Source organism: Grammomys surdaster, unplaced genomic scaffold (assembly GCF_004785775.1).
Source record: "Grammomys surdaster isolate TR1022 unplaced genomic scaffold, NIH_TR_1.0 126035, whole genome shotgun sequence".
NCBI lineage: Eukaryota > Metazoa > Chordata > Mammalia > Rodentia > Muridae > Grammomys > Grammomys surdaster.
In genome coordinates, this window is record NW_021620848.1 from 2,523,450 (window position 1) to 2,595,188 (window position 71,739).

A 71,739-nucleotide genomic window follows, 5' to 3' on the forward strand; every position below is an offset into this window, starting at 1 on the left:
TTGTTCTAAAATTCTCTTTCTTTGTTGGTTATTGTGTGATTTTTAGGTAATAGGTTGACTGTAACCACATGCAATAATTTTGACAATGTTCCTTCTGCTTCTGTTTTGTGGAATAGTTTGAAGAGTATTGATATTAATTCTTCTTTGAAAGTCTGGTAGAATTCTGTGCTAAAGTTTTTTGCCTTGAGCTCTTTTTAGTTGGAAGATTTTAATGATGGCTTCTCTTTCCTTGGAGGTTATAGAACTATTGAAATTGTTTAACTGATCTTGATTTAACCTTGCTAAGTATTGTCTATCAAGAAAATCAACCATTTCATTTAGATTTTTCAATTTTGTGGAATACAGGCTTGTGAAGTAAAACATAATGATTCTTTGGATACCCTCAATTTTTGTTGTTATATTCCCCATTTTAAATCTAATTTTATTAATTTGGATACTTTCTCTCTGCCTTTTAGTTAGTTTGGGTAAGGGTTTGTCTATTTTATTGATTTTCAAGAAGAACCAGGTATTGGTTTTGTTGCTTCTTTGTATTGTTCTCTCTGTTTCTAATGCATTGATTTAAGCCCTAAGTTTGATCATTTCCTGCCATCTACTCCTCTTTAGTGTGTTTGCTTCTTTTTGTTTTAGAGATTTCACATGTGCTTCTAAATTGCTAATATGAACTCTCTCCAATTAAAAAGAACAAATCTTCTCACATCACAAAGTCACATAGTCACAAAGCAAGCCCCAACAGATACAAGAAAATTATAATAACCTCTTGTATCTTACCAGACCACCATGGGTTAAAGCTGGACTTAAACAACAAAATCATTAAGATAGGCAAAGCCTTAGTAAAACTAACCAAAAGACAAAGTATCCAAATTAACAAAATTAGACTAAAATGGGGGAATATAACAACAAACACGGAGGAAATCCAAAGAATCATTACATTTTACTTCAAAAGCATCTACTCCACAAAATTAGAATTGAACCCTACACATTGGGTTGAACCCTACAAACTAACAATGGGAGTCTTTACCATCCCACTCTCTCCAATGGACAGATCATTTAGACTTAAGCTAAACAGGGAAAATAATGAAAATAACAGAGGATATGAATCAAAAGGACATAGTAGATATCTACAGAACATTTTACCCAAATTAATTATTAATCAATTAAATTATTAATATGGAGGGTTTAGTTTGTAAATCTTTTTAACAAACATGGAGCACCCTTGCATTTGGGGCATAAATATTCAGAATTGAGATATCTCGGTGGATTTTTCTTTTGAGGTTATAAAATATCCTTTCCTATCTCTTTTGAATAATTTTGGTTGAAGGTCTATTTTATTAGATATTAGAATGGCTGGTTACTCCAGCTTGCTTCTTCTGTATTCTTGCTCGGAAAACATTTTTTCAGCCCTGAACTCTGAGGTAATAGCTATCTTTGTTGTTGAAGTGTGTTTCTTCTATACAGCAGAATGATGGATCCTGTTTATATGTCCACTCTGTTAGCCTGTCTTTTTATTTGGGAATTGAGTCCATTGATGTTGAAAGATATTAATAACTAATGGCTATTAATTTCTATTATTTTGATGGTGGTGGTGGTGGTATTATCTGAAAGATGTCTTCTTTTAGAGTCTGTTGAGAAGTTGGGCATAATCAAGCTCTGCCTTTATACACTCACTTGGCATTTTCCCCTTGCAGCTTTTAATATTATTTCTTTGTTCTGTACATTTAGTGTTTGTTATTATCTGTTGGGGGATTTTTTGGTTTTGGTCCAATCAATTTGGGGTTCCATAATCCTCTTTTATGTTTATAGGCATATCTTTCTTTAGGTTGGTTATCTTTCTATGTTTTTTTGTTGAAAACATTTTCTAGAGCTTGGAGCTAGAACTTTTCACATTTTCTATTCCTATTATTCTCAGGTTTGGTCTTTTCACACAGTCTCAGATTTCTTGGATGTTTTGTGCCATGAATATTTTAGGTTTAACAATTTCTTTTACCAATGTACCAATTTCTTTAATCACATCTTCTACATCTAAAATTCTTTCATTCCTCTCTTGTATTCTGTTGGTGATGTTTGTATCTGTAGTTCCCGTTCTCTTCCCTAGGTTTTCCATTTCCAGGATTCCCTTAGTTTGTGTGTTCTTTATTGCTTCTATTTCCATTTTCAAATCTTAAACAATTTTATTTATATCCTTTCTTATTTGATTGTATTTTCCTGTATTTTCTCTTTAAAGAACTCTATCATCTTTTTAAGATCTGACTTTAGGTCATCTTCTTGTGCTTCTTGTGTTATTCAAGAATAGCCATATGGTTGTTCCTGACATTTGCTGGAGGTTCCTGATGCTTGTCAGGAGCCATAATGGGACAAACTAATAACTAGCAGCTGATCATCCTGAAAAGGCCTGCCTTGCATTACTATATAATCTTCGACAGGTGTGTCCTTATTCAGCAATGCTATAAGGGACTCATTTTTAGGAAAGATTCCTGCTATTAATATGCTTTTCCTATTATTATTAAACATATATAACAAGCACTAAGCAATAACACACCCCTTTGGAGCAGATCTCTGCAGATCCACAAAGATGTACTGTCTTATAGTGATGCTATATAGACAAATAGATGACTTCTTAAATCTTTATGATGATCCTATAAGAATTCCTAAAATTATATCAATTATTAAGCTTTTTTATAGTGGGACTGCTATTAGGTCCCTTTCTGATAGTCAAAACTGCAATGAGAAACTCTGTCAGTCTCCCAAGTGTCATCAGTTAATTGCTCTTAGATAGTAATCAGACTTTCTCCTACTCAGAGCACATTCCAAGAGGTTGTAAAACAACTAACCAAAGGTCATAGAAAGAGAACTAATGATTTGTTATAGGTACTAGGACAGAAGATCAAATATTGACTGGGTTTACCTAAACAAAACTTCACTAATAACTTATAGTTTTAAACCTTCAATAAACCTATGGAGCTAGACAGGTGATAGATGTTTAACCAGATAATTACTCCTATGGATATGCATGTAAACATTCTCTGTTGTAAATTTCTATTTCAATTTATGATTTGATTTTTGGTGTAAATTTGTGATAAACTTTGTAATATGTGATCATGTATTCTGAAAGATGTATAAATACTGAGGACAAAGAGATGAGAGGCAGGTAGAATAGAGAGATAGAATAGGATTTTTCCCTTTCCCCAGATAAAATAGAATTTTTCTCTTTCCCCGCTTATGATCTTTCTGCTCTTCCCCTTAGATAGCTTTAATAGGAAACTTTTAATTATTTAGTAATAAATGCTATAACCACATCTCTAAGTGTCTTTTCTTCCTGAGGCTTCTGACTAGCAGGATGAAAGTTAGAGCCCAGTAGTTCTTTTTTTTTTATTGGATATTTTATTTACATTTCTTATGTTATCCCTTTACCCCATCCCCCACCCACCTGGGAACCCCTCATCCCCTTACCCCTCCTCCTTCTTCTCCGTGGATGTAACCCCCACCTACCCCCCCACTCCCACTTCCCCACCCTCAAAATTCCCACCCCCTGGGGCGTCCAGCCTTCATGAGGTCAAGGATCTCTTCTTCCACCTGTGCCCGGCAGCAGTAGTTCTTGTTGAGATAGAACAAAGACCACATTGCCTAATCCGCCATTGTTAGGCCACAGGTGTTAATCACCTAAGCCAGTAGTCTTTTACCCTCAGAAGGAGCAAGAAATTTTTAGGACTTTTTAGAAGTTATCTTCAGAATTTCAGTACAGATCGGAGAGCCAGAAAGACCTGAGACCCTCAGACTTTAAAGCCATCGCCAGATTCCTGCTCTGTGACCCCACCACTACCCTCTCTGGGCCCAGAGGCTCCTCGCAAATGCTGGCAGGACTCCTTGGGGTGGGGACATGGCAGACAGGGCCATGTGCCAGACTATGGAGATCAGGGAACAGTGTAAAGCTTACATCTCTATTCTTCTTTTTCTTAGTCCAGGATAGATTATTACTTGGTGAAGAAGCAACTAGATGTCATTTAAAATTCTTAGTGATTTCTTTTCTATGGTAGTCCTTTACAGTTTTCCTATTTTGTTTCATTCATTAGGTATACCAGCTAAGATAGATAGTAGATAGATAGATAGATAGATAGATAGATAGATGGATAGATGACAAAGTACCAAGTATATTTTTAAATAATTTGTACTTTCCTGATAGATTTCCTTCTATAAGAAAGGAATGGAAACGTCATATATGTGACTATATAGTACTGAAAAATTTATATGAAAAATTTTGTTTAAAGTATATATATGCATATTTATACACAGATTTACATATATTAAAATTTTCTCTTAAATATATAATTTATACTATGATTCCCTATGAGTTTTTTAGCAATCCTTATTGTTATTTTACTCTCCTTCTGTATTTATCTCCTTCCTCTTTAATTGAAGCCCACCTCCTTTTCTTTGTTTCCCCAATAAGGTCATCTGTACCTAATATTCCTCTAAATGTTCTCTTCCAACTTGACAATGCTCTCTCTAAAGTCAAAAATCATCTACTGAAACTCCATTCACCAGGCATGAGCAGCTCTCTGTTGAGTTGTTGATCCAGGTTGTCTAAGACTCTTCAAAACATTACATATTATTTTGATTGTCAGTGATTGTCTTCCAGGTGTGTTTGGTGAGTACCTATTGCTGAAGACACAATGAAATGTGGAAACAGAGCCCAGAGGTGCCAAGTTAGATATGACCTGAAGACTAGCTTTCAAGGTGCCAGAATATTTCATGAAAGCTTCTAAAGGAAAGAAGCAACCAATGATCCTGTGATGTTTTCAATATGCTTGTCCCATGGGAAGTGGCACTATTTGGAGGTATGGCCTTGCTAGAGTAGGGATGGCCTTGTTTGGCAGAAATGCATCATTGTGAAATTTGGTTTTCAGGTCCTATGCTCAAGTTCTACCAAGTTCAGAGATTCTCCTTCTGCCTGCCTTTAGATCAAGATGTTGAACTCTTGGCAACTCCAGCATCATGCCTTTCTACATGATGCCATGCTTTCCATCATGATGATAATGGACTAAACCTCTGAAACAATAAGATATTCCCAATTGAATGCTTCCCTTTTTAAGAGTTGCCTTTGTGTAGGCTTAGATTTTTTCAAAACCTACTTTAACAAGTGTTCTCAAACATTTCAACATCCACAGACTTTCTAGCTCACCATCCAAAGGTAGAGGAGAAAGCATGGGTAATAGGACAATGAGAATGTAGACTTGTTTAGAAGTAGTTCTTTGTGGCAATTCTAATCTTCACTGTCAGGACACCAGCAAACCAGTTCAGTAGTGTCAGGATATCAACAGTTCAGTTCCAAAAGTCTCACCAAACATGAATCAGTAGCAGTAGGATGATCCAGCAGAAACAGCTAGTCCACTGACAAATTACCATGAGACAGTGGGAGTGACCAGAACCAGCTAGAATGCCAGTTCTCTGCTGTGCCTCTCTCAATGATGTGAAGATCAGCTCAGCCAAGATGCAAGACCAATGAAGAGTTGTATAGCTATGCAAATGCACCATCACTGTCTGTCCTACTTATACTCTCTCTAAATATCACATGTCCTCTCACAGGTCTTGTTTCAGCAAAACATCACACGAGTCTGCACCACCTGATACGACCAGAAATTTCCACTTCACCTTGGTCATGGTGTCCCTTCACAGTAATAAAACATGAACTAAGATAATCCAATACAGCTTTCATCCCTATGACTCATCACTATGACCAGCATGGCACCATAACCTGAATGGTTTGGTAGTGGCACATATATAACTTAGAAGTAACCAACAGCTCTCCTATTGAAACTTCAGTCTCACTTGACAAGAAGAAAGCACTAGAAACCTAGCCAAGTACCCAGGTCAATGAGTCATGCACGTTGGAGGAGAACCTACAACCACAACCTCACTAAATAAGCATAACCCCTAAATGCAATATAAATTTTTGTTCTCATACCCATAGGTAAGTGAAGCCCCACTCCTCACACAAGAAACTTCTTTTTTTTTAACAGATGGAGATCATTACAGAAAGCCACAATAAATCAAAATTCAAAATGCAGAGTTGTGGAGCCCAGTCCCAGTGGCCACATCTTATAAAAATCTCTCCCATCTAGGATTTAGGGCACATTATGGAAAGGAACAAACATTATGGGAAGAGACAAACATTCATTATGGAAGATTGAAAGAAAGATTGAAAGAACCAGGATGTACTGTGAGACTGTTTCTCCTAGTTGTGGGAAGCCATTGGGGCTGCTTGGCAGGAATCTGACATTGGCCAAGGACAAGGAATTGGGCTTTAGACAAGAATCTGACTTTGGACCATGACAAGGAAGTAAGTTCAGGCAGGAGTCTATTTTTAGGCTAAAACAGAGAAGTAAATTCAGTCAGGAATCCTAGTCTTAGTCTAAAATGAAGAGGTAAGCCTCAGGCAAGAATATGACTGTGGGCTAGGACAGGGAAGTAGGCTCAGATACTTTGTCATCCTGATGAGCCCTTAGAACCAGCGATCATGAGAGTGATCATGGGGTGATCACAGGACTCTGTATATTGCCTTGTTTGTTCCTTGACTGTTTGTTTCTATTGTAATGTTGGTTCTTCAAACCTAGAACTGACCTAAATACTTGCATGTAATTAAAAGGGTTTAAAAGAAAAGTTGAATTAAACGAACCTGCCTTCAGCCTCAGAACTGGCTGGGGTCATGCTACAAATTTGTCTAAGCATCTCTTTTCTTTTAATCCTCACTCCTGCACTGGAGAACCTGTTGGCTGACTGAGCGGGCTTGGTCACCTAGTAATGCCAGAAGCTACATTAACAAATTCTCACTAACATAACTGCCTAAACACAAGTGGAAAAATCAATGACAACAATTGACATGCACATGGACAGGATAAAAATCATGAGCCTCAAATCCTACACAAAGAACTATAGACAAATAAGAAATCATGAGAGGTGGAGAAATTTGAATTCATTCAACATAGGGAAAAATTATTTAAAATTGATTTGCATAAAATGTATCAAATGTTAAGAAAAGTTCTATATTGCACCAATCACAGAATAAGGGGTTTGAAGTTAATTTATAAATTAATTGTACATCTGTACTTCAGAATTTTTCTTGAGAGCAAATTACTATAGAGCTGCATGCTTAAGTGGATACATCTCTTTTAGATGATAGTAGCTAATACAAAACTTTCTGCAAGTAAACAATATGTCAATAGCATTCCTTAATTAAGCTTAACAGTTTTTCTTTTAATCTACTTTCCTTCATATTTACGGGTAATACAGCAACAGCATCATATCTTCAGAAGTCTGGAAATAGTCATGTGTCTGGGTTCTAGCTTAACAATTTGTCAGAGTAATTTCTTCACTTCCTAGTGTATGTCAAGTGTTTGCCCAATAAGCATAATAGCTCAAGAACACATGAATAATTCTAATATTTGGAAAATAGATTGTTGTCTTTCATTATGATAACTAGTTTGTGGGGCAGTGGGCTATGAGAAAATCCAGAAAGCTTGGTAGAAAGACCTGACAGCCCGAAAACCTTGGTCTGAAGAAGAGCAGTAGGACGGAAGGTTACTTCAAACTTTCCCAAAGCCATTTGGGTCTCTTAGCTTCTGCTCCCCACAGCCCCTCCCACGGAGAGGCCCATGGCCTTTATCATGTAGGAATAACACCTCCATGCAAATAAGGCATCCCCAAGCTCTCAAACCAAACCAATAGAAGTTACCTGTTCTCCCTCCAAAACTGTATATATCCCCAGAGCTCAAAAGTAAAGGTTGCTGTGTGGTGTGAGACCTTCCCGCTGTCAGAGTGCTTTTTCGCGATTCCTCACCAGCCGCCAGCTATCCTGCGCATTTCAAAGGACGACAACACTTCTCTCCTCCCTTCAGGCAGAGCGAACCAAAAGAGCCATAACACTTTTCTTCTGCAGGCACTCCTGAGCTGCCCCCTGAAAGAGGGAACCGAAAGAGCCTTAACACTTGTCCGCATTTGGAGGCTGGAACAGAGGCCCTGCTCCGCACAACGCGATGTGCTCCAGCTCACAGCCGTGCTCTCGCTGCTCCCACCAGAGCCTTGCACTGCTGCAGCCACGGCTTTCCGGACAGTCTTTCGTTGAGCCGCGGTGTATGGGACGCCCGCCGCGCCACCCGCGCCTTATAAAACCGCCCGAGACTCTGTATGACATCTGGCGCCCAACGTGGGGCTTGGAACACCCACGTAACTACAAGAACCAAGCCACCCAATGCAAGACGTTACCAGAGCAGCTGCCGGCCTCTCTACACCAAAGCTGCCAGCTGCGCTTGGGCGCCCCGTCTCTGTTCTGCTCTACCTCCCTGATTGTGAGCTCAAAAAACGCCAGAAGGTAAGCCCCTGAGACGAATAATCTATCACTTCCTCCTATATTTTCAGTCAGAGCCTTCCCACAGATTTAAATAAGCCGAAGGAACAACTGACGCCTTCTGGCCAGGGCAGACCCCTGGTGTTGGCTGAAGGTTCCTCTGACCTCTGCTTAAAATCCCAACAGCCTGTAACAGGTGTTGGTGAAGACCTTCTATTTAGAATCTCTTTAAAGCAAAAAAAGAAATCTGGTAACGCAGCAACCAGTTAAAAGTCATTAAGACGGTCGCCAGGACATCTCAAAATCTGCGGGCAGGCCTTTGGGAATCCCCTGAGGCCATCAAGCCAAAGGAACGTTCCCATTGGACAAAGCACTTCTCCTCTTTTCTGTCATGGGCAATTCAACATCACATAAAAAACCACCCCAGGTCAGTCAAATATGCATCCTACTAGAATCCCAAGGGGTGAAAATAACTAAAAAACAAGTCTCTCTGTTTTGGGAGGAAGTCCTTCAGATAGTTCCATGCATGGCTGAGGACAATATTTACAGCGCAGATTCATGGAGCAGAGTAGCTTCCCTTATCAAAAACAGAAACACTCAAGAAGGAAAAAGGCTTCCTCATGGTTTTTTTTTGCCAATCTTAGCTGCAATTTGGCAATGTATAGGGCCTTCTGAAATAGGACAGACTGAGAACAATACAGCTTTTGACACTCCTCAGTCAAAAGAAACCAAAGATCAGGGTCCCCCAAATCACCCTAGTTCAGACCTCGAAGCCCTTACCCAATTGATAAGACAGATAAAATCCATCAACCCACCCCTTCCCCCTTATGCCTTAGAGGAAATGCCAAACAGACCATATGCCCCTCCTAATCCCCCTCCCCCATCCAAAGACAAGCCTCTACTAAAATACCAAAGGAGCTCTCGCCTGCCTCCCCCCCTTACTTCTCAACAAAAGAGAGATAAATCCCCTCCCCTTTCTCTAAGTCAAAAGAGTGAGAGACCTTCAGAACCTGCAGATAAAACCCTACAAAATTCCATAGTCCCTTATACCACACCATCCATCACTCAACAGCTTTGCAATTTCAGGGACTCTCACAAAAACTAACCCTGCCTCCCATGCTACTTAGGAGTCTGATACAGAACCCGTAACTCAAACTACTCAAGCATTCCCAGTTAATATCAACCCTACCTGGGCTAAACCATTTAACTGGTACCCACTCCAGGCCTCAGACCTAAAAGAACTTAGGCAAGCAGTGAAGGAAGATGGCATTCATGCACCCTGGACAAAATCTCTCCTGCAGAGCCATATTGCCAACTTAAATACCCCCCAAGATTGGAGAGATATTTGCTGTTCCGCCCTTCCTGGCCCAGTGTTCCTAGAATGGGAAGCCTATTTTCGTGATGAATGCCTTCAACAAGCCAGGCAAAACCAGGAGAGGGATGATGACATCCCATGGAGTTTTAAAGAGCTCTTTGGCCAGGAAGATTTCTCTATTGGAGCACAACAGACAACCCAGCCAGCGGGGTACTTTGAGCAGGTCCGCCTCTGTGCCATTCAGGCCTGGAACAGGCTAACTCCACCCTCAGGGTCGCAAGACCCCGCCTACTCCCTGCTTTCTGTCCATCAGAAGCCTGGAGAATCCCTGTCCGATTTTATTCTCAGAACTAAAACGAGCTTAGAAAGAAAAATCTCCAACCCCACAGCTAGGAACCTTCTCCTTAAAAACATTGTTTGGAAAGGCATGACCTCAGAGTCTAGGCTAGCTTGCCAGGGTCTCTTGGAAGAGGATCCTGACAGGTGGATTGTGGCGACTCAAGAAATAGGAACCTTGACACATCATGTTGCATCCGTAGCTCAGGCATTTGTAGCAGCAGTAAGGACAGATGGAATCTGCTTCAAATGTGGAGAAGCAGGACATTGGAGGGACAAATGCCCACTAAATTACCCTCCTATAACAGACTCCAATGCCCCTAAGGCCATCTGTTCCCAATGTAGAAAAGGTTTCCACTGGAGGAGAAACTGTACCACCCAATATGATAAGGATAGCAAGCCACTAGAGCCTTTAAACTTCAAACGGGGCAACCCTCAGCCCCAACAGTAAGAGGGACAACTACTCCTGTAGAAGCCTTATGGGTGTCCAGTATCTCACAAGGCTCCCACCCAAAGTTAACCATTAAAATAAATAATAAACCACTCAAGTGTCTTATTGACACTGGGGCAGATCGGACAATCTTAAGGCAGCAAGAAGTCCCAAAAGACTAGCAATTGATCCCTGGGCCCCAGCTCCTAGGCATAGGGGGTACCTCTCACGCGTGTATCACTAAACAGACCTATAGGTGGGAAGACCCGGATGGGGATACAGGCCTCATACACCCCCTGGTGGCTCAAGTGACCACCAATCTCTTGGGGAGGGATATCTTACAAGCCCTAGATGTGGTTCTTACCACCCAACCAGAAAGAGACCACATTAAGATAGAAGATATTACTTATGAAAAAAATAGTACCCAAGGAGGCCCAAATAATCCCCCTCCAAATCACCCCCTCCTTACAACCAGGAGGAGTTTTGCTTGTGTCTTTCCACAGGACCAACCCAAGCCTATCTGGGTCCCTGCCAGAAATGTCCGACACCACCCCACCAACCAACAAGATGGCCCGCCTCTCACTGACAGACCAAAATCCAAGGAAGAGGAGGAGAAGGCAGAGGAGACACCATGCCCAGAGGAGCAACAGGATCTCCTGGAAGGACATTCATGAGCTAATGACAGCTGCCCAGGCCATGTGCCCTCCACAAACCCCCCTCTCCTCCATTCTTTTGACAGTTTTCATCATCCTTCATGCTAACTCTGCTACTGCCCAGCCTCTCCCTAGCCTTCCCAACACTTACTATTGGACATTCTATGCTAGGGAAACATACAATGGACACAACAAGGTTATAGGAACCCAGGACTGCCCAATTGAAAGATGTCTAACCAGAATTGAGATCCCCCACACCCTGAATCCATCTCCACTACCCCCAGCCCTTTTCTCTGCTTCCCTTACTAAAACACAGGTGAATGTCTCCAGGAGGTCTCCACATATGGAGGTTGCAGATATTGGAGCTGCAGGATGGAGTCCACCAGCCGTGGTGGCACCATGCTCATCAACCTTAAAACTCACTTTCAGCTTTCCATCAGTGATCCCTGGAACGAACGTTGGTGAACCGGAGTCATGGGTAAACTTTACCCCAATGGCTATGCCAGATACCCAGTGGCTGACCTACATGTCTCCCGTGAACTTGTCCCTGCCCCCAAATCTGCCTTTACCCATGCTAATATTATCCAACAGGAAAACCAGTCTCAGGAAGAACTACAAGCTACCCTCTCCTGGCTACAGTACATTCAATATACAGCAGACCTCCTTCCCTTAATAACCTACCCCAATTCTTCCCAATGCTTTTTCTGTGCCTCTCTCTCCCAGCCATTATTAACAGCCGCTCCCATTAACTTTTCCCTTTACAACCTCCATGGACCCCTGCCTGTGAGGAAAGCACAGGATATTCCTCTCTTTGACCTACCCCCACCTCTTTGCCTTGTAGGGCTCTCCTCAAAACCCCATCTCACATGTGCCCATGACATCACCATCACCAAATCAGTATGTGTTAGCCCTCCTGCCCTCCTCTGGTGCAAAGGCACTACAGGTGCCTATATCAACCCTCATTTTCAGGGCTCCTGCACCCCCGTGATTGTTGTCCCCCAGGTTTATCTCTATGAACCAGAAGAACTCGCCTTGCAGATGGAAGGAAGCCGAAAGAAGAGAGAAATCTTCATCCCTCTGCTCATTGGACTAGGCCTTGCTGTTTCGATTGGTGCTACTGGAACTGCTGGAGCAGCCCTTGTCCAAACACAACATCTGACTGGCGACTTTCAGGACAAGCTTGACCAGGCAATGGCCTCTACTACAGACAGCCTTGAATCCCTTCAACGCCAGATAACCTCTTTAGCAAGAGTGACTCTCCAAAACCGGACAGCCCTGGACTTGATGACTGCTGAACATGGGGGGACTTGTGTTTTACTGGGGGAAGAGTGCTGCTTCTATGTCAATGAATCTGGGCTGGTAGAACAAGATGTACAAATGCTCAAAGAACTCCGGGGGAACCTCCTGGCACGCTATGCTCCCAACAGTCCTACCCCTTGGTACTCTAACCCCTTGATGGCTTGGATTCTTCCCCTCCTTGGACCCGTACTAGCCATTGGAGCTCTACTTCTCCTGGCACCTTGCCTCATTCAATTTTTAAAGCAACAAATGAGTAACATTGCAAAAGTGATCACCAATCAAGTCTTAGTTCAGTATCAAACTGTTCCCAACACTAGTTCATTGTCTCTAACTAAACAGACTAAAACCTTATTAGCGAATTACACATAAAACTCCATAATTTTTGTCTCTTTTTTAAAAAGTTTCTCATATATTCTACTAAGACCATCAAATTTAAATTTCTTTACTGTAATTGCTTAATAATCAAAAACTCAAATTTGTATGTCTCAAGGATAAGAAGAGAAAAATATCATAAAAGTGAATGAATATTAAGAAAATAAGTCCTTGTAGAATGTTTAGAAGACTGGCTGTGCTATAAAAACCATGGTATGGGATTAATAACAAGTAATTGTTCATATTTCTCACCTGGCCTTAAAGAAAGCTTCTGTTATGTTCTGGACATACATGAGTTGAAATCTTCTCATTATAGGTCACATCCCAGGTAATACAAATCACTTTTATAAGATGCATGATAAGCACTAATATTCAAATTAAACTAGCATGCTATGATTCTGAGTTTTAAATGGATGGTTTGCTTGGGAGGTTCAAAAGTAAAAGCAATCCAATAGCCTTGGAAGCTAATTTCTTTTTTGTTGTTGCTAATATTTACATTTATATTATTTCTGTCTAATGTAAGAAAATTTTAAATTCTTTTCTTCTCCCTCTCTTTGTACCTTCCACCTCCTTTTTTGGTTAATTGTGAGGTAAGATTTTACTATGTATCTCAAGATAACTTCAAACTTGCAGTGTCCCTGCCTAAGGACTGAGGACTAGAATTACATACAGTTCTACCAGATTAAACTCTTAGAAGTGAGTATTTTGAATATCTGCATGTTATGGGTTCAGTTATTTCCCACTAACAATTTTTATGCTGAAGTTCTAGTCTCCAATATCATAGAGAATGTACAATAATGTGGTTATTAAAGAGGTGATTTGAGTTAAATGAAGTCATGATTGTACTACTGGATCTAAGTCTCTTAATGGGAGAAGATTCAAGAAAAACATACAGAAGAGTCCATATCATTATACCCACACAAATGGTTCACAGAAGCCAAAAGATTAAGCCTCTGATGTTTGTTCTGTAAACAGTTTGATATTGTACTTCTAGTCCTCAAGTCTGTGAGAAAGTTCTGTTGTAGAAGACAAACATTCCATAGCATTATAACAAACTTATACTTGCCTGGACTAGTTTACTGAGCTGATAGTGTTTTGAATGATGAAATAAATTGGGTTTTATGAATATAAGTAAAACTATGTAGGAATTAGATAAAAGCCCAAACCTGTTAAGAGCCCTCATAACTGTGCTGAGCCTATCATGTGTTTATGTCATATGCTAATGTGAGAGTAGTATACCTAGTGTCACATAGGTAGAAAGTAGATAAGCTACCACTTTGATGTATGCAGTCATACTCCAGAGCCCATTATCTGATCCAGAGGATACAGATATAATCAGATCTACTTGTTATTGAAAGTGAGTCAGAGGTATACACGGCAGCACAGGACAAGGGGTATCCTTGAAAAGCGTATTCCAGGTTTGGTAGTATAACTCAGTGGTAAATTGCTTTGCCTTGCAACTGAGAAAACATGAGGCTCATCTATAAGACCAGAAAAGGGAATATTCCAAGATATAAAATATGACATACTCCCCATTCTCCATTTTCTAAATTAAAACCATGAGGAATAATTCAGAAATTCAATTTATTCCAATTTGTGGCTCTAATGGTGCTTTATATATCTTGTCTTCATTTAAAAGAAAATTCATTTTATACAATCAGAAGAAAATCAACCAGAAAGAAAGAACTGTACAGGTTGTATTATGGCTAGTCTGCTTTTTCCGTCCAAATTTCATAATGGAAGCATGGTCTTTTAAGGTAGGATCTTTGAGAGGTAATGATGGTAACAACATGAAATTGTGAGGGTGGACTCCAGTGATGGCATTAGTGGTCTAATAAAAAGGGCCCCAAGAAGGAAGTGTGTTCTGTATTGCCATGTGAAATCATCTACAGTGTTACGATGCAATAAAAAGGCTCTAGCCAAATGCCAAGCCTATTGACTTCAAAGTGCTAGGCTTTCAGACCATGAAATAAACAAACTTCTGTTCTTTCCACATTAATCAGACTATGGCAGTTAGTTTTAGAGTTCACTTAATAGGAAATGGAATAAGGCAGACAATAAACAAGAAACAAGAAAATCAAACCATAGCTCAGAGTTATGGTGTTATGAAGACATGTGTGAGATGTCAGCAAGGCCATGGAAAGATTCTGCCTGTGATTTTAATTAACAAGAAAAGAAATGTTATAGGAGACTGAGCAGTAGAAGTGGCAAACAAAGAAAATGGGATTTTAGGGTTTCATAGAAATAAGTAAACTGATGTATGCATGCTGTAGTGTTTCCAAATAATCACACACCTGACTTCTGCTGTTGCATATATTACAGTTGATTCCATTTTCTTTGCACATTGAAGAGTGCATCCCTCCAAAGTCAATGCAAAGTCAATGAAGGGAATTTAAATAACAGCACAGAATCTCTGCTATCCTGAGTGTTCAAATCTGAGAGAATACACAGAGGAGGATTACTGATTTTCCTTTATTAGTATTTTGATCTTTGCAGCAATAAGAACTAGGGTTGGAACAAATAAAACAGAATGCAACTGTTTAGTTCCAACTTCATTTGGAATATGTGAGAATGATTTGGGGATGAACCAGAATTATATACTAAAGTAATTTTTCGAAAATTAAGAGAGAAGATGTCAATCTCATTATCTGCTGTGTTTCTTATGGACAAAAGCAGTGCATTTCTATAAGCACAAACTGTTTATACAACTGGAAATCCATCTGAATATCATTCATATGTCCCATTTACAATATCTTAAATGTTAATGCACAAGTTTTTTTATAGATCTATTCATGCAATTTTTAATTTTTTAATTTTTAATTTTAACTTTTTAATATTTTGACTGAATTTTATACAAAAGTTAATTTTGTCTTATACTATAAAATTATGTTTCTTTATGAATCTTGTATCTGATAGAGAACTCTATGTATGTGTAACTTTGCTGTTGCTGTGTAATATCAGATATATCCTATAAAAGTTGGATTGCTATCTTGCTCTGAGACTTGAGCATAATTAATGACCTTTCTGAATATTGACACTAAGGAACACCATCATGGACACTTTACCTGAACCACATAGCTATAATGTATTTACTACAATTGCACAGTACAAATATTTGGGAGTTTTATTGTTTTGTTGTTTTTAATGCCTAAGAAATGTATGAAACATGAAGCACTGGAGAGAAGAGGAAGGGGAAAGAATAGGAGGGTGTTAAAGGACGTTGTCATTTGGTTCTAGAAAGGAAGCATAAGTTACGTAGGTTTGGCCATTTGGATTAAGGAGCTATCTTTTGAGGAGCTATTTAGTGTGCTAACTACATTCAGACAATATCTGACTTTGCATGCATCCTTCAACCAATCTCTCGTCAATTTTTCACCTTGAACACTAGTACCTAATACTTCTATACAATGTATAGCATATAAACTTCCTCTACTTATTCTTCACCAAAAATATCACATCAGAAGCAAAGAAACTTGAGTCTCTTGGTTAAACTATTTTCTTGGAGAGCACCAAGGGTAAATTTCCATCCAGACTAAATTCTTGATTTGTTTACCAACTTGGATTTGAAATGAACCATTTCTTTGATCTTTAGGCACCTCTTCTGGGATAAAGAGGTTTTGTTGTTGCTTGATTATTTGGGGGGGGAGTAGTTTTTGTTGTTGTTGTTTTTGTTTTTGGCATCTTTCCCAGAAAAAAATAAATGATACAACAAGGACATATTTGGCCATAATATTGCCATTAATTTATTTATTGACTTTGCATGCCTATCACAGCCCTCCTCTCCATCCAATCACTCCCTCACATGGCTCATCCCACCAATCCTACCCTTCACCTCTGAGAAGTAGGAGGTGAGGATGGACCCACCCTGGCACCTCAAGTCACTGCAAGACTCGTACATTTTCTCTCACTGAGGTCATACAAGGAAGCCCAGTTAGTACAGGATCCACAGGCAGGCTACAGAGTCAGATTAAGCCCAGCTCCAGTTGTTGGGGGACCCGCATAAAGACCAAACTGAACACTTGCTACATATATGTGGGGCTTAGGCCCAGTCCTTTTATTATCTTTGGTTAGTGGTTTAGTCTCTGGGAGCCCCCAAGGTTCCAGGTTATTTGAGTCCATTGGCTTTCCTGTTGAGTCCCTATAGGAGTCCCTTTAGTACCCTCCTGCTTCCTCAATCCTTCCCCCAACTCTTCAACAAGACTTCTCAAGCTCAGTCTAATGTTTGTCTATGGGTTTCTGCATGCGTTTTAGTCAGATGCTGGGTGGACTCTCTCAGAAGACAGTAATGCTAGGCTCCTGTCTGCGGATCCAGACTGACAGATACAAACAAAGCCAGAGGCTCTAAGGTAGCTGAAGGAAGACGACAGGCCTGCAATGTGTGCCTTTTGATTGATCCTCTGAGGACAGCTCATCACATTCCCTCCCAAATTGGCAGGGGTCGCTGCTGCATTCATTATGTCCATCTCACAGAGGGCACCTGTGTACCCAGGCCAGCAGTAATAAATGTAGCTGTTGACAGTGTCTTCAAACGTTGTATCATTGTGACAAGGCTTTGGCCAATGAAGAGACATCAAAAACTCACAGTGTGTCCCTGTGAATCCACTTACCCATGCAGTCACAGTAGGAATTGTTTCCTCAATCTACACATAGACCTCCATGGAGTCATAGCTGACTGGCACATTCATCAAAGTTGAGTTCACAGTAGTCTCCAAGGAATCCAAGTATATAGTCACAGAAATAAGCCCCAAGAGCATCCTCATAGATGGCACCATGTAGAATCCACTGGGATCCACATTCATCAGTTTCCAACTCACAGATAACACCAGAATACTCTTGAGGACAGACACATGTGTATCTTCCTACCTCACTGAGGCATGCACCCTCATTCATGCAGGAATCAGAACCACATTCATCTACTTCCAAGTCACAATGCCTGCCTTGGGATCCAGGCACACAGAAGCAGAAGTAGCATCTAATTCTATCCTCACACATAGACTCATTATGGCAAGGGCTAGAAACTCATTGTGATCTGTCTCACAGAACCTTCCGACATATCTTGCAGGTCAGATACAAGGATGGTGCTCAGGGTCATTATGGCAGATAGCTTCATGTTGACAGGTATTCCCTGCACAGGAATTAATGAGAGTTTCACAAATCAGCCCACTGTAGCCATGAGGACATTGGCACAGGAAACTCCTTTCTCCAGAGTATACACACAAGTGGCAATTCCTTGGCAGGAACTGGAGAAGCAAGGGCCTTTTAGATCTTCACGAACTTTATCCAAATTATTGGCTATGGCTAAGAAACAATTTTTGCCTTCTGGAAAACCCTTGTGCATACAATAGTTTGGGCAAGAATTTAAGAGACATCTTACAGTATTGTTTTTATTGCAAAACAAATTTTGGCAACCTCAAGTCACTGCAGGACAAGGCACATCCTCTCACATGGAGGCCAATGAAGACAGTCCAGTAAGGGGAGCAAAATCCACAGTCAGAAAACAGAGTAAGGGTAAGTCCCTACTCCAGTTGTTAGGGAACCTGCATGAAGACCAAGCTGTACATTTACAATATATGTATGGGGGGGGGAGCTACATCCAACCCTTGTTTGTTCTTTGGTTGGTGGTTCAATCTCTGGAAGTTCCCAAGGTTCCAAGATACTTTGACTTTGTTGGTCTTCCTGTGGTGTCCCTATACCTCCAGATCCCCCAATCCTTCCTGCACATCTTCCTAAAGAGTTCCCAAGCTCCTTCTAATGTTTGGCTGTGGATCTAATGCATTTGTTTTGGTCAGCTGCAGGGTGAAGCCTCTCAGAGGACAGTTATACTAGGCTCCCATCTGCAAGCATAATGAAGTATCAGTAATAGTCATGTCAGAAATTGGTGCTTGCTGATGGTATGGCTCTCAAGTTGGGCCAGTTATTGAATGCCCATTCCCTCAGTTTCTTAAGTTCCTGAACTTTTGATAGGTAGGATAAATTTTGGGTCAAAGGTTTTGTGAGTAGTCAAAGTTATCCAAGTCACAGAACTTACGGAATGTCTTTATATATTAAGGAACTTTATTGTAATGACTTAAAGTCTGTATTGCAACGAACCCAACATTGGGCAGCTGTGAACAGAAAGTCAAGAATCTAGTAGTTCTAACAGATGTGCTGGGAAGTAAATTCAAGCAGCAAAAGAAGAACAAATCTTCCTTCTTCCAATCTCCTTATGTAGGCCTCCAGCAGAAGGTGTGGCCCAGATTAAAGGTGTATACCACCATGCCTGGGTCTAGAACGTGCTTTTTCCCAAACTGACCTTGAACTCAGAGATCTGCTTGCTTCGCTCTCCTGGGATTAAAGGTGGGTACTACCTTGCCTGGGCCTAATCTTTTTGTGGCCACTATGACTCAAGATCTCATGTTAAGATCCAGGTCAGAAGTCTGTGCCTTCCAGCCTCAAGATCTAGATCACAGATGTACCTTCCATTTATGTATTGTAGTAGTTCATCCCAGATGTAGTCAAGCTGACAACCAGGAATAGCCATCACAGTTGATATCCTCATACCTCCACTAAGAGGTCTGTCTGGCTACAGGAAGTAGCCACTACAGGCTTCATATGCCCCACTGCTAGGACTCTCAGATAGAGTCACCCTTGTAGACTTCCAGGAACCTCCACCAAGCTATATGTCTCTGGCACACCCTAGAGATACTCCCTTCTGTCACCCCTTCCCCCAGATCTCCATTCACTCTTCTAGCACTCTTTCTTTGGCTCTACCTACATCTGATCCCCTCCCCATCCCCTCTCCCATCCTGTTCCCTCTCTACATCCACTTCTGAACACTATTTTATTTCACCTTTTGAGTGAGAGTTAAGCGTCCTACCTTGAGCCTTCCTTGGTATTTAGCTTCTTTGAGTCTCTGGATTGTGTTGCAGGTATCCTGTACGTTATGGCTTATATCCACTTTTAAGTGACTTTATACCATGCATGTCCTTTTGGCTCTGGGTTACCTCCCTCAAGATGATATATTCTGGTTCCAACAATTTGCCTACAAATTTCATGATGTCCTTGTTTTTAGTAACTGAGTAGTATTCCATTGTGTAAATGAAGAACAATTTTTAATCCATTTTCCGTTGATGGGTATCTGGGTTGTTTCCAGTTTCTGGCTATTATTCTGCTACAAGCATAGTGGAGCAAGTGTCCTTGTGGGATATTGGGTCATCTTTTGGGTATATGCCCATGAATGATATAGCTAGGTCTTGAGGTAGAAGTATTCCCAATTTTCTGAGAAACTGCCAAATTGATTTCCAAAGTGGTTCTACAAATTTCCAGCAATGGAGATAGTGTTCCCCTTGTTCCACATTCTCACCAGCATGTGCTGTCACCTGTGGTTTTGATCTTAGCTGTTCTGATTCATGTGAGATGGACTATCAGGGTCATTTGATTTGTATTTCCTTGTTGACTAAGAAGAATGTTGTACATTTCTTTAAGTGCTTCTCAGCCATTAGAGATTCCTCTGTTGGGAATTCTCTATTTAGCTGTGTACCATCTCCCCCCCACACCTTTTAAATAGAGTTTTTTGGTTTGCTGGTGTCTAACTTCTTGAGTTCTTTTCATATTTTGAATATTAGCCTTCCATTGGATATAGAATTGGAAAAGAACCTTTTCCATTCTGTAGGTTATCATTTTTTCCCTAATGAGAGTGCCCTTTGCCTTACAGAAGCTTTGCAGTTTCATAAGGACCTGTTTTTCAATTGTTGAACTTAGAGCCTGAGCCACTGCTGTTTTGTTCAGGAAATTATCTTCTGTATCAATGAGTTCAAGGCTCTTACCCACTCTCTGTTTTATATACTTTGTAGGTATTATGAAGGGTGATATTTCCCTGATTTCTTCATCAACTTGTTTATCCTTTGTATAATGGAGGAATAATGGGGTTTTTTATTTAATTTTGTATCCAGCCACTTAGCTGAGGTGTTTATCAGCTATTGGAGTTTTCTAGTAGAAAGTTTTCACTCATTTATATACACTATCATCATTTGCAAATAGTGATACTTTGACTTCTTTTCCAATTTTTATTCCTTTGATATTTTTTCTTTGTCTTATTGCTCTGGCTAGAACTTCAAGCATTATATAGAAGAGATATGGAGATTGGCCAACCGTGTCTTGTCCTTGATTTTAGTGGAATTGCTTTAAGTTTCTCTCCATTTCATTTGATATTGGCTGTTGGCTTGCTGTATATTATCTTTATTGTGTTTAATTATATGCCTTGTATTCATGATCATTTCAAGACTTTTAAGGTGTTGGATTTTTTCAAAGGGTTTTTCAGCATCTAACAAAGTGATCATGTGAGTTTTTTCTTTCACTTTGTTTGTATGGTGGATTATGTTGAGAGATTTTCATATATTAAACCACCCTTGCATCCCTGAGATGGTCATGGTAGTTTAAATTTATTGGTGTGTTACTTGATTTGATTTTTGAGTATTTTATTGAGTAGTTTGCATCAATGTTTATAAGGAAAAGTGGTCTGAAAGCCTCTTTCTTTGTTTGGTCTTTGTATGGTTTAGGTATCAGGGTGACTGTGCCCTCATAGAATGAATTAGACAATGTTCCTTTCTGTTTTTGGAACAGTTTGAGGAGTATTAGTATTAGCTCTTTCTTCTAGTAGAATTCTTTTCTAAGACCATCTGGGCCTGGGCTTTTGTTTGGTTAGAAGGTTTTTAATGACTGCTTCTATTTCCCTGGGGGTTATAAAACTATAGAAATCATTCATCTGATCTTGAGTTAACTTTGGTAAGTGGACTCCATCCAGAAAATCATCCATTTCATTTAGATTTTCAAACTTTGTAAAGTACAGACGTTTTGAAGTAAAACCTTGTGGTGGTTTGAAAATGCTTGGTCCAGAGAATGGCACTATTGGGAGGTGTGGCCTTGTTGGAGTAGGTGTGGCCTTGTTGGAGGAAGTGTGTCATGGTAGGGATGGGCTTAGAGGGCTTCCCCCTAGCTTCCCTAAGATACCAGTCTTCTCCTATTTACCATCAGATCAAGATATAGAAATCCTGGTTCCTTCTCTACCAGCTCGTCTGTCTGGACACTGTCATGATAATGGACAGAACCTCTGAACTTGTAAGCCAGCCCCAACTGAATGTTGTCTCTTATAAGAGTTAGTTTGGTAATGGTGTCTCTTCTCAACAATGAAAACCCTTATTAAGACAAAGTTGGTGTCAAGGACTGGAGTATTGTTGTGATAGGCCTTACCATGCTTTTGTTTGAAGGAATGTGAATTTCAGGACTTTGGATTTGGGAAGCAGTGGAATGCTTTAATGGACGCTTAATGGGCCATTCTAGTAGGAATATGGAAGACATTGGTGCTAAAGGTGATTTTACCTGTGGAGACCTAACCCAAGATGTTTCAGTAGAGAAGAATTTCAGTAAGTGGCTGAGAGACTATTCTTTTGATGTTTTGGTGAAGCATGTGGCTGGTTTTTAACCTTGTCTGAAGAGTCTGACTGAGGCTAAGAAGAAGTGATTCAGATTAATTGTATTGACAAAGAAAATCTCAAAGAAGCCCAATATAGACTATGTCCTCTATTTTACTCTCACGAAGAACATTTTAATTAAGCACAGCAAGCTTAGAAAGGATAAATACAAAACAGGTGGTTCAAGTATTAAAGGGGCACCAGGAAATAAAATGGAGAAAATCCTATGTTCAAGGAGCTAACCAGATGGAGGGATTGGTGACCTCAGAGCAACATCCTACCTAGCTAAGCTTATTGTTTATGTGTTTGGAGTTGAACAAGGGATATTTATGTTATTATAATGAACTGGTTATTCATTTAATCTGGAATGAACTACAATCCAGAAATGGAGGGCACACCTATGATTCAGATCTTGAGGCTAAAAGACCTAGACATTTGTTTGATCTGGATCTTGAGGCTGGACGACCCAAATTTTTGTTTGACCCGGATCTTTAAGCATAGTGGCTTTAAAAGCGTAGGCCCAGGAATGGTGGTACTGTCTTTAACCTCAAGAGACAAAGATCTCTGAGTTCAAGGCCATTCTAATACATAGCAAGTTCCTAGTAGAGAAAAGCTTAGGTCCAGGCATGTTTGGTACATGCTTTTAATCCCAGAACTTAGAAAAAAGAGGCATGCATGATAGATTCCTGAGTACAAGATCAATCTACACACCAAGTTCCAGGACAGCCAAGCTTAAGCAATGAAGGCATTGAAAAATAGAAAGCTGGTGATGATGCAATAGAACAAAGGGAGCCATGTTCTAGCCCCAGCAAGCAGCAGAAGTCACCAGCTTTCACCATGTGGTTCTGGCTTCAGAGTCATGAATAGAAGGGACTGCTGGGACAATTGATGCTGGTTAGCTGGAGCTAAGAAATTAGCAGTAATTAAGAAGAGACCAGCATTACTGAGGCAAAATCTGGGAATTGTTTTCTGAGAGCACAAGGAAGCTTGTTCCAAAGATAGACAAAGTTGTACCTCATGCTGAAGCTGGACTTGGTAATATGTAAGAATCACCCAGGTGGCATTGTTTTGGAAGACATGAAGGGATCATAGAGAGCCCTTGCCACTATGAGAGGTCATGAAGGGACATTGGTAAAGGTACACCCTCAATTACAGTTGATGGCCCAGGATTAAAGGGGTCATGCAAAATTGTTGGAGCTTCTCAGCATGAAGAGAGCCTATAAAAGGCTATTGGTGAATCCCAGTTGCAGTGGAAGACTCCAGCATATTAGAGATGCCAGTACCATGGAATGACCACCAAAAACATCAACAGCCGTGGAGTGGAGTCAACATGAGCCTAGACTGCTGCAGAGGACAGACACTAAGTACTTTGGAGGAGCCCCGAAGTTCATGTATGGAATCTAGACATTGGAACAAGAGGCTGTAAAGATGAAGTTGTCTTGGAGAACCCAAGATGCTAGAGATGCCAGAGATGCCAGAGCTATGGGTTACCTGCTGACAGGAAGTAGAGAAAAATATATGTTACAGTCAACAAACAAAGATGAAAGGAGATCTGAAGAGTGTTTTTACATCAGACATGGAGATGCAGAGTTTGGTGTTGCCCAGTGGTTTTTGATCTTGTTTTGATCCAGTATTTAATCACTATAACATTTTATAATAATATATATCCTGTTAGAGATATGTGATCTGCTTTTATATTTTGATTTTTGTAGGGGATTGCAGATAAATAATTTTCTGACTCTCAAAAGAAACTTTGACTTTTAACATTGTTGAGGCTGTTATAGCTTATGGGTCTTTGAAGTTAGACTAAATATATTTATATTATGGCTAGGTATGGCCCCCATAGATTCATGTGTTTGAAAAAGCCTATGAAGGTCAGAGAGTAGAATATGGTGGTTTAAACATGCCTGATTCAGGGAATGGAACTATTAAGAGGTGTGGCCTTGTTGGAAGAAGCGTCATTGAGAGAATGGTCTTAGAGAGCTTCCTCCTAGCTACTTGAGAATGCCAGTCTTCTCCTGCCTGCCTTCCAATCAAGATATAGAACTCTTGGCTCCTTCTCCAATACCTTGTCTACCTGGACACTGCCATGCTTACTGCCACATTGATAATGAACTGAACCTCTGAACTCGTAAGCCAGCCCCAATTAAATGTCCTTTTTTAGAGTTGGTTTGGTAGTGGTATCTCTTCTCAACAATGGAAACCTTAATTTAAGACAGACCTTTGAATTTTCTCAATGTCTGTTTTTATTTCCCCCTTTTAATTACTGCTTTTGTTAAGTTGGATATTGTTTATCTGCCTTTTAGTGAGTTTGGCTAATGTTTTGCCTAATTTTCTCAAAGAATCAGCTCTTAGTTTCTTTGATTTTTTTTCAATTGTTCTCCTTGTTTCTAATTTATTGATTTCAGCCATGAACTTGATTAATTCCTACAGTCTACTCCTCTTTGGTGTGTTTGCTTCTTTTTGTTCTAGGGCTTTCTTTTTTTTTTTTTTAGCATAGAATAGAGTTCATTCAGGGCATGAAGAGGGGAGACGGGAGGGTAGTAGAGGCAGAGAGAGACAGGAGCAGAGGCTGGCCATGACCACGTGGAGAGAGGCAGAACGGAGTTCTAGGGCTTTCAAGTGTGCTGTTAAATTGCTAGTATAAGACCTCTCCATCTTCTTTATTAAGGTACTTACTGCTATCAACTTTACTTTTAGCACATTCTTTTTGTCCCTTAAGTTTGGGTATGCTATGCCTTCATTTTCATTGAATTCTAGAAAGTCTTTAATTTGTTTTGTTATTTCTTCCCTGGCCCAGTGATCATAGGGTAGAGATTTGTTTAGTTTCTGTTAGTTTGTAGGTTTTCTGTTGTCCTGTTGTTGTTGTTGTTGTTGTTGTTGTTGTTGAAATTGAGCTATAATCCATGGTGGTCTGATAATATACAAAGGAGTTATTTCAACTTTCTTGTATCTTTTCAAGCTTGCATCATGACCAACTATATGGTCAATTTTGGAGAAGGCTCTATGAGTTGCTGAGAGAAAGGTATATTCTTTTGTTTGGGGATAAAATGTTCTGTAGATAACTTCTAGGTCCGTTTGGTTCAAAACATCTGTTAACTTCATTATTTCTCTGTTTAGTTTTTGTCTCAATTGCCTGTCTATTGGAGAGACTGGGGTGTTGAAGTCTATTAATGTGTGAGTTTTGATGTGTGTTCAGCTTTATTGATGTTTCTTTTATTAAGGTAGGTGCCCTTGAATTTGGGTATAGATATTCAGATTTGGTACATCCTCTTGGTGCTTTTTCCTTTGATGATAATGAAGTGTCTTCTCTCTTCTCTTTTGATTACTTTTGGTCAAAATTCTATTTTATTAGATATTAGAATGGTTGCTTCAGCTTGTTTGTTGAGTCTGTTTCCTTGAAAAACATTTTTTTAGCTCTCTACTCTGAGATAATGTCTATCTTTCTTGCCAAGGTGTCTTTCTTGTATACAGCAGAATGATGGATCCTTTTTACACATCCACTCTGTTATCTTGTGTCTTTTATTGAAGAATTGAGTCCACTGATGTTGACAGATATTAATGACCAATGATTGTTAATTCCTGTTATTTTGATATTCCTTATAGTTCTCTTTCTGTCTCTGTCTCTGTCTCTGTCTGTCTGTCTCTCTCTCTCTCTCTCTCTCTCTCTGTGTGTGTGTGTGTATGTGTATGTGTGTGTATGTCTCTGTCTCTTTGTCTGTTTCTCTCTCTCTCTTCGTGTGTGTGTGTGTGTTTCTTTTCTTTTGGCTTTACTGGTGTGAAATTATTTATTTCTTGTGGTTTTTTTTTTTTCTTGGCTGTAGTCAGTCTCATTGGATTGGAGCTTTCCTTCTAGTATCCTCTGTAAGACTGGTAAGACTGGATATATGGAACAATATTATTTAAATTTGGTTTTGTCATAGAATAGCATGTTTTTTCCATTTACAGTAATAAAAGCTTTCACTGGGTATAGTAGTTTCAGCTGACATCTGTAGAATCTTAGGGTCTGCAAGACATCTCTCCAGACCCTTCTGGCTTTTAGGGTCTCTGTTGAGAAGTCTGTTGTAATTCTGATAGTTTCTTCTAGGAAGTGATTATGAAAAAACAGTATGTTCCCCAATACCTTTACAAGAAACAAAATTATGGAGTACACGTGAAGAAGAACAAATTATTCTCAAGAACCAATGTACATTCATAACTAAGCAACTTGTTATATATCAACAAAGTGTGAGCAAGCAAGGTAGTTTTCTCAGTCAGTGTCTTTCACAGGTAGGCAGCAATTCGCAGTTACAAAGAAAAGATTAATTATTTTATTATTTATCTTTAAAAAACATTTTATATAAACAAAAGTCTTTTATAAAAATAAAACTTTTATATACAAATCAATCATATCTATTTTTTCTTTTGGATATTTTATTTATTTATAATACAGATAACATCCTCTTTCCCCATTTCCCCTCTCTAGAAGCCCCTATCTTATACCCCCTCTTCCTTTATGACCTGGATACCCCAACACACCTGAAAACAAGGATGCTGATCTAAAAATCCTATATCATGAAGGTATTAGAGTCTTTTAAGGAGGATATAAATAACTCATCGAAAGTAATACAGGAAAACACAGGTAAACAGGTAAAATCCCTTAAAGAATAAACAAATAAATCACCTAAAGAAATACAGGAAAATACAATCAAATAGGTGAAGGAATTGAACAAAGCAGTCCAAGACCTAAAAATGGAAGTAGAAACAATAAAGAAAACACAAATAGAGGCAATCCTGAAAAGAGAAAACCTAGGAAAGAGGTTGGGAACTATAAATGCAAGCATCAACAACAGAATACAAGAGACAGAAGAGAGAATCACAGGAATAGAAGATACCTTAGAAGATATTGACACAACAGTCAAGGAAAACACAAAACATAAAAATCTCCTAACCCAAAACATCCAGGAAATCTAGGGAACAATGAAAAGACCAAAACTAAGAATAATAGGAATAGAAGAAAATGAAGATTCCTAGCTCAAAGGACCAGAAAATGTTTTCAACAAAATCATAGAAGAAAGCTTAGCCATAAATGTACAAGACGCCTATAGAACATCAAATAGATTGGACCAGAAAAGAAAATTCTCTCATTACTTAATAATCAAAACACCAAATGCACAAAACAGAGGAAGAATATTAAAAGCTATAAGAGAAAAAGGTCAAGAAATGTTTAAAGGCAGAGCTATCAGAATTACACCAGACTTCTCAATAGAGACTAAAAGCCAGAAGATCCTGGACAGAGGTCTTGCAGACCCTAAGAAAACACAAATGCCAGCCCAGCCTACTATACTGTGCAAAACTCTCAATCATTGTAGATGGAGAAGCCAAAATATTCCAGGACAAAACCAAATTTAAATAATATTCATCTACCATTCCAACCTTAAAGAGGATTCTAGAAGGAAAACTCCAACACAAGGAGGGTACCAACCCCCCCCCAAAAAAACAAGATATTAAACGTCTCACAAAATCAAAAGGAGAGACTCACAAACACATAATGCCACCTACAACAATAAACATAACAGAAACTAACAATCATCTTTCTTTAATATCTTTCAATATCAACAGACTCAATTCCTCAATAAAAAGACATAAGCTAACAGACAGGATACACAAGCAGGATCCAGCATTTTGCTGATGCTAGAAACATACCTCAGAGACAAAGACAGACAGTATCTCAGAGCAAAAGGCTAGAATACGAATGCTTATATATCCATTCCTATATCTTAGGAATGCTTGTATACCCATTATTCTATTCTGTTAATCAGGTATAATTGCTAAGGTTCTCCTGATGTGCTTCTTAGGGATCTTGTATTTAAAAGCAATCATTCCTAAGAGCTCATCAGCAGAGCCTTTCCAATCATTGGAGAGTTAATGGAACAATAGAATGAGAACCTACTTCATTCTTTGTGAAGAAGCAAGGTTGTATACTCTGTACATGTACGTATAAGTATATATGTATGTATGCTTGTGTGTATATGTATGTATGTGTGAAAGCGTGTGTGTGTGTGTGTGTGAGTGTGTGTGTGTGTGTCTGCATGCATTTACAGGTATGATATTAAATGTTGCTGGATTCCAAGAGTTTCCCACAGGGGCCCACTGCTGCTGTAATTACATCTTAGATGTATAACTATTTTCTCCTAATTGAAACATTTTTTTCTTACTATTGAGACAAAACTCTCTGACAGCCAGTCTACCTCTGAGTGTAGCAGGAGCTGCAGGGATGTAGTTTTTCATACTTGTTACCCATGCTGGGGTAGGGTTTTACTGACATGGCTGCCTTTGAGTCAATCATGATTCAAATAACCCCTGAAAGGAACCTGTCACCCATACCCTTATAGGTGACTACAATAAACTCATAAAGACAGACATGGGAATAATTGTTTCATTGAACTGCCACTCATGAAATATTAGGGTGAATAGGTGTTTATTCACGTATTCCACAGGAAAAATCACACAGGAACCTGTCTCAATAGAAAGATAGAAAGAGAGATTAAAACATAAGCCTTTAAAATATTTTAAAAAAGTAAGACAGCACGCTGTCTCACTAGAAAGATAGAGATGAGATAGAGATAGAAACAGGAATTAAACATAATCTTTTAAAATATTAGACAAAAATAAAGGAGTTAGAAATATAATAACTTTGTTGAGTTATTGTTCAAGAACTTAATCTTCTTAGTTGTCTGCTTTCTGATTTTTTTTTTTTAGGAAGAAAAGACAGAAGCTACTATGGCAAATCACAATTTCCAGGCAAATATGTAGGGAATGTTCTTGATTTGTGATTGATATGGGATGGCCAGCCTCCTATGAGTGATACCAGGTGTGGGCAGGCAGTCATATAAGAAAGCAGACTGAGCAATGGGGAGTAAGCCATGTATGTACAAGCACACTTTCACAGCTTTTGCTACAGCTCCTACTTCCAGGTTCTTGCCTTTCATTACTGCCCTGAGTTCCCTCCATGACCAACTGTTAAGTGGAAGTGTAAGATGAAATAAACCCTTTCCCCTACAAGTTTCTTATGGTCATGATGTTTTATCACAGTAATAGAAACCAAATTGAGATGGCTTCTGAGCTCATGAGTGTAAAGCAATAAACGACCATTCTATAAGGCAACCATCTCCTTTACTTGCAGTTTGAGGTTCACTGTGGACCCAATCCCTTCTACCCTGGGCCAAGCCTTCAAATTAGTCTATTTTTTAAGCTAGATAGTTGGATTATGACTCATCTACTCCAGCCAGAAAGAACACATAAAATTCAATTTGGAGACTTCTTAGTCCCATTAATGAGAGAATCTAAGAATGAGGAGAAAAAGACTCATTGAATCTGTGAATAATTTATTATACATTATTGTAGTTTAAAAGGAAAAACCAGTGCAAGCAAGCCATAAATATGGCAGCTACTCGGATGAAGAGAAAAAACTGTAAGTTGGCATGGAAATCAGCATGGTAGCAGGCAGCCATACAGCCAAGGAGGGTAGCTTTAAAAGAAGAGCAAAGGAGTCCTAAGAGCTATGGAATATAAAAGCATACTTAGACACTGAGCATTATCTAAGAAAGGATAAAGAAGAAATATAAATAGTTATGCCTTTCTAAGTAAAGACCAAAATAGTAAGACAAACCCAACAGATACTCAAGGTAGCTTATACAGATTGCACTAGGGATGGAAATTTGGGAGAAGTATATTTGCTTAATGGAATACACCTTCCTACCCATATCCCCATCCTGTCCCACTGGATAATGCTAAGTGAAGAGAAAAGGATATGTTACTATACTGATCACTTAGTTACTTTCCTATTACCATGACAAAGGTACTGTATGAAAGAAAGAATTTAACTTGAGGCTCACACTTCCAGAAAGTTAGAATCCATCACTATCATGGTGAGGAGCATGGCAGCAGGCAGGTGCTGGAAAAATAAATAGCTAAGTACTTACATCTCATCTACAAGCATAAAGCAGAGAGAACTGACTGGGATAATGTGAGCTTTGTAAACCTCAAGCTCTACTTCCAAGAGACACACTACCTCCCACAAGACCACACCTCCTAATCCTTCATAAACACCAACTGGGATCGAAGCATTCAAATATATGAACCTATGATGGGCATTCTCATCAAACTACCACAGATAGATTCTGATTTTACTATAATACATATTATAACAATATGTGCACTATGACACGTATGTGAGATCAGATGATTACCACCAGTGCTACCAGCACACCTGGTACCATGTTTGAAAGAAAGTCTCTTGTTTGCTGCTGTAGATTCTGTTATCTGGACCCCAGCCTTTCAGGAAGTTTCTCGTCTCCACCATCCTCCTTGCCATAGAGATATGAGGAAAACAAGTGTTCCAGGGACCCAAATGCAAGTTCTCATGAAGTCTAGGAGCCATCTGAGACTCAAAGCTACCTCCTTAAACCCTTGTAAAATTGTGAAAAAAATAAATAAATAAATAAACAATAAGCAAGCTTTAATTGCATCAGCATCATCAAGAACCTATTTGTTAGCCATACTCCATTTAATATATTTTTCTATTGGATGAAGGGGAAAAAAAAGAATAGAGTTAACAGCAACATCAATAAGAGCATCAACAATAAAATCTTCCACTTTTTTTTTTTTTTTTTTTTTTTTGGTTTTTAAAGACAGGGTTTCTCTGTGTGGTTCTGACTGTTCTGGAACTCACTCTGTAGACCAGACTGGTCTCGAACTCAGAAATCTGCCTGCCTCTGCCTCCCAAGTGCTGGGATTAAAGGCGTGCGCCACCACCGACTGGCTAGTCTTCAACTTTCTTATTGGCACATGTTTGTAAAAATTGACATTTAAGTCTCTTTGTTCAATGGCCTGATCATGATAGCTGGACATTCTAGGTCATCACATTGTAAAAGGAAGGGACAGGTTAGGCATCAGGCCATTATTGAATTTTGAACACATCCACTTCTGAAAAACACATTCAAATAAGTTTCAAAGTTCAGAAAAATATAATTCAATTTTTTAATAAAACATAATTATTTGTTGTAAGCTTTAGTTCTCTACATGTATAAAATGCTTTGTGGCAAATGGTGGTATTTTCAGGCTATTAAAAAAACGAGCTGTGAGAAATATCCTAAGTGGTAATGGCAGAGCAGCTTACTAGCTATAGGAGCCTTATCAAAAATATACAATTTCTTTAAAGCCTTTTTTTATCTATTAAGAGATATTTTCTATGACAATGATTCCAAACCAGCAGGGAATACACTGGTCACAGAAGTTCTGCTTATATGGTAGGTAACACATTCACAAGGTAAGACTTATCTGTTTATCTATTTGCTTGATCTATGCAAAGAAAAATTAGCAAGTTAAAAAATACAGTGTTTTAGGGCTGAGTGATGGCTCAATGGTTAAGAGCACTGACTGTTCTTCCAGAGATCCTGAGTTCAACTCCCAGCAACCACATGGTGGCTCACAACTATCTGTAAAAGGACCTGATGCCCTCTTCTGGTGTGTCTGAAGACAGCTGCAGTGTACTCATATACATAAAATAAATAAAATAAATCTTGGAAAAAATATAGCATTTTAAAAGTCCAATGTTAATGTCAATATTGTTATTTAAATTTATGTTCTTTTGGCGTTAAAAAGAATATTCCAGGGCTCTGAACTTTGAATGGAAGAGAATTTTCCTGAGATCTCTAAACCTGAGATCTCTTCCTTTGTAGGAAGGTATTCAGATGTGTTTGGGCAAGTATCTCAACCAGTTCAAGACCTATTATGCCAGCATCCTGAGAGAAAATTCAGTGCCTGCTCATCAACATGAGTTGGAAACTACAATATCTCAGACTCATGATGAGCCACTATGGCTTTGTGATCAGATAATGAGTCATGAAAACAGTGAATCCTTCAAATTGGCATATTTCACCTGTCATTAAATACGAGACTTTCAAACATATTATTGGCTAAATCCTTATGCTATTCCACATGCTTTTCTTCACTGTTCTTTCAGTTCAAGTTCTTTACATTAAAGTATAAAATACTTAACCCTTGTTTGCCATAGAAACATTTTAAAAGGAATTGAAAAGAGCTCAAAGCAACAAAAGAACATTACTGAACCAGAGACTGTACCTTCTAAGAACACAAGCAAACTAGATCACTAAGTGGTCTCTTCAAATTACTCTAGATCTAAGTCGTTTGCTAGGCTTTTGCTACTCTCAAGGGTGATCTTTGGAAAAGAAGTTGCATGAATACTGGAAGATTTCAGCAAATGGAAAACCTAAGACTCCCCACCCTCAGGGACCACTTGGTATCCAAACTATATTTTCATTCAGATCTTCTGGGAGTTTCTTACAGTTTAAAATTTGAGAAACCCTTCACTGAAGGATGCTAAATAAAAGAAGTTGGAATTAGTTTAAAGGAACACAAGTCATCTCTTAATACTGGCATTGAAATCTGAGGTCTGACATATGGCATAATCCACACAATCTTTTTTCTTTATTACTACAAACTTATTTGAAAAAGTAAGAAAGCAGATTTCTTATGAGATCCCCATTCATGTATACGGTACATATAAATCTTATTCACTACCTCAATTACTCATTATTGCTTCAAGCTTTTAAAATTACTCTCTGGACTTTCTAATGTGGATCAAACATATTCTTTCCAAAATACAAGATGAAGTTCCCTGTTCTCCTTCCCTATCTCTAGCTCTGTCTGCATGCTTCAGGTCACCTGTGCTAGTTTGAAGTTCACAGTGTTGTTTTAAATGGCTACTTTTCCATAATGGTCTTCAATTTCTTCCTTTCCTTGAGGGAGTGGAAAAAGGTCAAAAGTTCAGCATTCATTTGCACACACAATTTAAACTACACACTCCACAAGACTATTGATTTTAAGGAGAAATTTCCCCAAGCATTATAGATAAAACTGAATATTCCTGGTTACTTAGCAAGAATGCAAAGCATGATGAGAGGAACGAATATCTATTAATCTGTTAGTCATTTATAAGCCTCAAAGATTTTCAGTTCTGAATGTGTTTGAGTAATTTGTGCATATCATTTCCAAACTTGCTACAGAGAAATATTTTCAGGTAGTTCTGAAATATATATTTTTAATAAGTACAAGATGCCAATTTATTCTTTCCTTTACATTTAAGTACAGAATATTATTTTAAACATTCATAGAAGTAATCAATTATAAATTATCCTCTCTTCAGTTAATTACAAATGGTGCTCATTAAGATTAAATTGCAAATTTAACATTCTTTGTCATTAAACATATTAAGTGTTCATGTTACTTCTACAAATACTCATTTTTCCCAACGGTATTTGGTGTTTCATGGTGCATCTCAAAGCAAATAAAGATAGCTCCAGAACTTACCTCTTCGCCATTAGTTCCTGTTAGTTTTTTGTGTATGTTAAAAAAATAGACATATTTTCCAGTAAAAGTCAGTTGTAATCGTGTTATAAAGTACAGCCAATAAGACAGACAATGTGATAATTAATACTTATCATTAGTTTAATTGGATTTAGAATTACAACAGAACCATACCTCTGGGTGTATTGACGAGGTATTTTCAGAAAGTTTTAGTTGAAGAGGGAATATTCTTGCTGCATGTAGTTAGCACTATGAATGGAGTTGTGTCTCAGAGTAAATAAAAAGGAAAGAGCCTATATCACTGAGACATTTCTCTCTGCTGCCTGACTACAGATGTTATAGTCATATCAGGCCTCCTCACATGTATGCCACTATGTTTTCTCTATCACTACAGATTACATTCCTTCAAATTGCAAACCAAAATAAAAATAAACAAACAAAATTGTTTTTTAAAAAAACTTCAATTAGGTTGCTTTTTGTCTAGCATTTTGGTCACAACTATGACAAAAGTTAACCATTAGACATAGTCAGTATTTATGCAATCATTCCTTTTAGACAAAGTTTCTAAAAAGTCATTGAGGACAGTTATTTCTGGCTATAATCATCACAAAGAATTGTCAGGAGAGACAGCTGAATTGATGGTATTCCTACCCTGCAGGCTTGAAAGACCTTGTTTCTTGTCTCTGTTATCACCTGCTTATATCAGCAGGCAAAATGCTACTTATCACTACCCAATTTTCTGTATGTTAAGATTTCTTAATCCCCATTACATTGGGCATTGAGGAACTGATGCATATTACTTTTGCATGGTGATAATGCATATAAATAGTATCCTTTATGGAAAGACTGCTACCACTCAGGAAAATGATCTGGGAGACAGACCTTAACTTTGACATTCTGAAAAGAAACAGTTTGTTAATAAAATGAAAGACAATTGACCACCAAAGAACAAATTGACTCCCAAAGAATGAAAATATTCATTCAAATATGAAGATAGAACTAAATAAATATCCATATCTCCATTTACACTTAAAGTGGACAGGAAATAAGTTTGTACAGGCACACACACACACACACGCTTATACTGAGCATTTGTGTGAAGTACTTCACAGGTCCAAACACAAAGTGAGTGAGAAATGAACACAAAGCTTGTGCAAAGGTTGATTATTCATAAAGTACACAGGCTGGAATTTTGTAAATAGTAGTTTGGTTAAAAATTAACAGAGTCTATGGGGTGACTCCAGTTGAGACTCTTAGCAGTGAGGTATATGGCACCTGAAGTGGCTGCCTCCTGTAGCCAGGCAGAAAGGACTCCCATTGGAGGGATAAAGACAGCACCCACAAAACCTTCAACCCAAAATGTGTCCTGCCTACAAGATGTGCAGGGACAAAGATGAAACAGAGATGAAGGGAATGGCCAATCAATTAATGGCCATGGGTAAGAACCAGTTCCTGATGCTATTAATGATATTCTGTTATGCTTGCAGACAGGAGCCTAGAGTAACTGTTCTCTGAGAGACTCCACCCAGCAGCCAAGAGTAACAGATACAGAGATCCACAGCCAAGCATGAGCTGGAATGTAGCCCAGCACCCCTACATTTGATCTAATTATATTTCAATAAAAATAGCTCTCACCTTGAAAGACTCTGCCCTAAATGGGGTATCTCCATGACATTCCTCCCATCAGAACTCAGGGAACCCCCTTGGAAGAGGAGGCCAAAAACTGTAAGAGCAAGGGAGGATAGAGGAAAGAAAGAAAGAAAGAAAGAAAGAAAGAAAGAAAGAAAGAAAGAAAGAAAGAAAGGAAGGAAGGAAGGAAGGAAGGAAGGAAGGAAGGAAGGAAGGAAGAAAGAAAGAAAGAAAGAAAGAAAGAAAGAAAGAAAGAAAGAACAAAACAAAGCCCTCTAAATCAACATGAGCAAAGCTCATATATCCTTACAGAGGCTGAAAGAGCATACACAGGACCTGCATGGGTCTGCTCCAGGTCTCTGTGTATATATTATAGTTTTCAGTTTAGAATCTTATGGAATCCCTGGGTGAGTGAATGAATGGATCTCTGATTCTTGTGCCTTCTCTTGGGCTCTTTTCCTTCTGTTGGTTTGTCTTGTCCAACTTTGTGACAACTTGGTGATAATTTTTATTTTATCTTATTATATTGTTATATATTTGTCATTATATTTTGTTAACAAAATTGCTTCTAATTTGTGCAAATTACATTTAAAAATAAAATCAAGACACTTGAGACTTTGGTTTTCAATAACTTTATTAAGGTATTATAGAGCTATTTTTTTCTCTTCAGAATTATTTTCCCTTTGTATTTGCTAACAAAGAATGTCTTTCTCTTCCACAATATACAAGCCAATGAAGACTAAACTACAAAATTGTCCTTGTTTTTAATAGCTGAGTAGTACTCTGATGGAGACCAGTTCCTGAGCTCTGGTTCTTTCTTGAAGGTAGCCAAGGGGAAAGAGCATTGGCAGGGGCAAGAATTGGTCCTACAAGAGACTAAGGTTGCTTTCTATAATAATGTTTACCTATCATGATTACTCAAGGCCAGAAGCTGTAGGCCTTTGGGCAAATTAACACCTGCTGTTTAACAGTGGTGGATTAAGTAAAGAGGTCTTTTTCCCACAGGTCCTCCACAGGCCTGGTCCTAAAGCTGAGAGTTTATTTTTAACTCCTTGTCAGCTAGGAACAGACTCTCTCAAAAAGAAAGAAAGAAAAAAAAGGAGACACTTTTTAAAAGGATTCTATAGACATCTATCAATGGAATAGAATTGAAGACTTAGAAATAAACCCACATCTATGGACATTTGATTTTTAGAAAAGAAGCCAAAATCATAAATGGAAAACAGAAAACATCTTCAACAAATGGTGCTGGTTTAACTGGTAGCCAGCATGTAGAATAATACAAATTGTCCCATATCTATAACCTTGTACAAAGCTCAAGTCCAAGTGGATCAAGGACCTCATAAAACCAGATACACTGAATCTAATAGAAGGAAAAGTGGGAAAAAGCCTCAAACTCATTGGCATGGAGAGGAGGGGGTTAGCTTTCCTAACCAGAATTCCAATGGCTCAGGCTCTAAGATGAACAATTGTCAAGGTAAAAGATATAGTCAATAAGACAAAACAGCAACCTACAGATTGGGGAAAAAATCTTCACTAACCCTATATCCAAATAGACATTAATATCTAAAATAGATAAAGAATTTAAGAAGTTAAACTCCAAGAAACCAAAATAACCCAGTTAAAAAGTGGGGTACAAAGATAAATGGAGAATTGAATTCTCAACAGAGGAATCTTGAATGGCTGAAGAGCACTTAAAGCAATGTGGAACACAGTCATCAGGAAAATGCAAATCAAAATGACCCTGAAATCCCACCTTATACCAACCAGAATGGCTAAGATCAAAAACTCAAGTGACAGCAGATGGTGGTGAGGGTGTGGAGAAAAAGGAACACTCCTCCATCGCTCATGGGATTGCAAACTGGTACGACCTCTCTGGAAATCAATCTGGCAGTTCCTCAGGAAACTGGAAATAGTTCTACCTGATGACAGTTTTACTATTCGCTCCTGGGCATATATCCAAAAGATGCTCCACCACACCACAAGGACACATGCTTCACTATGTTCATAGCAGCCTTATTTGTAATAGCCAGAAGTTGGAAACAACCTAGATGTCCCTCAACCAAAGAATGGATACAGAAGATGTGGTTCATTAACACAGTGGAATACTATTCAGCTATTAAAAACAAGGACATCATGAATTCTGCAGGCAAATGGATGAAACTAGAAAATATCATCCTGAGTGAGATAACCCAGACCCAACCAATATATATGACAGGACACTAGCATAGCTATCCTCTGAGAGGTTCTCCTAGCAGCTGATTGAGACAGATGCAGATAAGCCAACCATTGGGCTGAGGTCAGGGACCCCTATAGAAGAGTTAGGAAAAGAATTGAAGGAGCTGAAGAGGATTGCAACCCCATAGGAAGAACAACAATATCAACTAATCCTGACCCCTCAAAACTCCCAGAAGCTAAGCCACCACCAAAGAGCATACATAGACTGGTCTGTGCCCCTCCACCCTCCCACTCCCCTGGCATATATGTATCAGAGGACTGCCTTGCCTGGCCCCAATGGGGGAATTTGCCTAATCCTTTAAAGACTTAATTCCCCAAAGAATGGGGATGCAAAGAGTAGGTAAGATGGGGTGAAGAACTCCAGGAGAGAGGACTGGGAAGGCGGGCATCATTTGGAATGTAAATAAATAAAATAATGAGAGAGAAAGAAAGAAAGAAAGAAAGAAAGGAAGAAAGAAAGAAAGAAAGGAAGGAAGGAAGGAAGGAAGGAAGGAAGGAAGGAAATATTATGATTTTAAAAAAGAAAAGAAAAAAAAGAGAAAGGAAGGGAGGGAGAAAGAAAGAAAAAAGAAAGGAAGGAAGGAAGGAAGGAAGGAAGGAAGGAAGGAAGGAAGGAAGGAAGAATTCTAATCTTTATTTCTAAATGGAAAACCTACCAGAGTATATGCTCTCTTAATTTCTAATTTTCACTGCTCTTTTAATTTCTAAGTTACTTTGCTCTCTCTTAGTTTCTAAGTTACTCTACAAAGTTGCTTATGTATCGCCTTTTTGTTATTTTCAGTTCTTTATACATAGTCTCCGAAAACATGATGACATGGTATTCCAATTATCAAGAAGTCCACCACAAGTTTAAACATAAATTCAAATTATAAATTAAATAACAAGTTTACAACAAAGAAAATTATATGTGGAAATTAATGAAAATTAAAAGTAGTATCTAGCTAGACATTTATTTATTTTCTGTCACTGGCTCCGCATGTTCATTGAGATCCTAAAACTATAATTTTTGTGTTTAAATTAGCATTGAAGTTTTGTATTGAAAAACCCAGTCAGCATTTTATCTTCTGTCCTTGAACCTATAATAAATCATTTGTTTTCTTTTATGACCTTTGATTAATTGTCTTATAGCTCTAAGGAATTTATTCTAAGTTGTAAATGCCTTCTTTCTATCTCATAAGCAATTAACTCATGACACACCAAAACTGGCAAAGTTCTAATTGCAGTTTTCATATCAGAGAGGGCTTTAGTAGAAATCCTATTATTAAAGGCTTAATAATTACTAGTATATTTTCATGAATTCTTATAGAATTGTCATTAGAAATTAAGAAATTATCTGTTTATCTTTAGAGCAACACTACAAGACAGTGCATCTTTGCTGAACTACAGAAAGTCTGTCCAATAGGGTGGGTTAATGCCAAGGGATTAAATAATATTAATTTAATAATGACAGGAAAGGTATATCAACTGCAGGAATCAAATTCTGAGTTTGTCCTTAGGGCTTCCAAGGGCTCATTCATCATAGTTCTACAATGAGACATCCCTGGAAGATCACCTGCTAGCCTTTAGCCTCTCATAGATGGCTCTTGGCAGTATTCCATTCTATAGATGTACCATGCTTTCTTTATCGACTCTTTGGTTAAGGGATCTCTAGGTTGTTTCCAGTTTCTTGCTATTATGAATAAAGTTGCTATGAATGTAGATAGGCAAGTGTCTGTGTGTTATAGTGGGGCGTCTTTTGGGTATATGCCCAGGACTGGTATACCTGGGTCTTGAGGCTGAACTATTTCCAGTTTTCTGAGAAACCACAAAATGAATTTCAAAAATGATTGTACAAGTTTCCACTCCCACCAACAATGGAAGAGTGTTGCCCTTGCTCCACATCCTTGCCAGCATGTGCTGTCATTTGAGTTTTTGATCTTAGCCATTCTGATGGGTATAAGATAAAATCTCTGTTGTTTTGAATCTCTGTTTAGCTCTGTACCCCCATTTTAAATGAGTTATTTGGGTTGTTGATGTCTAAATTATTGACGTCTTTATAAATTTTGGATATTATCCCTCTGCCAGATGTAGAGTTGGTGAAGATCCTTTCCCAATCCGTAGGCTGTCACTTTTTAACCCTAATGTCAATGTCCTTTGCCTTACAGAAGGATTTCAGTTTCATGAGGTCTCATTTCTCAATTGCTGATCTTAGAGCCTGAACCAGTCTGTTCAGGAAGATGTCTCTGGTATCAATGAGTTCAAGGCTCTTACCCATTTTCTGTTCTATTAGATTTACTGTATTTTGTTTTACATTCAGGTCTTTGATCTACTTGGACTTGAGTTTGTGCAAGGTGATAGATATAGATCTATTTGCAATTTTCTACATGCAGACAACCAGTTAGGCCAGCACCATTTGTTGAAGATGCTTTCTTTTATTCCATTTTATGGCTTTGGCTTCTTCAACAAAAATCAACTGTCCACAGGTATATGGGTTGATTCCAGGGTCTTAGATTCGATTCTATGATCAATTTGTCTGTTTCTGTACCAGTACCATGCAGTTTTTATTATCATTGTTCTGCAGTACAACTTGACATCAAGGATAGTTCATTGAGAAGTTCTTTTATTTTTTAGGTTTATTTTAGCTTTCTTAGTTGTTGTTTTTTTTTTTTTTTTGGTTTTCCATAGGAGAATTATTCTGTCAAGGCTTGTAAAAAAAATTATGTTTGCATTTCGATGAGAATTGCATTGAATCTGTAAATTGCTTCTGATAGTATGGCCATTTTTGTAGGCAAGTGGATAGAACTTAAGACAATCATCTTAAGTGAGTTAACCCAGACCCAAAAGGACAAGCATGCCCAAGGAAGAATGCCCAAGCAAAGATGCTTGAATCTCAGTTAGAAGGGGGAATAAAATAGTCATAAGAGGCAGATGGAGGGAGGTAACTGAGTGGGAGAAAAGATGGGGAGGTGAATGGGAGTGGTTTCAGTATCAGATGTGGGGAGAGACAGGGGAGATGGTCATGGGAACGAATAAAAACCTACAGCTTGTGGATTCATCTTGAGGACAAGCCAGAGACTTGCGATAGGGGAGGCTCTCAAGAATCCATGAGGTTGACCTTAACTGAGACTCATATCATTGGGGATATGGAACCTGAAGAGGCCACCTCCTGCCGCCTGGCAGGAACCCCAGTGGAGGGATATGGACACCAACCCACCCACAAAGCTTTCAACCCCAAATATATTCTGCCTACAAGAAAGAGAGGAGCAGAGGATGGAGCAGAGACTGAGGGAAGGGACAAGCAATGACCAGCTGAACTAGAGACCCACCTACCCCATGGACAAGCATCAGTCCCTGAAATTATTAGTGATACTGTGTTATTCTTGCATACAGGAGTCTAGCACAGCTGCCCTCTGAGAGGCTCCACATAGTAGTTGTTTCAGACAAATACAGACCCATAGCCAAACACTGGACGGAGCTTGGAGACTCTTATGGAAGAATTGGGGGACATATTGAGGGTCCCAAAGGGATAGAAACTCCACAAGAAGTTCAACAGAGTCAACTAACCTGGACTCTTGGGTCTCTCAGAGACTGAACCACCAACTAAAGAGCTGGACCTAATTCTCCCTACCCCACATATGTATCAAATGTAGCCCTGTCTTCATGGGGGCTGTCATTAAAGCCATTGCCTGTCTGTGGAACCCATTCACCTAACTTGGTGGGCTTTTTTGGCCTCAGTGGGTGAAGAAGCTCCTAGCCCTGCAGACACTTGATGTGCCAGGGTCAGGGAGTCCTCCACTGTCTTAGAGGAGGAGGGGAGAGGGATGGAGGTGGGACTGTGGGAGGTAGGGACCAGGAGGGAGGACAGCGATTGGGATGTAAAGTGATTTTTTTTAAAAAAGACTAAGCTACGTAACATATACTTAATCTATCCTGCAAATGTTTTCTATTAAGACATACACACATATAAATTAATGAAATAAAATGTGATAACAGTATTAAAACTGTTAACTTATGGATATTTTGGGGAATAGTGTATATATGCACAGTATATGAAATCATATGTGGAAGTCTACACACACATGTGTAGGCCATAAAAGGAGGTTAACTGTTTTGATCTATTACTGCTTTGAGACAGGGTCTCTCACTGTACCTGGAGCCCTAATGACAGACAGTGAGTCACTGCAATTCTCTTTTCTTTATATCTGACAACATAGGGTTTATAGGTACAACTATGACAGGCTTTTGTAGCTTGGAGACAGGTCCTCATGTTGCATAGATGACCCATCTCCTGGCCTCCTTGAAGGCAAATACAAAAACAAGAAAAGCAAGTTCTATAGCCTCCTGCTCAGTATGAGAAGACAACTACAATTTTCCATCAATGTAGCTTCAAAATTATTTGATATTTAAAAGTCCTGAACAGAGTTTTTGAAAAAGCAATAACACAGTCAGCTGACCAGGTGACCAGTATGTGTTTTTACAATAGTTGGGTTCTACATGTGATTTGGCTACAAAGAACATTCCAAGTCTCTAACATGTCACACAGAATAGCCTATTTATCCCAGAAAACTTCAGTTGACTTTAGTAAATTCTAAGAGCAAGGATTGTAGCCATGATTTATTTCAAGATTTAACATGGCCTGAAGAAACACTGATGCTGGGAATGGAAACTGGAGCAGTCTTTAAAATTACTGGAGTAATTTTAGAAATAATTATATGACTAAGTGAGAGTGTTCCTGGGGTTAAAAAAGATGTCACACCTTCCTCCTGGCCCTTCTTGCTGAGGCAGACTCATAGCTGGTCTGCTTCCAGGAAGACACCATATTCAGACCCACCCCAGAGGTTCTGCTGCACTCAGAGCAGTTGGTAAGAACCCTCCCCCACGACCCGAAGTCCCAGAGCTGCGGCTGAGAGACCTGCAGTGCACTAGAGACCCATCACCCACCAAAACCTCGCCCTCCCTAGCACCACTCCCCTTCTGCCCCCTCATCCTAGCTCTTCTTGCTGGGGCAGACTCGTAGCTGGTCTGCTCCCTTGAAGACATATTCAGACCCATACCAGAGGATCTGCTTCGTTCAAAGCAGTGGAGGATCCACTGCACCCAGAGCGACTCCTAGTTGGTCTGCTCTCATAAAGACACAATACCCTGACCCATTGTCATGGATTCCTTCCGTTCTGAGCTGGTGTCCTGAGCAGACCTTGGGCGCTAACTCTGCAAAAAACAATCTCACAATACCCAGAAGAAGCTGGACTCCCAGGAGATCTAACACACCCAAGATCATAGAGGAAGTTGGACTCCCAGTGCTAACACTCCCAGGATCATAGAGGAAGCTGGACTCCCAGGAGCTCTCACACATCCAGGATCATAGGGTTACAGGATGCCAGAGGCAGCCTGACTCCCAGGAGCTCTGACATCACTGGATCACAGAGACAGCTGGACTCTGAGAAGCTCTGTGACAAGACAGGAGAGACAGGCTCCAGTCAGAGTCAGTGAGTGAAGGTAGCACTAGAGATAACTAGATGGCAAAGGGCAAGCGAAAGAATGTAAGCAACAGCTAGTTGGTCTGCTCCCCTGAAGACACCATATCCTGACTCATTCTAGAGGAGCCTCTGTACTAAGAGTAGTGGGTAAGAACCCTACCCCACAAACCTACGCCCCAGAGCTGCAGCTGGGAGCCTGGGGCACCCAGGACCCATCAGCCACCTAAACCCCACCCTCTGGAATACCACTCCCCTTCCACCCCTCACTTGGTCCTTTCTGCTGGGGCAGACTCCTAGGTGGTCTGCTCCCCTGAAGACACCATATCCTGACCCATACTAGAGGAAACACTGTACTCAGAGCAGTGGAGAAACCATTGCACTCAGAGAAGTGGAGAATTCACTGCACTCAGAGCAGTTGAGGAAGCTGAATTCTCAGGAGCTCTAACAAGCCCAGGATCACAGGATTAAAGGATCCCAAGGCATCCTGAGATCCCATTAGGATCTCAGGATCACATGATCACAGAGACAGCTAGACTCTGAGTAGTTCTGACACGAGCAAGATAACAGGAGAGAAAGGCTCCAGTCAGAGACTGGAGTGAGTACAGGTAGCACTAGAGATAACCAGATGGCAAGAGGCAAGCACAAAAACATAAGCAACAGAAACCAATGTCACCTGGCAGTATCAGAACCCAATTCTTCCACGATAGCAAGTGCTGGACACCCCATCACACCTGAAAAGCAGGATTCGGATTTAAAATTACTTTTCTTGATGATGATAGAGGACTTTAAGAAGGACATAAATAACTCCCTTAAAGAAATACAGGAGAACACAGATTAACAAGTAGAAGTCCTGAAAGAGGAAACACAAAAATCCCTTAAGGAACTGTAAGAAAATACAACCAAACAGGAGAAGAAATTGAACAACCCCCCCCCAGGACATAAAAATAGAAGTAGAAACAATAAAGAAATAACAAAGGGAGACTACCCCGGAGATAGAAAATCTAGGAAAGAGACCAGGAGCCATAGATGCAAGCATCACCGACAGAATACAAGAAATAGAAAAAAGAATCTCATGTGCAGAAGATACCATGGAAAACATTGACACAACTGTCAAAGAAAATGGAAAATGCAAAAAGCTCCTAACCCAAAACATCCAGGAAATCCAGGACACAATGAGAAGACCAAACCTAAGGACAATAGGTATAGATGAGAGTGAAGATTCCCAACTTAAAGGGCCAGTAAATATCTTCAACAAAATTATAGAAGAAAACTTCCCTAACCTAAAGAAAAAGATGCCCATGAACATATAAGAAGACTACGGAACTCCAAATAGAGTAGACCAGAAAAGAATTCCACCCATAACATAATAATCAGAACATCAAATGCACAAACAAAGAAAAAATATTAAAAGCAGTAAGGGGAAAAGGTAAAGTAACATATAAAAGAAGACCAATAAGAATTACACCAGGCTTCTCACCAGAGACTATGAAAGCCAGAAGATCCTGGACTGATATAATACAGACCCTAAGAGAACACAAATACAAGCCCAATCTACTATACCCAGCAAAACTCTCAATTGCCATGGATGGAGAAACCAGGATATTCCATGACAAAACCAAGTTTACACAATATCTTTCCACATATACAGCCCTACAAAGGATAATAGATGGAAAACTCCAACACAAGGAGTAAAACTACAATCTAGAAAAAGCAAGGAAGTAATCTTCCAAAAACACCAAAAGAAGATAGCTACACAAATATAATTCCACCTCTAATAACAAAAATAAAAGGAAGCAACAATAATTTTTCCTTAACATCTTTTAAAATCAATGGACTCAATTCCTCAATAAAAAGACATAGACTAACAGTCTTCATACAGAAACAGGACCCAGAATTTTGCAGCATACAGGAAATGCACCTTAGTGACAAAGACAGATACTACCTCAGAATAAAGAGCAGGAAAACAATTTTCCAAGCAAATGATCCCAAGGAACAAGCTGCAGTAGCCATTCTAATATTGAATAAAATCGACTTTCAACCAAAAGTAATCAAAAAAGATAAGGAAGGACACTTCATACTTATCAAAGGAAAAGTCTACCAAGAAGGATTCTCAATTCTGGACATCTATGTTCCAAATGCAAGGGCACCCACATTCATAAAAGAAACTTTAGTAAAACTCAAAGCACATATTGCACCTCACACAATAGTGGAAGACTTCAGCACCCTACTCTCATCAATAGACAGATCATGGAGGTAGAAACTAAACAGAGACATAGGGAAATTAACAGAAGTTATGAACCAAATGAATTAACAGATATCTATAAAAACATTTCATCGTAAAATAAAAGAATATACCTTCTTCTCAGCAACTCATGGTACCTTCTCCAAAATTGACCATATAACTGGCCACAAAACAGGCCTTGATAAATACAAGAAGATTGAAATAATCCCATGCACCCTATCAGATCACCACAAACTAAGGCTGGTCTTCAATAATAACAAAAACAATTAAAAGCCCACGTACACGTGGAAACTGAGCAACACTTTACAAAATGATAACTTGGTCAAGGAAGAAATAAAGAAAAAATTAAAGACTTTTTAGAATTTAATGAAAACGAAGGCACATCATACCAAAACTTATGGTATACAATGAAAACAGTGCTAAGAGGAAAATTGGTAGCTCTAAATGCATACAAAAAGAAACTGGAGAGAATATACACTAGCAACTTGACAGCACACCAGAAATCTCTAGAACAAAAATAATCAAATATTCCCAAGAGAAGTAGATGGCAGTAAATAATCAAATTCAGGGCTGTAATCAACCAAGTAGACAAAAAACAAACAAACAAAAAAAAAACAACTATATGAAGAATCCACAAAACCAGGAGCTGCTTCTTTGAGAAAATCAACAAGACAGATAAACCCTTAGCCAGACTAACCAGAAGGCACAGAGACAGTATCCAAATTAATAAAATCAGAACTGAAAAAGGGAGACATAACAACAGAAACCGAGAAAATTCAAGAAATAATCAGATCTTACTACAAAAGCCTATACTAAACAAAACTGAAAAATCTGGAGGAAATGGACAATTTTTTAGACAGATATCAGGTACCAAAGATAAATCAGAAGCAGATAAACCATGTAAACAATCCCATAACCACTAAAGAAATAGCAGCAGTCATTAGTGCAGAATTCTATGAGACCTTCAAAGAAGACCTAATACCAAACTATTCCACAAAAAAAGAAACAGGAGGAACACTACCCAATTCATTCTATGAAGCTACAATTATGCTCACATCTAAACCACAGAAAGAAACAGCAAGAAAAAGAACTTCAGACCAATCTCCCTTATGAATATCAATGCAAAAATACTCAATAAAATTCTCACAAATCAAATCCAAAAACACATCAAAACAATAATCCATCATGATCAAGTAGCTTTTATCCCAGGAATTCAGGAATGGTTCAATATATGGAAATTCATCAACGTAATCCACTATATAAACAAACTCAAAGAAAAAAAGCACATGGTCATCTCACTAGATGCTGAGAAAGCATTTGACAAAAATTCAACATCCCTTCATGGTAAAAGTCTTGGAAAGATCAGGCATTCAAGGCCCATACCTAAACATAATAAAAGCAATATACAACAAGCCAGTAGCAAACATCAAACTAAATGGAGAGAAACTTGAAAAAAATTCCACTAAAATCAGAGACTGGACGAGGCTGCCCACTCTCTCCTTACCTATTCAGTATAGTGCTGGAAGTCCTAGCCAGAGCAATTAGACAACAAAGGAAATTCAAAGGGATAAAAATTGGAAAGGAAGAAGTCAAAATATCACTCTCTGCAGATGATATGATAGTATACTTAAGTGACCCCAAAACTTCCACCAGAGAACTCCCACACCTGATAACTTCAGCAAAGTGGCTGGATATAAAATTAACTCAAATTAATCAGTAGCCTTCCTCTATTCAAAGGATAAACAGGCTGAGAAAGAAATTAGGGAAATGACACCCTTTAAAATAGTCACAAACAATATAAAATACCTTGGTGTGAATCTTACCAAGCAAGTGAAAGATCTGTATGACAAGAACTTCAAGTCTCTGAAAAAAGAAATCGAAGATCTCAGAAGATGGAAAGATCTCCCATGCTCATGGATTGGCAGGATTAATATAGTAAAAATGGCCATCTTACCAAAATTCACAATCTACAGATTTAATGCAACCCCCATCAAAATTGCAAGTTAATTCTTCATAGAGATACAAAGAGCAATTTGCAAATTCAATTGAATAACAAAAAACCTAGAATAGTGAAAACTATTCTCAACAACAAAAAAGCTTCTGGGGGAAACACCATCCCTGAACTAAAGCTGTACTACACAGCAATAGTGATAAAAACTGCATGATATTGGTACCGAGATGGGCAGGAAGCTCAATGGAATAGAATTGAAGACCCAGAAATGAACCCACACACGTATGGTCACTTGATCCTTGACAAAGCAGCTAAAACTGTCCATTGAAAAAAGAATAGCATTTTCAACAAATGGTGCTGGTTCAACTGGAGGTCAGCATATAGAAGAATGCAAATCACTCCATTCTTATCTCCTTGTACAAAGCTCAAGTCCAAATGGATAAAGGACCTTCACATAAAACCAGATACACTGAAACTAATAGAAGAGAAGGTGGTTAAAAGCCTCAAATATTTGGACACAGGGGAAAAGATCCTGAACAGAACACCAATGGCTTATACTCTAACATCAAAAATTGACAAAAAATTGCAAAGCTTTTGTAAAGCAAAAGACACTGTCAATACGACAAAACAGCAACCAACAGAGAAAAGATCTTTAACAATCCTACATCTGATAGAGGGCTAATATCCAATATATACAAAGAACTTAAGAAATTACACTCCAGACAGCCAAATAACTCTATTAAAAAATGGAGTACAAACCGAAACAAAGAATTCTCAATTGACGAAACTCAAATGGCCAAGAAGCACCTAAAGAAATGTTCAACATCCTTAGTCATCAGAGAAATGCAAATCAAAGCAACACTGAGATTCCACCTCACCAGTCAGAATGGCTAAGATCAAAAGCTCAGGTGGATTGCAAGCTGATACAACCACTCTGGAAATCAGTCTGGCGGTTCCACAGAAAACTGGACATAGCATTCCTTGAGGACCCAGCTATACCACTCCCGGGCATATACCCAGAAGATGCTCCAACATATAACAAGGACATGTGCTCCACTATGTTCATAGCAGCTTTATTTATAATAGCCAGAAGCTGGAAAGAACCCAGATGTCCTTCGACAGAAGAATGGATACAAAAAACGTGGTACATTTACACAATAGAGTATTACTCAGCTATTAAGAACAATGAATTCATGAAATTCTTAGGCAAATGGATGGAACTAGAAAATATCATCCTGTGCGAGGTAACCCAATCACAAAAGAACACACATGGTATGCACTCACTGATAAGTGAATATTAGCCCAGAAGCTCGGAATACCCAAGATACAACTCACAGATCACTTGAAGCTCATGAAGAAGAAAGACTATAGTCTGAGTGCTACAGTCCTTCTTAGAAGGAGTAACAAAATACTCACGGAAGCAAGTAAGGGGACAAAGTGTGGAGCAGAGACTGGAGGAGGGGCCGTCTGGAGACTGCCTTACCTGGAGATCCAGCCCATGTGCAGTCACCATAGGCAGGCATGGCTGTGGATGCCAGGAAGTGCATGCTGACAGGATCCTTATATACCTGTCTCCTGAGAGGCTCTGCCAGAGGTGGATGCTTGAAGGTAACCATTGTACTGATCATGGGGTCCCCAATGGAGGAGGTAGAAAGAAGACTAAAGGGGCTGAAGGGGCTTGTAGTCCCATTGGAAGAGCAACAAAAAAACAAACCAGAGCTCCCAGGGTCTAAAGGGCCAGCCTGGGAATATGCTTGAAGGGACCCATGGCTCCAGCTCTATATGTAGTGGAGGATGGCCTTGTCAAGCACTGGTAGGAGAGAAGGTCCTTGGTCCCATGAAGGCTATATATCCCAGTGTGGGGGAATTCGAGGGCAGGGAGGGTGGAGTAGGTGGATGGGTGGGGGCACATCCTCATAGAAGTAGCAGGAGGGGGGACAGGATAAGGGGTTTCTGGGAAGGTGGGGAATGGGGAAAGGGGATACCATCTGAAATGTAAATCAGTAAAATATCCAATAAAAAAAGATGCCACATTAAGTGTGAGAAATTACAGAAGTTACATTATAGATGTTTCTGGTGGGAGTGGGCTCCACAAGTCTGCATTTTGTTTGATTGTGGTTTTCTAATATCAAATGGTCAGCCATTAAAAACATACATACAGGTAGCATTATATAGACTGAGCAGATTGCACTTATGTGCTTAGGGGTATATACATATATACGTATATACATATATACATACATGTATATACATACATATATACGTGTATGTATATATATACCAATTAATGAAAAAGAGATCATAAATTTGAAAGAGAACAAGGATGTGTGTATGGGAGAATTTGGAGGGATAGGAAGGGAAAATGATGTAATTGTGTTATAATCTCAAAAAGAAAAGAAAACTTTCATGAGAAAAGTGGAAGGTGGAGGGAAAGGAGCACATTTCTGCAATTAGGCAGATGGGTTTCTTGGTGATAGGCTACCCTACCATCAGCAAGGCTTTTCAGGGGCATGCTGCATGAAGAATTAGCAACTGCTTTGCAAAGACTTGGTCTATTCTGACACCCCTACACCTCTCTCAGAAAAGAAAAGAGGACTTGTTATGGCAACTCTTAATAACCTAGGCACTTACCCAGCTCCCTACTGGGCCTAAAAGACCAAATCAAGTGCATTAAATACTTAAACCTCAACTCACTAAGTTTCATACTGTGACTTGGTGGATTTTCATGCTGGCTTGACAAAGTTCAATAAACAGCTTCTAGAGTTAAATAGATATACAAAGTACATAAATGTATTGTTGTTACTCACGATTTAAATTACCTAAGTACATCTCAGACAAAGACATTTATTTGTTGGCATTTCAAAATGCCTTGTTTAAGAAAGGTGGCTTATGATTCAAGAAGATTCACATGGCTATAAACTTAGGAGAAAACTATTTTAGTTAATGACAAAAGGAAACTAGCATATAATTGATAGATTCCGTAGAACTCTGTATTTCAGATAAAGGCTTTAGGACAAAGGATGAAAAACACAGAAAAGCATTAATTCTTACCTAATTTAATGTACTCTTTTCCATTTATTCAAATTCATCAATGTCAGCAAGACTAAGTGGAAACAGCAAGCAAAAGAATTTACTTGGGACATATACTAAACTTATATACATGATTTGATAAGCTGAATTTTAAATTGATATAAATAACTTTGATAAATTATCTCTTTTTTCCTTTTACTGCCTTCCTTTCTTTTTTTAAGATCGCTCTTTGATAACAGCACATTGCAGGAAATGCAAATTGGGTTGATTTTAGTGGGAAATGACTATTCAGGGTCTTAGGAGCATTGTTGGGGATCTCAGTAGGTGATATGTCAGAAGCTATAGTGAATATTATGAATAACCCCATTTTAGCTAACAAAATGTTGAGTCCCTGAACACCTCTCTGAGATACATCAGGAATATCTGCATCTAGGCTACCCATTGCCAGTCTTTCTGAGGACCTTCTGCAGAGGACCATGCTTGCAGAGCATACACTAAATTCATGTTAGAAATCCAGCTGAAATGACCTTAATACAAAGCTTCAAAGGCACAGTCTATTATCCATACCATTGGCTAACAGTTAAGAAAGTCATAATTCAATTCGTCTGCTTCTATGTCTATGGGGTCATTGTAATTATCCTTATTATCATTACTCCTTAACATTTTATGCACCATTCTTCTATGTTTGTGGACATTAAAACTGGATTTCAGTATTTGAGAGTCATAATGTCCTTATAATAAAAGATTATCAAATTGCATAGTAAGCATCCTGACATCAACTTTTAGGTTTTTTTTTTCATTTCCCTATTTCTTGTGCCTTTAACAAACTTTGAATCATAAATTTGCATTTAGAAGAACAAAAGAAACTACATTATCATTGTTGAAATTGTCTTAATTAACTTGAGCGACACAGTTTCTTCCTTCCTTCTTTCCTTCCTTCCTTCCTTCCTTCCTTCCTTCCTTCCTTCCTCCCTCCCTCCCTCCCTCCCTCCCTCCCTCCCTCCCTCCCTCCCTCCTTTCTTTCTTTCTTTCTTTCTTTCTTTCTTTCTTTCTTTCTTTCTTTCCTCAAGAACCCGGATTTAAAGTGTGTTTATCCATGCAGACTGAGAACCTATTGATACTCCTTCTTCTACTCAGTGATAAACAAGTGCTACAAACAAGTGCTACAAAGTTAAAATATGGAGACTATATAACACGCAAATGGACATTCCTATTTGTTAACCATGAAAAGCCTGTGAGTAAAAATCATGCATTCATAGCCATTAATCTGGCAAGCCTTTAACATTTGTTTGGTTCAGAATTCTATACTGTCATTTAGTGAAACTTGAAACTTGAAATCATTTTGCTCATGTTGCCCGAATTTACTACTAAACACGTTTGAATATGAAATATCAGTACAGAGCAGAAAATATCCTCAGTGTGATTACAGGGTTTTTCATATCAGTGTTCCAGGATGTGCTGGCACAGTGCACTGGACATGTTGTTATGCTTTTCTGCTTTCTTTAGTGTCCCCAGGAATTAAAGAAAGCTCTTCCCGAACAACTTAAATACTCATACGGAAATGATATAGACCTACAATCCAGAAAACAACATGGGGAAAACTATCAACAACCTAGATAACATCATGGTGAAAGTTCTATACTAACTGTCTTGATAACACCATGGAAAACCTCTGCACCAATAAATTAAATAATACCATGGGGAAGTTCTGCCATTCATAAGACATTGCATTAATTAAAAAAAAATTATGTACTTTTGGTAGTTCTGAAATAATGCCCTCCAAAAAGGCTTCATTTGAAAGATAACACAGTGTCTAATATTGAAATTGCAATGCATACCAAAGTCTTGCCTGGGCCATCATATTGACACCATCACCTTTCAATCAGATATAAAGATGCTCTACCTTTTTGCCTCAGAGTTAAGTATTATTCAATATATTGTTTGACTGCTGATAACATCTGAAGTGCACACAAAGATAAGACAGCTAATCAAGTAACTAGGAAGAACAGAGTGGAAATGACACTTAAACGGTGAAAGAAATATATACTTTCAAAAGTATGTTAATAGAAAGCAGTTTAAAAGTTTTTAGTTCAACTTTCTAATTCTATGAAGAAATTTATGTCTCATAGCCTGAATAAGAGAGTTAAGTACAAAAATGAACTTCTATTAATCAAGGGAGGTTGGTGAACAACAAAATAATACTGTTTTCAGTAAGAATTAATCCAGATGTTAATCTGGAGAGATCCAGTAGCATCTCCAACAGTTAGTAGATGCAATCACACAACGTCAGACAGAACTCAGGTAAGCATAGGTTCAGGTGCACCATGACAATTACACCCTCCAGCAGTAAAAAGGAGGTGCCTTGATAATCTTCCTAGAAAAAGAAGAGATATGTTTAAATTCTTACAAATGAAGCTACCCTTCAGGACAGCTTTTTTGCTTCAAGCCTCAGAGACAGACATTGAAATTTACACCTCTTTTCATCACTTCTATTTTAATTTGCCATAACTCTGGTTGTTTTCCTGTCTTTGTGTCCTGTGTGCCTTCAATTAAACATCAGCAATTTGGCAACCTCATATATCAACAGTATCAAAGATGAGTATTTAACTTCTTATCCCCTGTTGTTTTTCATAAATAACCTATAGCTAAAGCACCACAGAACAGGTGATTACAGGTCACGTTAGGAAATTCAACAGGGGGCCACCCTATCCACATAGGTGAGTTGCTTACCAATTTATCATTTCAATCCACTGAATTAGAAGTTGTTTGTTAAGTATGACTACAACAATAATTGACTCGTATATTATAAAAGGAAAATTACAGGAGTGAGAATATAATCAAAGTGTTGTGGAAATGGGCAACAAAGAAATGGCAAGAGCCAGAAGTGCAACGAATTTCACAGGGGCTAGGAAAAGCAGCTTCTTATAACTGTACGTAGTAATACCTTTAGTAAAATTAACTTAAATAATAAGATACATTTTGAATGTAATTTAGATTGGAATTTGGAGAACAGGATTTTTAGGCAAAATATTGACAGAATCTCTAGGCTGTTCTTTTCTGTATATTAGTATGTGTCACAAGAAAGTGAAAGAACAAAAGGGGAAAGGAGAGGCAATGGAGGAGACAGAAGGATGTATGCGTGTTAGAGAGTGAAAGACAACCAATATGCAAACCAAAGGAACTATGAGGACAGTGCAGACCTTACTAGCCCATAAAATAAACTATGACACTATTTCTGTTTCATTAATTTCTTCTCTAATTTTTTTTTTATTATTTCTTGCCATCTACTGAATTTTGGTTCGGTTTCTTCTTATTTTTCCAAATTCTTAAATACATCATTAAATTATTTAGTTTTGCTTATAATGATTCCTTTTGTATTTTCTTTACTGTTTGCATTTTCCTTTTTCTTTTTGTTCATTTTTATTGAAAACATTTTCTAAACAGTATATCCTGATTACAGTTTCCCTTCCTGAACTCCTCTCAGTTTCTCCCCAACTTTACCTCCCCTCCAGATCTACTCCCATTCTGATCTCATTAGAAAAGAGCTGGCTTCTACCAGATAACAACCAAACATGACAAAATAAAACATGATAAAGGGAAAATCATCCAATCAAGGATAGATAAGGCAACCTAACAGAAGGAAAAGATCCAAAAAAAAAAAAAAGGCACAAAAATCAGATACTCACCTGTTCACACACTAAAGAGTCCTATAAAAACACCAAGCTGAAAACTATTATATATACACAGAAGACCTGGCACAAACAAATGTATGCTCAGTTCTTACCGGTTGAGTCTCTGGAAGTTCATATGAGCCTTGTTCAGTTGTTTTGCTGCTGTCATCCATCTCCTCTGACTCTTACATTCTTTCTACCTCTTCTTTCTATGGAGTTTTCTGAGCTCTGAGGGAAGGAATTTGATGGAGATAGCCCATTCAAAGTTGTGTGTTCTGAGCTAGCGCTCTCTCTCTCCCTCCCCCCCCTCTCTCATTCTCTCTCCCTGTAATTTCAAGTAGTGTGTCTCTGCATCTGTTCTTGTCTGCTGCAAGAGGAAGCTTCTCAGATAATAAGTCACTGAATAAGTTATTCATCTATGAGTATAACAGAATATCACAAGGAGTCATCTTATTAATTTTTTTAGACCAGTAGTGTTTGGTTTACCCTAGATCTCTGTGCTATTTAGGCTCTGGTTCTTGATTACACAGCCAGTAGTGGTTATAGATTCTGTCTTATGGAATGGGTCTTAAGTCAAATCAGACATTGGTTGGCTACTTGCACAAGTTCTGTGCCACAGTTGCCCTATCATCATCTTGTAGGTAGTGGAAAGTGTATGTCAGAGATTTTATGGTTGGGTTGACATTTGTGGTTCTCTTTGGTGGTCTGGAGAGTACCTTCTAGCACCAAACACACTGGAATGTAGGAGTGAAGGCTTCATGTAGACACCAGCTCAACTTTCTTTCGTTCACTGAGTTGTGTGGATGTTGTCAGCAATGAGAACCCACTGTCGGTTTGTTGAGAGGAACCCATTGTCATAGCAAAATTCTGGGTTGTCTGGGAATTTCCATGGGACTCCTTTTGGCCAGCAACTCAATTGAATGCAACCTAGTCCTGCTACAGAAAACCTCAGTTGGTGACAAGAGATGGCCAATTGGGACTCTAGGGACATTATAAGAAGACTTCATTAGGATCACCTGCACATATTCTAGGAAGTTTCCACAGCATTAAGTTCCATATCATCACTCAAATGTCCCTCAGTTCCATCTTTCTCTTCCTGCATCCCCTCCATCAACACTATCTTTCTTCTCTCTCCCGAGATGATTCTCCTGTCCCTGCCTGCTCTGGATCCACTTATAAAATCTATTCTATTCCCCCCTCCCATGGAAATACATGTGCCCTGCCCCAGTCCCTTTCTCTATATGTAATCTCTATGGGTTTACAAATTATAAATTTATTATCATTTATTTAGTAACTAATACCAATATATAAGTGAATACATACCATCTTTATCTTTTGGGCTCTGGGGCACAGCACTCACAGTATATTTTTTCCAAGTTTCATCCTTCTGTCTGCAAATTTCATGTTATTGTTTTTAACAGTTGAGTAAAACCCCACTGTGTAAATGTACCATTCTCTTTATCCATTCTTCTGTTGAAGGACACCTAAGTTGTTTATAGTTTCTTGCTATTACGACTAGAGCAGCAATGAGAATGGTTGAACAAGTGTCCTTATGTTCTTTGGGTATGTGCACAAGAGTGGTATAGATAGATATCCAATGTCTGAGGAATTGGGATATTGATATCCATCGTGGCTATATAAGTTTGCACTCCCAACAGTAATGGATGAGTATTCACCTTATTCTACATTCTTGCCACTATGAAAGGTCACTTGTGTTATTAATCTTAGCCATTCTGACAGAAGTAAGATGGAATTTCAAAGTAGTTTTGATTTACATTTCCTTTGATTGCTAAGAATATTGAGCTTTTCTTCAAGTGTTTCTCAGGCATTTGAATTTTCTCTATTGAAAATTCTCTATTTAGAGCCTCCATTCTTTGTGCTGTGAGTGGCTCCCTGCTTCACTGGGAGGTCGGGCAATGCAGTAAACACTACTTTGGATGCCAAAATGGGGGAAGACAGTGGGCTGCTGAAGATGGAAAAGAACCCAAGTAGGAGCCAGAGACCAAAAAGAATAAGGAGACAGCAAAGAAAAATGAGGCTGCAGGATTGGTTCTGTCCTGTATAAGGACCCACCAGATCAGAAAACCTCACCCAATTGTTGAAGTAATTATTTAAAATCAGCCTCCGGTCAAGCTGACTATCTAAGCTGCGGTGGCTCTGCCTAGCTCAGCCACCATGTTCTATGACCAGAGGCCACATGCACACCGCAGCTAGAAATGGCCAGAAAGAAACACTAGTCCTGCCACCCCATGAGATGTCAGCATGGGAGATGGCTCTGCCAATCTTCCACACTGTCTCTGAAAGGCTGGGCATTGTCCTGACCATCCCGCCATCCACATGGGCCCAGTAGAAAGATGAGGTTCTAATGCTTAAAGAATAATCAAAGGCTTATATATTTGATTATGATCAGTAACAAAATACCCATACAATCAGAACTGTAACCCAATACCCAACCTAGATATACCAACTACCTTTGACTGCTACAGACACATGAACATCCACCTCCATCTCCTCTCTCTCTTTCCCTATCCTCTCCTCCTAGCTCCTCCTCTTCCTTTTCCTCCTCTCCTCCTTAGCTCTCCTCTTCCTCTTCCTTTCCTAACTCCTCCCACCTTAGCTCCTCCTACACCCAGTGGCAAAGTTGCCACACTCAAGATATGCTCCTGGAATGTGGATGGGCTTTGAGTCTGGATTAAAAAGAAAGCCTTTGGTTGGGTAAAGGAAGAAGTGCCAGACACTGTGCGCCTCCAAGAGATCAAATGCTCAGAGAGCAAACTCTTAGCTGAACTTCAAGAGCTGCCTGGACTCACCTATCAGTGCTGGTCAGATCCATCAGACAAAAAAGAATATGGTGGTGTGGCCACTCCACTTTCCCACCAGTACCCACTCAAAGTCTCATATGGCATTGGTGAAGAAGAATATGATCAAGAAGGCAGGGTAACTGTGACTGAATTTGACTTCTTTGTCTTGGTAACAGCCTATGTTCTCAATGCAGGCAGGGGTCTGATAAGACTGGAATACTGGCAATGTTGGGATGAAGGCTTTTGAAAGTTTCTAAATGATTTGGCTTTCCGAAAACCTCTTGCACTGTGTGGTGATCTCAATAATGTGGCTCATGAAGAAATTGACCTTTGTAACCCAAAAAGCAACAAACAGAATGCTGGCTTTACTCCCTAGAAGTGTCAAGGCTTTGGGAAATTACTACAGGCTATACCACTGGCTGACAGCTTCCAGCATCTCTATACCAACACCACCTATGCTTATACTTTCTGGATTTACATGATGAATGCCTGCTCTAAGAATGTTGGTTGGTGCCCTGATTACTTTTTACTTTCCCCCTTTTTTACCTGCATTGTGTGAAAACATACTTTCCAAGGCTATCCCATCACCCTTTACTGAGCACTGTGACATCTTCCTGAAGTAGCTTCATGCCTGGGAAATAGCCTCCTCTCCCCCAGATAAGTCCAGTGTGTAGTATCTTCTTCAGGTTTTTGGTTTTGTATGTGTTCACCTCTATTTTAAACATTAAGCCAAACTTCTGGTTTCTTTTAAACAATCCAAGTGAAATAAAAAACCCTACTTTCAACTTCAAAAACAATTCTCTATTTAAATCTCTACCCTTTTTTTTTTATTAGAGCATTTGTTTTTTGATATCTATATTTTTTGAATACTAACCTTCTATCATATGAAGAATTGCTAAAAATCTGCTGAGTGATGGTGTCCTTTATCTTACAGAAGCTTTTCAGTTTCATGAGGTCCCATTTATGAATTGATCTTAGTGCCTGTGCTATCAGTGCTCTGTTCAGAAAGTCTTGTCCTGTGTCAATGTGTCCAATGCTATTCCCCACTTTCTTTATGATCAGATTCAGTTTATCTGATTTTATATTACAGTCTTTGATACATATAGAGCAGTCTTGTGCATTGTGATCTATTTGCGTTCTTCTACATGCAGACATCCATTTGACCAGCACCATTTGTTGAAGATGCTATTTTTCTTTCAGTGTGCATTTCTGGCTTCTTTATCAAAAATCAAGTGTCTATAGGAGTATGGATTTATATCTGAGTCTTCAATTCAATCCCATAATGCAACATGTCTATACTTATGCCAATACAACGCAGATTTTATTACCATACCCTTTTGGTACAACTTGATATCAGGAACAGTGAGGCCTCTAGAGTTCTTGTATTGCTCTGGATTGCTTTAGGTATCCTGGGTTATTTGTTTTGTTATATGAAGTTGAGAATTGTCCTTTCAAAGTTTATAAAGAATTCTTTTATTAATTTGGATATTCTTTCTCTGCCTTTTAGTTAGTTTGGATAAGAGTTTGTCTATTGTGTTTATATTTTCAAAGAACAAACTGACTTCATTGATCCTTTTTATTGCTCTTTTTGTTTCTCTTTTATTGATTTTAGCTCTGAATTAGATTATTTCTCCTTGTCTACTCCTCTTGGATTTGATTACAGTTCTGTTGTTCTAGAGATTTCAGGTACGCTATTAAGTTGCTACTATATGATCTCTCCAGTTTGTTGTTTGTTTGTTTGTTTGTTTGTTTATGTAGGCTGTTAGTGCTGTGAACTTTCCTCTTAGAACTACTTTCATTGTGTCCCATAAGTTTGGATATGCTGTGTATTCAGTTTCATTGGATTCTAGAAAGTCTTTGATTTGTTTCTTATTTGTGTCAGGAAAGATTTATTTAGTTTCCATGAGTTTGTAAGTTTTCTGTTGTTTCTGTTGTTGTTATCTGCCTTTATTGCATGGTAGTCTGATAGGATCCATGAAATTTTTTGTAGACTTGCTTTGTGTCTAAGTATGTGATCGTTACAGAAAGTTTTATGAGGCACAGAGAATGTATGTTCTTTTATGTGTAGGTGAAATGTTAGGTCAGTAGTTCTCAATCTATGGGTCATGACCACTTTAGGGGGTCAAATAACCCTTTCTCAGGGGTCACCTAACACTATTTGAAAATACAGATATTTATATTACAACTCACAGCAGTAGCAAAATTAGAGTTATGAAGAAGCAATGAAACTAATTTTATTGTTGGGGGTAGGTCACCACAATGAGGCACTGTATTAAGTCACTGGATTAGGAAAGTTGAAACCGACTGTGTTAGGTCCATTTGGTTTAGTTAACATTTAGTTTATTTAATATTAACTCCAGCATTTCTCTGCTTACTTTTGGTTGGTATAATCTGTCTCTTGATGAGAGTGAGTATTGAAGTTTTCCACTAACTGTGTGTGGTTTAGTATGTGATTTAAGCTGTAGTAATGTTTCTTTTACAAACATGGGTGCCCTTGTTTTGGGTATATAGATGTTAAGAATTAAAATGTTGGGGCTGGAGAGATGGCTCAGCAATCCAGAGCACTGGCTTCTCTTCCAGAGTACCTGGGTTCAATTTTCAGAACCTACATAGGAACTCACAACTGTTTTTAGCTTCAGGCCCAGGAGATCTGACACCCACACATAGACATGAATGCCATCAAAAGACCAATGGGAATAAAATAATTAAATTAAATTTAAAAGAAGAATTGAAATGTCATTTTGGTGACTTTTTCTGATGAGTGCATAGTGTCCTTATCTATTTCCTTGATTTGTTTTGAAGTCTATTTTGTTAGATATTAGAATGGCTACATTAGCTTGCTTCTTAGATTCATTTTTTTTAAATATAGTTTTCAACCCTTAACTCTGAGGTAATGTCTACCCATGCTGATGAGGTGTGTTTCTTGGATCCAGAAAAAAATGGATTCTATCTTCACATTGGTTCTATTACTCTATGTCTTTTTTGGGGGGATTACAATCATTAATATTAAGAAATATCGATGACTAAAGATTGATGATTCATCTTATTTTGTTGTTGTTGTTGTTGTTGGTGGTGGTGGTGGTGGTGGTGGTGATTGTGGTGGTGGCAGTGGGGGTGGTAGTGGCAGTAGTGGTGTGTGTGTGTGTGTGTCTCCCTCTTGATATTGCTGGTGTGAAATTTTTAGTCCCTGTGTTTGCATGAGAGTAGTTAACTTCAGGTTGGAGTTTTTCTTCTATCACTTTCTGTAGGTCTGGATTTGTAGATAAATTTGACTTTATCATGAAATATTTTTTTCCACCTATGGTGATTGAATATTTTGCTGGGAATAACAGTCTGGGTTGAAATTTGTGATCTCTTAGAGTCTGCAGTACTTCTGTCTGGGCTCTTCTGGTTTTTAGAGTATCCATTGAGAAGTCAGATGTAATCCTACTAAATCTGCCTTTATATGTTACTTGGCCTTTTCCCCTTGCAGCCTTTAATATTCTGTACATTTAGTGCTTTGATTATTATGTGCTGAGGGAATTTTCTTTTCTTGTTCAATCTATTTGGTGTTCTAGATTTTTCTTGAGCCTTTATAGTAGCCTTTCTTTAGGTTAGAAATTTTTTCTTCTATGATCATGTTGAAAGTATTTTTCCCCCTTTGAGCTGGGATTTTTCTCCTTCCTCTATTTCTATTATTCTTAGATTTGAACTTTTCATAGTTTCCCAGATACCCTGGATGTTTTATGTTAGGTTTTTTTGTTTGTTTGTTTTGTTTTTTCGATTCCTGAGATTCTCTCTTTCATCTCTTGTATTATCTTCTCAACACCTGCCTCTAGTTTCTGTTCAAATTTCTAAGTTTTTCATTTGTAGAATTCCCTTAGTTTGTGTTTTTCTTTATTACTTCTATGTCTATTTCAGGTCTTAAATATTCTTTTTCATTTCCTTCCACTCTTTGTGTTTTCACGGATTTTAAAAAGGGATTTATTAACTTCCCATTTAAAGGACTTTATCATGTTAAACTGGCAATTTTACAGTCTTTTTCTTGTGTTTAAGCTATGTTTCAGTATGTGGGTCTACTGTGGCAAAAGATCTTGGCACTTATGGAAGCCTATTGCTCTTTCTGTGATTTATTGTGTTTTTAAGTCAGTGTGTAATCATCTGGGATTGGAATGATTATAAGTCTAGATGCTGGTTTTATTTCTGGATGGAGTCGGTGAAGAAATGGAAACTGCTACAGGTTTTGTCTTTCTTGTTATAAAGCTTGGAATAAGACTGATGAATTTGGATGTGAAGGAGCAGAAGAATAGTTGTGGATCTGCTACCAGCCTACTTACTATACTGGCAGGAATGGCCCTTGGATTGATAGGGGGTGCCTGTGGGATTGGAGGTTGTGACAAAATGAAGAGTTGCAAGAAGGAGGTTAAAAGAAGATGTGTGGGATCCACAGAGGATGTAAACAGGAGTCAGGGAAGGCTGCCAGAAGTATTCTACTACAGAGTTGAAGATGAGACTAAGGGATTAGATCTTGGGGAAAAGAGTAAGAAAAAAATCTGCAAACAGATTTATGGCTTCTCATTGCATCAAAGAAGATTCTTGTTACAGTGATATAGACCATTATAGGCAACCACAACCAGTTACATGCAGAGATCAACTTAGTTTGGAATGTCAAGCCCCAGTGGATACATTTACAATCAATCTCTTTCACCTAAAGCTCTGAGAACAGTTCAAAAGAAGAGACAAAATACTCTAAAAGTCAAAGGGAAATAAATATGCTCTGAGATTATGGTAGAGGATAGAGAAACTATACTTAGTTCAATAAAATACCTGACTAAACAAAACCTAAGCAATGACAATACCAATAGAAATGCTACCTCAGAAGCAGAGAATCTCACAAAGTCTTAGACCTAGACACAGAGTTATAGACATTCAGTAACTTCTGACCAAATGAAAATTAGTCTCTTCCAGGGATTAGCCCCTAATTGGATCTCTAATCCAAAATGATTAGTCTTGAAATCATATACACACAAGCTACACAAAACTAACTTATCAGGTTTTATTTATATTTTTGTGATATGTATATGTGTGTACATTTGTCTGTGCTTTTATATGTGACAATAATAATATTAATAATAAATGAAAACAAGAGAGATAATAATGGAATTGAGAGAGAGTGAGAGGTATGAAAATGGACAGAGTAGAGAGAGGGTCATTGGAAGGGTTAGTGGGAGAAAAGGGAGAAGAAAAGTAATATAATTATATTTTAATTTAAAAATAAACTAAAAAATAAACTATGCTTCAGTGTCTCAAGCTCAGGCACTCAAAAGTGAGATTTTGAAAAAGCATTAAAGTAACCTCAGAGGTAACATCAAAATGTGTTTATGTTTCATTAAGGAAGAAACTAAACTTTCTCTTGGTATAGTTTACTAAGAACAAGCCTAAACTTGATTTTTTCCAATTCTTTTCCCATGACTTCCATGTATTTGTATTTGTGGGCTGTGTCCTCTCTGACTGTTGTGTCTGTCTTATCTGTCTGTTCCTGTTGCCTGCCTGTGTTGCTTGTTTGTTGTCTCTCTGTTGTTTGTCCCTAACACAAAGCTTTACTTGATACATGTAGATGTTGTTAACGAATATCAGCATATTGTTTCCAGAATTTATGAGATATTTGTTTTAATGACGATTGCCTTTAACTTGTTGACTGTTTTCAGCAAATGAGCACCTCACATACAGAGATACACATTATTTTGGATTAGAGGCATGGACAAATACATAGTTTAAGATTAAAGCTCTACAGTCATCTTAGGTTAGCTGTAACAGCTTATTATGCACAGTATAGTTGCTTACCTTGCTGTTTTAAAAGCAGGTTAAACTCAAACAAGTGAGTCTACAGCAAAAGGACAGTTTGGCTACATATTTTTCAATGATCCTTAAGCCATATTATTAACTTGGTTGCATGATCTTAAAAAAATGTTCCATTTGCATTAATGAAAGAAGTAGCTTCAGAAAAATCGTAGCATGTAATTTTAAAAATAACTCATGCTTTCTCCAGCTAGGTGCTGGCAACGATGGTCTCACCCAGCACCCACAGCTGGCTCCAAGTGGCTGTCTGGCCCTGGTTCCTGTGGCTTGCTAAGCTGCCCAAACCAGTTATTCTTGAAAATGGTTATAGCTACCAGTTGAGTTCCCCAGGCCATCCACTCCTCTGGCTGGTCTACAGAATGCCGACAACCACTCTGTTCTCACTCAGCTCCCTCTAGCCCCATGAAAGAAAAACACTAGAGACTTTCTATTTATACCAGTCAAATTTGTATCAGTAAGTCTCCAACCCCAATGTACCCCTGCAAAGAACACACAACTCAGTTAATATATTTACAAGCTGCACACCTAGATAGGGCAGTTATAACACTACACTACTCTATTGCCCAGCTATGAAATCCCTAGCTACTTGCGGCTCCTCCAGACCATGTGGGTCTGCTCCATCTTCCACCTCTCTCTTCTCCTTCCATACTCTGTCTCATCTTCCTCTTCTTCCTTCCTCTCTCTCTTCTCTAAAACTTCCAGCCCTGCCTTGCCCTTCCACTGCCCAATCACAGGCTCTAACCTTTATTTGATCAGCTAAGTTGGGCAGCAAGTTCACATGGAATCACTTGAGTACATGATCCACTCCTCATAGGGAGCAAGATTAACATCAAAATACAAACAGCATCAAGGCAACCCCCAACAAAAATATCTATTACTGAAGAATTTACTGGCCATTCTTGGTTGTCAACTTAACTACATCTATAATGACCTAAAACAAAAATGTCTGGATACACCTATTAGGACTGTTTCTTAATTAAATAATGTGTCATGGGAAGACCCACTTCTTATCAGGATCTTTGAGGTGGGAAGATAACTTTCAATCTAGATATTTTTGAGGTATGAAAATCCATCTTTAACTTGGACCACGCTTTCTATTAGTCCTCTAAAGGGCGTGGAAGAATGAAGCTTACTCTTTTTTTGTTTTTTCTGTTTGTTCTTTCTCACACTAACCATTCCTTCACTGGCATTAGAACCTACTTCTTTTTTATTCAGGTATATACTGAAGGCCAGCTGAGACATCTAGCCTCATGGACTGAACAACTACTGGGTTCTTGGACCTTCCATTAGTAGACAACCATTGCTGAACTAGCTGGGCAACAGCCTGTAAGCCATAATGATACATCCCCTTTATATATCCACATGCGTCTAGGCATATACATACACATATACTTACTCTAAAGTTCTGTTTTTTTAGATAACCCTAGCTAATACAGAAACAAAAGCAAGAGTAAGATTGTAGATGCTGAAACTGATTTGGTCAAATTTGCTTTGGTAGAAAAAGATAGTTCTAGACTCTTGGGAATATAGTCCCCTATAAATTGAAATATCAATGGAAATAATGTGTTAAATAGATATAAAATATTAAATTTTATATTAATATTTGAACATTGAAAGCAATTGTTCACATATAACCATAGAGAAGTATGTAATATAAAAGTAAACTTTTAAAAGTCTATAAGAAGTAATTATATTATAATACTTTATGGTGACCTAAATAAAGTATAGTAAGTTTTCTGTAATGTTCAAGGAGTCATATAATCTGTTTTAAATGTACTTATCTTCTTGGAGGAAATAAAAGGCAGTTTCATTTATGCTACCATGGAAGATATTGTCCCTGGATAGTTCTGAGAGCCCCAGATGACAAATTTGTACTGAATTATAAAGATGAAGGATGTCAGTGAAGGGTATTTAAAGATGTCAACATAATAAAAATGGACTATTGGCAACTTTCCAGCTTCCCATAGTGATTATGTGTTCCTAAGCATCTGTATAACTGGGGATGAAGCCTCCACTGCCTTGTTACCCTCATAAAACAAAGGACAAGTACAAAATTAAATGTGCATATAACTAGGAAACACTTAATGGTGAAATATTTATATTTACTTTCCAAATTACCCCTAAGTCTAAAATTCTTTAGTAGTTGTCACCTGAGAAATAAAGATATTTCTCTGATTTTAAAATACCAAGAACAAATCAGATTGATAGTAGGAAATACAGGATCTTAAAAGTTTAGTGTTTTCTGGTTTTTGCTTTGTAGAGATTGGTTTGAATTCTCACAATGAAGATTAAGATAAATGACACTCCCAGAGAGTTGTGCTTGATATACTGCCCTAAGTGTTTGTTATAAAAATGATCGTAGACATTATCTAACTAGTATTAATCTAGTCTTTTATGTTTCTTGTAGATTTAGAGTTTATGCATGGTCAAGAGAAAATATTTAACAAAGAGACAAAATCTTCACATCCGTAATCTCAAAGAATATGTCTAATTTCCTCATTAGTTTACTTAAGGAATAGTAATTGGGCCCTTGGTAAGAGCCAAATATAATTTTATGTTCCACAGATACAGGAAATACAAGTTAGACAAATTTCAATTCTTCCTAATATTAGATTTTGAGGCTGAGTCTAACAATGTATGCTTAAAATGTTTGAAATAGAGATAAATGATACTGAAGGGCTCTATGACAGTCTCCTGTGCTGGGGAAAGTGACAGTATTAGGGTATTTAGGAAAGTTCTTTTGAGTCAGTAGCATCACTGGATGCACCTGTTGGGCAGTGCTAGTTTCTGCTGTGAGAAGATGATATAGAGTAGTCAGATTGCTGGAGCCTTTGAGAGACTAAGAAAAATTAGTCAAGGAGACAGGAAGCAGCCAAACCCAGTAAGACTGAGCAAACTGGGAAGCAGCTGTCTTTTATAACAAACACAGTGTACTATTTTAGGCACTTTCATGCTTTTAAATGTTAATATAATGTTACTAATATGCTTTTCAATGTTGATGTATTGTTCAAAATGTGCATTCCTATTTGTAAGCCTGATTCTTTCATCATAAGGCCTTTTGTTTTTAATTTCAACATAAGGCCTTTCTTAATGCCCAAGTTGTATTTTTGATTAAAGTAGCATCCTTAATATGCAAACTACTTCCTATAATCAGACTAACAAAATTAATTTAAAGTTAAATACCTTCTTTACAACTGAAGGTTGTATGCCATTAAAAAGAGAAACCTCTGAGTGGGTGTAGGGGGAAACTCTAGAAAGACCCAGAGACCTGGGATGTGAGAGACTCCCAGGACTCAATGTGGGTGACCTTAACCAAAATGCTCAACAGTGGGGAGATGGAACCTGAAGAGAACATGTCCAGTAGTTAGACAGTGGTGGGATGGGGACACCAACCCACCTTCAAGATTTTCACTTCAAACTTGCTCCTGTCTAAAATAAATGCAGGGATCAAAATGGAGCAGAGACTGAAGGAATGGCTGAACAGTGACTGGCCCAACTTGGGATCCATTCCATTTGTGGGCACCAAACCCTGGCACTATTACTGATGCTATGTTGTGGTTGCAGACAGGAGTCTATTATGGCTGTCTTCTGAGAAGCTCTACCAACAGCTGACTGAGACAGATGCAGATACTTATAGCCAACCATTTGAGTGAAGTCAGGAACCCCTATAGGAGAGTTAGCGGAAGGATTGAAGGAACTGAACAGGATGGTAATCCATAGGAAGACCAACCGTGTCAACTAACCTGGACCCCTGGGAGCTCCCAGAGACTAAGCCACCAACCAAAGGGCATACATAGGCTGGCCCAAGGCCCCCAGCACATATGTAGCAGAGGGCTGCCTTGTCTGGCCTCATTTGGAGAGGATGCACCTAATCCTGTAGAGACTTGGTGCCCCAGGGAAAAAGGATATTTGTTGCTGGAATTTCCAACCCCAATAAGCCCATATAAAAACACACACAATCCAGTAATTATCATTGTACGCCATATGCCTAGATTAGGCCAATCTAACACTACATTAACTTATTCACCAGCTATATGGCCCTTTTCTACTTGAGGTTTCTCCTGGCCATGTGTTTGTGGTCCATGGCTGCTTCTTCTTTCTCTTCTTTCGACCTCTCTTCTCTCCGTCCTCTTTTGTTTTCCTCTCCCTCTCTACCTTCCCCTTCTCTTGATCCTCCAGTCCCACCTTCCCCCTCCACTGCCCAAACACAAGCTCTAGCCTTTATTGACCAGTTAAAATGGAGAGAAGATTCACATCAGATCACCTGAGTACATGATGGACTGCTCATCATGGGCAACCCCTCTGGAGGAAGCAGAATTAACATCAGAATACAAACAGCATCAGTGCAACCCACATTTCCCTCTATTTGTCCAATTAAAAAGGCTCTTACTCTTATAGTAACAAACAATACATAGTAGAAGGTATTTTGAAACAATTATTAAAATAATTAAGTATGAATTACACTTATAATGTCCAGTCCATTATACTTGGCAACCAACTATACATTAAACAAAAAAAGAGTTTACAGATACATAGGGGCAGCACCCTCTCAGAGGTGAAGGGGAGGGGAAATGGAGGGGAAAAAAACTCTGGGAGGGGGAACCAGGATGGGGGCAACATTTGGGATGTAAAATAAATAAAATAATTAATTTAGAAAAAAGAGAAACATCCATGTATTTTCATGTATCTTGCCATGCATATTTGTGGCAATTAATCATTAATCATAGCTTCATGTGTGGTGCTAGATACATGATTATGATGAAATGCTTCTTATTTTTATGCACCACTTATGTAATGAGGTCCTTTTGCTTACTTTTTCTCAGGGAGAAGCTCCATCTTCTTTTGTGTTTCCTGGGGATTAGAAATTTTCTCAAAACATGCATATAAGAAAATGAAATGTTAGTAAACACAATTATTATTTGCTAATGATTGAATCAAGATCTGCTGTTGTTTCTACTATTTTCTATTTAAAGACAGAACTTTCTGTCACATCAGTACTGTTGTTTTTTCATATAACATATTTCAAGATACAATGAAAACATTGGCCTTAAAGAAAGCTACACCAAATGTGGTGTAACATTAGGAGAGAGATGGTGTCATTCAGTTAAATATACAGGTGATTCTTGAATCTATAATCAAACCACTCTAAGTCAGACTACACTGTAAATGTAACTGCATCATATCAGAATGCCAAAGACAGTCACCATAACAGCAGTATGTTGTGCCTTATTTAACTACAGAATTGAGAGTATGGAAGGACTTTACTAATAAATTGTTAAATATTCTATACCCCATTCTCATCTGCTGTCATCCCTTAATTGATCCATAGGTAGAACATGAATCATTATACTATCTGTCTTACACACTGCTTTTTGGGCCATAGTAAATTGATCTGTTCAGAGTGGGGACCTAAGTTTGGCAGGCTCATGTTGACTCTGAGAATAGACACTGATCTAAAGAATGACACAGATATGTGTGTACTTAAACGTGTGCACAAAGCCCTGTGAAAGAAAATGAGGCACAGATTCAGAGACATTCAGATTCAAGAGATTTAGGATACTGGAGAAAATGAACTTCATGTTACTTGTTTCAATGTTTTAAAAAATTATGATAGATGATAGATAGATAGATAGATAGATAGATAGATAGATAGATAGATAGACAGATAGATAGATGATAGATAGATGATAGATCTGTTTAAAATATGATGATCTTTATAGAGACACATTACTGTACTGTATTATACTTTATACAACATAGGATCTATATGTAGCTGCAAGAGAGTAAATATTGGACAAAATAAATGTGAAAATTTTTCTTAAATGTAGTATTTGTCTTTTTCAAGAATATTAGAATTCTAAATAAATATTACCTACCCCACTGAAGAAGATTCCACCATTTTTAACATAAAACATCATTAGAACTAAAGCAATTTTCTATTTTGAACAGATTCTTACTGTTGGTGTTGAGCCATCTAATCCATTAGTATCTTAAACTAATTGAGCCACTATAAAATTATCTTAAACCAGGCAGCCAGAGTATCCAAAGTGGTTAGTCATGGATCTCAAAGCAGGAATACCCACAGTCAAGAAATTCAGATTGCATATCTGGTGAGCTCCTTCTCTATAGTAAGTAGATAGTCATTTCTATTCAACCCTTAATGAATAAAGGGTAAGGATGGTTTCCAGTACTTCTTTTAAATAAACTCTAGCTGCACATCTCAGATACTATTCCCATGACCTTCTAACACCTCCCTTTGGCTTGTGTTATACATGTGTTTGAGAGAGTGTAGATATCCAGACTACAGACTTTATAGAACATATCAAAGTCTGTAAATCTGATTCAAACAATGTGCCACTCAGAACAAGGTCATCAAAGACCAGACTAAATATTCATGAGACAGAACTATTTGATTTCTATAGAGAAAGTTGCATGAATTATGGACAACTCATTTCTGTTCTGAATTGAGGATAATGAAGAAACCAGCACATCCCTCTGACTTGAAAGTGCTTCCTGACAAAAGTTTGGATTTGCCTGTGATTACAGAGAAAGGAAAGAGGAGTTATTTCACTTCAGTGGTAGATAAATATATGTAGATTTCCTGTGAACAGAGAGAATTTCCCAAACGATACCAAGACCTAAAATATTTGGGAAAACCTCAGCCACAGCTTTCTCGGTAGAGTGAGAAATTATGGCAGAAAAAAAAAAAACCTACACAAGATTTATTACCAACTGTTAAGAGTTTGAGAGGTTAGTCAGGATGTCTTCAGATCACAGGGAAATAGAACCTCACGGAGAAGTGGGATATCATAGTTAATGCTATCATGCAAAAAACTCAGGAGAATATATAGATCCTATAAACTCAGAAGAGAATATAGATCCTATAAACCTCTGGTACAGGAGATACATTCATGTTAAGTAAGAAAATTCTGCATCTTTGTCATTTTTATGTCTATGCTGTTTGAGGCAAAGACAATAGAGTAAGTGTGAAAGAAGGAATAGAACAAAATTAAAGAGAACCTGGCCATACTCCCATCTCTCTCTAAAGGCTTTATTGGTTAAACTAAGTTCAATTGTTTGCCTTTAAATTGAATGTGATGTAAATTCTTATTTACGTCAGAGAGATCAGCTCATAATGGCAATGAAAATGGCAGAAGGAGTAATTTTGATTATGTCCAACTATCATTTGAGGTTATAGAAGACAAAACAAAAGTAGCCAGTACCAAAAAAAAAAAAAAAGGAGGCATTAAAGTATTTTAAGTATTTTCCAGATTTCATCTTAGAAAATCTAGCTAGATTATTCTCTAAATTTGTTGAAGAATCCTGGGCATGTTTTCTAGAAAGGTACTTATATAAAATATAAGGGCTTGGAAACATTCAGCATACCATGTACCATGGTGTGAAAAGACACAATGACCAAGGCAGTTAAAAAAGAAAAGCATATAATTGAGAACTTGCTTAGAATTTCAGAGGACTAGTCCACCACCAAAATATGGTGGCACACATAAGCAGTAACTGATAGCTGTATCCTGGTCTACAGGCTGCAGATAGAGATTTGGCCTGGCATGGTCTTTTTAAACCTCTAAGCCGACCACTAGTGATATACTTCCTCCAACAAGGCCACACCTACCTACAAAGCCACATCTTCTAATCCTTCTAATCCCATCAAAGAGTTCCACTCCTTGGTTATGAAACATTCAAATAAATGAGCCTACAGAGCCCATTCTTATTCAAACTACCACACTGTGGAATTTAGTGGAAACCATGGTGAAGTCTAACTGCAATAGTGAATAGAATCAGAGGAAAACTTTGTGTCAGTAATTTATGCTTCTACTTGCTAACTCCTTAAACACTGGTCACTGCTACCATTTTCTACCACCTGTTATCCCACCAAAGATGGAATATTTATTATGTCATAAACGGCTAGTTTCAGAACACATGTGACAATTGATATTGGTAAGCAAGACAGCTGATTAAAAAACCATTTTCACCTGAAAATTCGAGTCCATTTTGAAGGAAATTACTTTCTCACTATGTTCTTGGACCTCACTCTTTCCTTCTTCAGGTGAAGCATACTGCAAAATAATAATTTATTATTTTTTCTTTGAAAATAATAGACATCAGACACCAGAGGGTATGGGTTAGGGGGTCCAGAGAAAACAACAGATTCAATCTGGTTAGTGCTACTATTTCAGAACAAAATGGAGAAGTGAACATAGCTTTCTTCTCAGGGGTTTGGACTTTTCCTATTATTTTTGAAGACAGAAATAAGTAGCATATCAGATAACCTCTTCAAATTCCCTTTAGTTCTATTATTCCATAGGTTTAGCAATACTTGTGACAGACTAGCTGATACAGTGCCCATCATTTCTATTTATCACATATTGCAGATTCCTTTCCTGATTTTCCTTTCTGAATAGGTTAGCTAATATCGCACAGTATCAGACCTGTCAGTTTTAAGCAACATTCACCTTTATTCATCTCCACTGCCAGTGTTTATTACTCTTCACATGCAAACCTCATTAAGCAATGAAAAGGTTATTATAGTGAAAATATGCATTTTTCTTCCTAGAAAAAAATCAGATTTGTGAATATGAATCTTTTGTAGAAGCAAAATAAAGTTGCCTACTGTCATGTATGAAGTTCTTTCCTCTTAATTTTAAGTAGTTGTTAGCTCTTAATATCAACATTTATTCTTGGGCTCATGAAATTCAATGTTTGAGAAGTGCTTATTTAAATAAAAATCAAGTTTAAAAATAATTATTTATATTCTTCGAGTTTACTGTTTTATTGCACTATTGGGGGGAATGTGGTCTCAGGCTAGCTATATCATCAGCACTCAGATAGAATGTTTTTTTATTATTTTTTTTATTTAAAATATGTAACTCATTTTTTATTTTAGAGGGAAAAGTTTACTTCATCTTCTATCTTACTGTACATTATGAATGGTGGTCAGGACAGGAAATCAAACATGAATTTGGAGGCAGACATGGGAAAAGAAGTCATGAAGGAATAAAATTACTATTTGTGCAGACTGATTTCTTATTCTAGCTGTTCAGGGATGGCGCTTGCAATAGAAAATCATCAGTCAAGAACATACTCAATGATCTTTTGCCTACTAGACAATCTGATGGAGACATTTTCTCAACTGAAGTTTCCTTTTTCAGTTTGACTTCTGTTAGAAAGAAAGGAAGGAAGGAAGGAAGGAAGGAAGGAAGGAAGGAAGGAAGAAAGGAAGGAAGGAAAGAGGAAAGGAGGGAGGGAAAAGGAGGGAGAGAGGGAAAGAGGGAGGGAGGGAGGGAGGGAGGGAGGGAGGGAGGA

The 71,739-nt window shown here is 38.3% G+C and overlaps 1 pseudogene; it reads left to right on the forward strand.

The window, feature by feature from the left end:
* Window positions 1-8,027: 8,027 nt before the first annotated feature.
* Window positions 8,028-60,704, forward strand: LOC114610237 (annotated as a pseudogene).
* The last annotated feature ends 11,035 nt before the right edge of the window (window positions 60,705-71,739 follow it).